General features: G+C 36.4%; 1 protein-coding gene across 2 annotated transcripts; it reads right to left on the bottom strand.

Moving 5' to 3' along the window:
* Positions 1-5823: 5823 nt before the first annotated feature.
* On the bottom strand, positions 5824-50122 carry LOC131060200 (methionine S-methyltransferase). Of its 2 annotated transcripts, none has more exons than XM_057993351.2 (12): positions 49632-50122; positions 43438-43634; positions 42915-43121; positions 42619-42714; positions 33404-33592; positions 32482-32670; positions 32147-32383; positions 8587-8721; positions 8172-8492; positions 7887-8066; positions 6836-7795; positions 5824-6683 (listed from the first exon to the last, which is right to left on the bottom strand). In XM_057993351.2, the coding sequence occupies exons 1-12, from the start codon at positions 49864-49866 to the stop codon at positions 6369-6371; spliced, it is 3261 nt and encodes a 1086-aa protein (XP_057849334.2). In that variant the 5' UTR covers positions 49867-50122; the 3' UTR covers positions 5824-6368. The 2 variants fall into 2 exon arrangements, with proteins under 2 accessions (XP_057849334.2, XP_057849332.2); XM_057993349.2 differs by having other exon boundaries at positions 49623-50121.
* Positions 50123-72089: the final 21967 nt, after the last annotated feature.

Genomic DNA, 72089 nt, shown 5'->3' on the forward strand with positions numbered 1-72089 from the left:
TGAAAAATATGGTTATGCAAGGCTCCTTTAAGGGACTCCAACCTTCTTCTGCTGACCTTATTTGCTCCCACCAACAGTTTGTGGATGATACTATTATCATGGGGGAATCTAGTATCTCTGAAGTTAAAATCCTGAAGAGTACTCTTTGTAAGTTTACCTCAGCTTCTGGTCAGCTTACCTCAGCTTCTGGTCAGCTTATTAATTGGGTCAAAAGCGAAGTTTTTTCATCAATACTCCTAAGAGAAGACAACAAAGAATCAGCAGAATCCTAGAATGTAGGATTGTTGATCTTCCTGTGACCTATCTTGGCCTCCCCATGGGCATTGCACCTCCTAATCCTTTTTGGAGCTCACTAGTGGATAAATTTCATAAAAAACTAGCTGGTTGGAAAGGAGCCTTTTTAAGTCAGGCTGGAAAGCTTCAACTTCTAAAAGCTTCTCTTCAAAGTATACCGATCTATGCCCTAAGCCTTTTCAGAATTCCAGTTAAGTATGCTGATGCAATTGAGAAAATTCAAAAAAAATTCCTATGGTCAGGGGTTAAGGACAAGAAAATAATGTCTCTGGTGGCCTGGGATCAGGTTTGCAGACCGAAAAGTAAAGAAGGTCTGGGCCTGAGAAGAATCTGAACCTTAAATGAAGCTCCCATGTCCAAACAGGTCTAGAGAATGTTTCATTCAGACACTGAATGGTGTAAAATCTGGCGAAGTAAGTACTCTTTTTTGTCCTCCTCTCTTTCTTCTTTTATCAATTCGAAAATTAGTATTAATGGGTCCCATATATGGAAACATGCCTCTAAGTGCAGAGAAAGCATTGCTAAAGGAGTAATTTGGAAAGTAGGAAATAGCAGGAAAGTTAAATTCTGGGAAGACCCATGGTTTTTTGATAAACCTTTGACTGAAATCCTTGAATGGGACCCTCATGCTCCCTCCTGTATTAGAATTTTCAGCCCTTTAGTTGTAGAGTATTGGTCTGGCAATAAATGGAAGAACATTGAAAGTATCCACCCTAGCCTCACTAAGCTCAAGATCCATCTGTCTTCGGTCTGGTTGAATAAAGAGGAAGACTCCCTTATTTGGAAACATGAACCCAAAGGTATTATAACTATTTCTTCAAAGTATGGTGTCCTTTCCTCCACCCCTCTTGTTAATCATTTTTGGTCTAAAGCCTAGATTAAGGGTCTGACCCCCAAAATCAACTTTTTCTATTGGACCATCCTTCAAAATAAGATCTTGACCCTAGACAACCTCAAGGGCAGAGGTTTTGCCTTCCCTAATAGATGTGCATTGTGTCTTCAGGAGGAAGAGTCAGTGGACCACCTGGCCATCCACTGTTCCTATTCTACCTCAGTCTGGGAAAGATTTCTTAAAATTTTTAGCATTAATTGGGTGTTTCCTAACACTATCAGTGAACTGTTCTCCTCTTGGAATTTTCATTGGACTAACTCCTTTTTGAGATCTTTGTGGAAGCTATCACTTCCTCACATCCTATGGGGATTATGGAAAGAAAGAAATAATCGTATCTTCAGGGACATATCCCTCAATCAGGATATTATGTTCCAAAAAATACAATGGGCGATTGAGGAGAATATTGGGATCATTGGGGGTCCCTGTTTCTCGACCAACCCCCTGGAATCCAACATTTTAAGCTCCTGAAATTTTAAGATTGCTGGTAGTTCTGACCCCAATCAAAATAAAAGGAAATTGGTAAGAAGAGGAAATATATGAAACTCCCATTGGATGATTCTAAGGAGAGCTTGGATGTTTCGGATTTTGAAATTGGTAAGAAGAGGAAATATATGAAAACAAGACCTTCTTCCTCAAAGGGTAAAAAACCTAAAGGCAGAATCCTCCAGATTAGCTCTTCCTCGAAGGAGGAGGTCTCTGAAGACTCAGAGAAGGAGAAACCTCAGGGTTCTCTGAAAAAGAAAACTAAAGTCCACACTCAGACTAGAAACAAGCATAAGAGGAAGGAGGAGAATGTGAAGGAGCTGGAGGCTTATAAGAAGGAAAGGACTTCAGAAGCTGAACAGAACCTGGAGCAGATGACCACTGGCGAGGCTCTTAGGGTTGAAGACACAACTACTGTTCGTGACACTCCAAAAAAGGAGCAGGATATCCTCGGTAAGATTGATCCTCCCCCTAACCCTCCTCCAAAGGGTATGCAACGTTTTATGGACACTATGGATTGGCTAATAACTGGTTACAAGAAAGTTGTGGATGACAACAAAAAGCTCAGCCACAGAATTCAGATTCTGGAAACTATCAACACTGGGGAGGGGAAGACTATGGCTGATTACATTGAGGACCTGAAAAATACCATTGCAAAAGCTGAAAAACATAAGAGACTCCTTCAACCCCAGACTTGAGAAAATAGAGAAAGACCTGCTGGAAAGGAAAACTCTTGTGGATGCTATGGATCAAACTATTTCGGGCACTGCCAGTAAAGTCAGCAAAATTGAGGATTGCGTCAAGAGTATTGCAGAACGGAGTTTAAGCATCCTGAAGATTTATGCTAGCAACACTAATACTCTCATCAGCAAATTGGACGAGGAGAAGGAGACCCTGGATATTGATCCTGACACTGAAGGCATAGGGGACGCTCAAGGACCCAGAACTAGAACCAGAGGCAAAAAGAAAGAAAAGAAACCTAACAAGGACCTAGATGATCTCAAAGTTGTTGGGGCCACCTATGACCAGTTGGTGAAAAAGGCGGAGGACCTTCTGAAGACTATAGCTGTGTAGTGTTTTCCTAGTTTCTTTGTTGTTTTTATCTTTTGTTGTCTTTTTGGTTTGCTGGCCTTATTGCCAGTCGTTTTGTAAGCGGTTTATATGCTCTGGACTTTTAGATGTCTTATCTTAATCTCCTATGTTAAAAGTTTCGAGTCCTGAAAACCTGTTTTTCTTAATTAATCAGAACAATTTGAGGTTAAGCTCATATCATTCCAATTGACCTTGCAAGGCACCCTTACAATCAACAAGAGGCTAGTGGTATGGACAAAACAAATTCCACCTAAATGCACTCAACAAATTCCTCCATTCAATCTAATCAACATAAAAGCAAATGAAAAGCAGAAACCATGAGACTTGTTGAAATAATACATTTCACCATGACTTCAATGAAAAGAGTATCTCATTTAAAAGTCTTTCACAACAATTCCTTCTTCTCCTAATCTATTCTAACTTCTACTAAACTATTCTTCTCTTATTCACTAATTCTCTTGCTACTAACTATTTTCTATTTTTCTATTAACCTTTACAAATGAAGAGCTTGAGCCTTTTATAATGCTCTCAATACAATTCAATGGCTCAGATCGATTTGAGATCAATGGCTGAGATTTTTTCAATGAAAACCCTAATTAGGGTTTGTTACAACAAACTCAACTCTAGCCAGTAAAATAATTACAACATTTGGACACATGTCACCTCTGAAATATTTGACCAATAGATAATAGGGGTAGGTGCCTCGGAGTTTGAGCCAACACAGACAAGTCAAGTTCATTGAATCTGGACATGCCGATGTGGAACTCCTTAATTTGGTGAGTGGTGACTGGGATGCCACCTCGACTTTGCACTTGTGGAATTGATTCGTCATCATGAAGGGATGTTGAGAAATATTCTTTGATACTCAATGTTACAAACTTACTCAATGCTTGGTGTGATGATGGGAAGCATCATTCATCCATCCTTGCTTTCTTATCTTGTCTTGAGATAATTGTGTGATATCTCTTTATACTTTAAGGTCTTAACCTTTTCATGTCATCTTGTTGCGATGAAAATACTTGAGATTCTTCCTTCCTTGATACCCTTGTGTTTGTTGATAAAGTTTTCTTCTTGAAGTTGCATGGTGGCAGAGTCTTGCAATCTTCCCTCTCTCATTTCTTCAAGGTGTCGCTTTGCAATTTGCATCCTCTTCCTTTCAGATTTGCAAAACAAAACAAGTATGGTGTCAAACACTCATGACATATAGCTTTTATACACCTTAATATAATTTTTTATTTTTCATGTGTTGCAGGTCTGAAGGGTGTATTTCGCTGCTAAGGGTGGGCAATGGAAGTTCTCTCAAACCTAGTCTAATTCTGCCTTTTATCACTTAAGGTTTGAATATTTTGTCATTCATGCAAGTGGAAGCATCAAATTAACTTAGAAGAGGGCTCTATAAGCAATTTCACTCCTAAAGTGGAGCACATGAAGTTCGCTCCAACTGATGGGCACATGAAGTTCGCTCCACAAGGTGAGCACATGAAGTTCGCTCCAAATGATGGGCACATGAAGTTCTCTCTCCAAGGTCAGCACATGAAGTAACCCTCTAACTTGCTTTTCATCATCTCAAATTCAAAATTGTTCTTTTCTAAGCATGTGAAAACGTCAAATCAGCTCAAGGGAATGGTCTATTTGCAATTTTGCATCTTATTTTGGGCAAATGAGACAAAATCGCTCCAAGACTTGTGCACATGAAGTTCGCTCCAGTTGCCTTGCTCATGAATTTCGCTCCTCAAGAGGAGCACTTGAAGTTTTTTGCCCTCAACCTTGAGCACTTGAAGTGACTTGATTGTAGAATGCACTCTCTTAACGTCATAGCATGCTCAACATGAGGTCTTAGGAGGAATTTTGCTCTGAGTCTTGAGCACATGAAGTTCGTTCCAAAGTGGATGCACATGAAGTGAAGTCCAAATCAGAGTGGATGCACATGAAGTTCAATCCAAATCAAAGTGGATGCACCTCAAGTGGATTTCGCTCCTCTTGAGGAGCGAAATTCATGAGCAAGGCAACTGGAGCGAACTTCAATGCACCTCAAAGTGAATTTCGCTCCTCAAGAGGAGCACTTGAAGTTTTTTGCCCTCAACCTTGAGCACTTGAAGTGACTTGAAAAAGCACTTTTGGGTTGAATCTTATTACTAAGTTTATGTCTCTATATACTATAAGATCTCAAAACTCTACTCGAATATGACTTCTCCTTCGACTTGAGGCAACAAGAGTGAAATTCACTCCAGGAGAGGGGCACTTGACGTATCCCTAACTAGTAATTTCTCATACTCTTTGGTTGAACTCGTGATAGGCTTTACTTCTCATGTGATCTAGACGTTACTGGAGGCTAACAAACTCACTCATTTCACACCTCACACAAGGCTATCTACTTGACTCCTGGCCTCTTAACCAACTATACCCCTCTAATGCAAGGGCTAATAGCTAAAGACTCTAACACTATCCTAGAAAGCAGAAAAGAGTGGGGGTCCCCATTTGTGATGGGGCGATGTGTGAATACCTCACAACACTACCCAACAACACTTTTACACTTGTTAAAATTCATGCATATAGAACGGAACACTTTGGATCACATGGATCAACAAAGCCAACAAATCCATCCCTTCCCCCCACGCATCCACCCTGCCCTCTTGATCAACATGTGAACACATGTATGCATCCTTTTAATGCATAACCATTTGCTTCACACTCCATGGTGAGCAACACCCATCAGTCATACATTTAGTGCCCTATGCCACTGATTTCTTACAATCTGAAGATCCACTGCCCCTTACTTACACTACCCAAATGATCATGCTTAAGTCTATCACCACATGCCTCTCGCCATCAAAAAAACATGTAGCGTAGGCAAAATATGTCATTTTCCAACTACAACGACCATTGTCCTGGTGATTCTGCCCCTTTGCTTCTACAATCAACATCACCTATTTGACAAACAAAAAAACACATTAACTATTAACTATAGCACAAATAAACATGATATGACTGACTTCTTGTGTGTCAAATTAAGACAAAAATATTCAGTAAAAAACATTTCCACAAAAGCTTTTAAACAAAACTTAAACTAATATTTTATGGCAGCTTTCATTAAAAGTAAAAAGAATATAATTTTTTTACATTATTATTTTGCAATGTGCCAATGACCAATCAAACATTCACAAATAATATCTCCAGGTGCATGGAACATGGTCTTGGAGGATGCTGTCCAATCCATCCATGGCCAATGCCATTTTCAAACCAATACCGTAATCCTTGTGTTTCTGACAATATATGGACACACAGAAAGAGGTCTTTCTAGCTTGCTTGAAAATTTTGAACACATTGATTTGAAGATACTAATCAAACATTGTAGTCACAATGCCACAAATTTTGCAACATGAATACATTGTTCATTTTCTTTACTGCTTTTCATAATCAAATTCATGAGATTTCCAAAAATCATGATGGTGATAATATTGTGCTTCTGGATTTCACTGTTTTTCATAACTTTCTGGAATCTGTCAACATTTCAATAGGTCAAAAAGTGACCTATGGTAAAGCTTGTTAAAAATTGGTCTTAAAAAGGAACATCTCAATCATAATTTTTTCACCCCAAGGTTTAAGACTACAGGCTATTCTCAAAAACATAATTTTTAAATGTCCCAAGAGATTGCAAAGCTTTCTGAAATCCTGCATCATCAAGGGCAAGTGCAAAACGGCAGTAGCCTGGTATGCCCGTCCACAAGCTACTATTAATGCATAGACCTGCTGTTCTCATCATAGCTTCCCTTATGTTGTCTCCATCAAGTTTGAGTTCATTAATGCCATTGTTAAGAGGCTGCTTCAAATGTATTGTTTTTCCTTCATATGCTATTGGCCGTGCCACCATTGAAACTCCTCCAGAACTATCAATTACCTCCCAACCACAGTGCAAAAGCATCTGATATATTGAGAAGCACGTATAACAAGTATGTCAATACATGGAAAATATAGCCTTAAAAAAAATCTTTACCAACATTGCAGAAATAAAAATAAATCTAAATTAAATTTTGCTTAGGAAAAAAGTAAAGAGACTAGTTTCACATAGCTTACCTTTTTCATTTGCTCAAATCGTTTTTTCAAAATCTGCTTTTGCTCACAAATAGCTTCCAGTAACACATTTGATTTTTGGCCACACATGGTTAAAAGCTTTTTAATAGTGTACTTGATAGTGCCATGTGGGCGGCTCAGGCAAGGAAAGTCTTTGAATGCTTCAATCAAAGGCATATGAGTCATAATGAGATAGCCAAATTCAAGACCACCAGTAAGCATTTCAAATGAAGAACCTCCAAGAAGAGAGAGTGAAAATGATGGATTTAATGATTTTAATAATACTGATTCCAAATTCCATATTCTTGAATCTGTGGTTTCAAATTCAAGACCAGAGAATGAAGTATCCAAAATAACTCGAGCACCATATTTCTCACAAGCCAAAAGAATGGAGCATATTTCTTCACTGGTGTAAATCAAGCCTGTTGGATTGATGGTAGGACCAGAAATATAAAGCCATGGTCTCTCTACAGATCCCAAAAATTGTTCCACTATCTTATCTGTAAGCTTGAAACTAGTCTCAATACTTGTTGGAATTCTTGCAATGCTTGCTTTCAGAAATTCAGCAGCGTAAACATAATTTCCATTGCACCCAGTAGGAAAGCATAATGTCCCACCTTCTTGCATACAGACCAGTACTAACTTGGTGAATAATGCCAAGGCACTATCACCAAGGAAAATTTCATTGCATTGATCTGCTGGAAATCCAAATTTGCCTTTAACAAAATCCTCAATACCTAGCCCAAGATCAGTCTCAGCATCTATGATGTTCTGTCTTGCAAAACTTTCAAACACTGCTTCTTTTACAGTGGAAGGAACTGTAAGCGAGCTTTGGTCTAAGTCCAAATGAATCACATCTACATCCCTCAGCTCTAGGTTTGAAAGTTCTGCTTTCTGAAGAGCCTTAACAGCTGAATCAGCTATGCCAATCATATTACCTGAATATTCCTCTGGATAGAACCTCTGGCCAAAAACAGAAAAGTCAGATACTACCAACCAAGCCTTAACCAATCAGAAAATGTAACCAGGGACTGAAAAGAAAATGGGTAAAAACCTTTGCAGTTTGATGACGATCTGGAAGCTGAAAATTCAGAAGCTCATGGAAAAGGCAGCCATAATAATACTGGCTAAATAGAGGTGTCCGACTCTGCAAAAGCTCCATGGTTTTTGCTAATGACGTATAAACTTCTTCACTTTCAGAAATAACAAAAGCCACCTCTAAATCTGTGTAAACCTACAAAGCACAACATATCCACTCCTTTAGTGATATAAATGGAAGGCATTACGCACATAGATCCTAAATAGAAAGCAACAAATCTTGTGATCATTTCAAATTAACCTGATTCTTGACAAGTCCACATAAAATTGATGCATGTGAAGGCAAAGCATTTGTCGCCAGATACTTTAGTATCCCGTTTGTACCAGGCAAACTAGATAATTCAAGATGGTCGGACATGTCCAGAAAAAGGCGAGAACCAATGAGTCGGGTAGCATCAAGAAGCTGCTCAAAAGCTGAGGAAGTTTTTGCCTCAAAATCAGCTATACCAGTTACTACAATCTGTGGCTTCAACTTCTTTATCAATTCAATCATCACATCAGATCGATGTGGTGCTTCAATTACTGTAACTGCCTCAGGACCGCATTTCTCATTTGTTCGTCTCTGAGATAGCATCAAACATAAAACTTCTTTAAATAGCTATTTTAAGGGTAACAACAAGGTAAAACATGCACAACCTTATAGTCTTACTCCTTACCTGAATCGACAAAGAAGTAAGCCATTGCTTGGGCAGGTTTCTTGTAAGATTTTGATCAACCAATGCAAGGCATGGTGAAAAGAGTCGTAAAGCATGCTCAATCGCAACAGACCTTGAAGGGAATATGACTATGTTCTTGGGGAAAAAAACAGGAGAAAAAAGTTAGTCTTGCAAAGCTTTATAAAACCACTGATAGTTTGCAATGATTTAAACACTCACTCATTGATGTCTTTATGACAAATTATCACTAAAAAAATTTCCCAAAAGACTATTTAAGAAAGCTACGATCCATTGAAATTTAACATGTTAACATTGAAATCTGAGCAGAGAGAGATTTTTCCAATCTTGTTCTGTGTGGCTGGGAAGGAATCAATACTCAAACCCACCCCAATAATGAAAATATGATTGTTTCTTCCAAAAAGCCCCAACCACTACAGAAAATAGTGGCATTTGTGTTATAATCAGTTAAGTAATTTCACTTCAATACAATATCCTTCTACTCCAATAATAGTTCCAAGATATTTTCCTCAAATACAGACTGCACAGCTGAACTTTTCAAACCATAATTGTAATTTACATTCAATCCCTACATATTTTTTCTTAACAACCGGACATTGGAAATACATTGTAGAATGTGTATGTTATCTCTAGAAATTATAGGGAAAAGAACAAGTAGGAATTCGGGAATTAAATTACATAATGAAAAATTTAGTACAAATTATTCCGCAACATAAGAGAACTGAAAAAAATTTATTCTCAGGTATTTTGTGATTGATATCAACTATCCCAAAAAACATTAAAGTTAGAGAAGCTCTGCTATTGTTTATTCCATGGCAAATCTAAGTTTTTAAAACCAGAAAGTTGAAGCTTCTCACAGCAGTTTCAGGGACAGGTTTCTAGTGAGAGGTGGTTTTCGTAGATGGGGAGGCAAAAGATCCCCAAAGAGCAGAATTTTTAAAGTGCAACTAAAGGAGGTAGTATGGATTCGGCACAAGATGGGACTAGGGAGCTTTAGGAACCGTAAGGAGACAAAAGGTCCCTCAAGTGCAAAATAATGAGGTCTACATGATTGGAAGCATTGGTGGACAGCCTGTGGTTCTAAAAATGGAAAAAAATGGGAGACATTAAAAATGGAAGGAGACATTCACAAAATCCTTTACAAAAGTATTGATTTGTAGATTTATGAGTGCACAGCTGTCCCTGGAGGATTTGTACGAGGCAAGCAAAAACCAGAATGTCTAGTGAGAGGATATTTTATAGTAGCATTTGCAAATGATTTAGATTGAAAGTTACCAAAGGATACACTTCTTTAGAAATGTGAATTTCTTTATGAAATTTTGGCAAGTGGGATTTATTTATACAGAAGAAATGTCATCAACAACAGCAGTATGGATATGAATGTATTGTATTCAGCATGATTTCATGATTCAAGTTGTCTACCTCAAAATCTACCATGGAAGGAGTTTCAAAACATGCAAGAATATATATAGAATTTGAATTGGATAAACCCCTTCAGAGAGCATAACAATAAAGGTGAGTTAGATGTCTATGCTGTTTACCTGCAGGGCATGTCATGCATATGGACATCTGGCAAGGGAATGTTCATTAGTTAAAAAGCAGATCCCATGTCAACCAGCAACCCTAGATAAAATAGATGGGAATTTCCAAATAACAAAATTAAAGGCACACACTCGCGATCCATAGTCTTATAACTTCAACTACTTGCTGGAAATCATAAAACATGAAAATGCTGGTCAACTTAAATCAGACTTCATGACAGTTAGAATGTAATTTGTGCTAAACGCAGTGTTCTTAACTATAAATAGAATAATTATTGTCTAAAAACCTGAAATAAACAGGACATGAAACATCAGGAATTGACAAACTACAGTTGAGAAAATAATTTTATCCTAGAAAGCTTAGTGTGGGGTAAAATGAGCTGCAAGTGGCAATAGCTCAATTTCCTCTCATTGCATTGCCCCAAAAAAGCTATAATGCGGGCTTGTTTCTACATTCATGAGGTTTTCCTGCAACTGGATTTTTTAAGGTTTATTTCTGAAGAGTTTGTGGGCATCCGGTTTTTTGGCATGAAGTTTTGTTACTTTCCACGGTTTTTTTTGGCGCTCTATTCTGTGTTGCAGCACGATTTTCGCATCTGCACATATAGCTATTTTCATGGGTTTTTTTTTTGGCGCAACAGGGGTTTTTGCGGGTCTGCATGGTAAAAACGCACAACTGGTATTTTTCTGAGTTTTCACAGCGATGGACTTGCGGCTTCAAATTCCCGCCTAAGTTTTTTTATGATTTTCTGTGAAAAATCTTCTAGTTTTCAGCGTTTATTTTCAGGGTCTTCTGAAAAAATTTCTGGGTCTTCCGGATTCACGCCTTGGGTTCCGTGCAATCTTTTTGCTGGTTACTTTTCTGTCATCTAGGGTTTGCAGGAAATTTTTCATTTATGGGTTTTTCAGCAAACCTCAAAATTCGTGCATTGGGATTCATGCCTCGAATTCTGCTCCAGGATTTCAAAAATTTTGGTGCTGGTTTCTATTCTGATTTTTAATCAGATTCTTTTGTCTCCTGCCTTCACTACCTTAGTTTCTGTGATGGCATCTTTGACCAACATCATGTTGAAACACAATCAGAAGTTCAACAACCTCAACTACAACACCTGGAAACAACACATGTTAATGATATTTGAATATCGTTGCCTTGATCAGATTGTTTTGGGCAAGGAATCTCATCCTAAAGCAGCAAGTGAAGATCAAGACAAACATGATGGGAAAAACCAAGAGGCTGTCATGCTTATCAAACTCTCAGTCACAGATGATCAACTCCCTTAGGTGCCTTCAGGTAAAACAGCTAAAGAGATTTGGGATCTCTTGAAGGATCTTCATGAAAGGTCCTACAAGAGCCAAACTTTCTTTCTGAAGAACATGTTGTTTTCTATCATGATGGATGAGAGGTCATCTATCCACGCACATCTTACAAAGATCAAGGACATTCGTGACCATTTGGAAGCCATAGGTCATACCATGGTGGAAGAGGATATGGTAGTGATCATGCTGAAAAGCCTTCCCAGATCCTACAAGCATTTCATTGATATGCTCAATATCTCATCTACTAGTGCTGATTTGAAGTTTCCTGATCTCTGCAACAAGCTTCTATAGCAAGATCGATGGAAGCAGCAGTTTGGAAGCAACGCTAGTTCGTCCACTGAACAGGCCTTCACAGCTGAAATTTTGAATAAGAACAAGGGTAAAGCTCAATCCTTCCAGCAGAAGGGACAAGGTCCACCTCAGCAATCTTCAAAGAAGAAAAGTGTACAATGTAACTATTGTCACCAGTTTGGCCATATGAAGAAAGATTGCAAGAAATTGTTGGCATCTGTGTAATCTAAGATGGGAAGGTCCCAGGAACAGGAGCAAGATCATGTTGCAGAGCATTCTGGAGAGGAGACAGCCTTCTATGCTTTGTGATAAGCACATTTCCTGTTTAGTAGGGTTTTCACGATTTTTACTTGAAAAATTGTCTAAGGGTTTTTACAAAAAAAAATTCTTCAAATTGTTCATAGGGTTTATAATTTTCCCTTAAAAATTATCATCTGTAATTTGGATTTATGATGGGTGTTCCTATCTTTGGGTTTTTACCGTTTTTTATAGAAAAACGATGATTTGTAAAAATCCGGTTTTCTAGGTTTTCACGATTTTTTCCTCAAAAATTGTTTGCTGGATTTTTCAATTTTTTCTTCAAAAATCATCTGTAATATGCAAAGTTCGTTTGCAAAGTTCTTAGGGTTTGACGGTTTTTTCCACAAAAATTGTGCTTTGTTGCAGTCAGTTTTGGGTCGCACTGCTAGAGCTAACATCTACAACCATGGTATCTTGCAGTCTGTTTTGGAGTTGCTGGAGCACACGGTGCTCAGTACTCTTCTGCAAAAGGGTTTGTCGATTTTTCCTCAACATCATGGTTTCAAGTTTCAGTAGTTCACGTGTGCCAAATCTCTAATTCATGTGTGAGGAATACATCAGCTTGGATGGCTTTTGGTACTCTTGATCATTTACATTTTGTAGATCCTGGGAGGGTCTCCGTAGCAACAAAGTGTTCTTTGCATTTGTGATCAAAACACATGTAGTGTCTTTTGTAGGGTATTGAGTACGATGACCATTAGGGAGGGTATTAAAATAATATTAATATCTATTCTATAATGGTCATATTCTATTCTTAGTGGTCATCTTAGTTGTCAACTTATTTAGCTATTTAGCTTTTTAGTCGACTTATTTAGTTTGTTTAGTTTTCAAGTGTAACAATTGCTTCTTTATTAAAGACGCATAGTTAGTGTTGGGTCTCAAATCAACAGATTGGATAGGTTCTAAGGAAATGTCAACTTCTATGATCAAACCCTCCAATTGACTTGGCCAACTTATAGAGTGAACCTATTTGGTTATTAACTCTCTCACTTCAGGCTCTGCAAGACCTAGGCGGGTATACCTATTCACTAGTGGCTTTTGATGACTAGTGCCTTTTATAGCAGATTGAGTATCTTGATCTACCTTCCTCCTATCTCAGAATGGCATAAGTTCCTAGGATAGAGCTATAGCAGATGAGTTGAAGATTGTTGTTGTGGAAGCTATTCGATTTATGTGTGTATACTATTGCTAATCTACTCTATATTTCCTACTCAGCTACTCCTATTGGTTTAAAGTAAAATGTGAACTTATATGATAATAAATTGTTTTTTATAGATGACTAGTGCCTTCTTTGTTGTTTGGGCTACAGAGTCTTTATATTTCTTGAGGACTTAATGTGTAAACTTATATGACAGTTTTTAACCCACCCCTTTTGGAAAGTTTGTTGGTTACTATTTCTTATGAGCTCCACTTTGATGTTTATATTGTAAATCGCTTGAGTGAATTTAACCCTAACTTTTAAGAGACCGTCCAAGGAAGAATTACAGGGAACAATTACAATTCACAAGTAAATCCTTTTGATCCAAATCTACAAGACGAAACACAAAACTTCACTGGAAGAACACAAATAACCTTATCTCCTTTAGATAATATCACAAGCAACTGCCTGCAGAAAATGCAGTAATCCACAGCACATACACAAAAGAGAACAACTGATTGTATTATATATTCGTCAAAATGGTACAATGGTGAGCCTAAGGCTATAATCTATTTTTCAATCCCCTTGAATATTACAAAAATTCCCTCATTTATATGAGAGTATACAATTTCACCAAAAGGTGTGACTGTTTAGTATGTAACTACTAACTAGTGCTTTTGTTAACAAACTGAAAGATAAGCAAATTTAACATCCCCACATGTTCTATGTATTTGTCATCTTTATACATTACAATATCATTGTTCATTCTCCTCATGTCGGTTTCTATCAGAAAATAATTAGAGAGAATGTGATTCACATAAGGTGATAAATCTTTGTCTCGATCCAATCCTGCCACTGCTCGATCCTTGTCATTAGCGAACTCTTGTTTCCACTGCTCCAGCGACACCAGTTCACCATCATTGTAAAAAGAGGGCACCCTAGGGGTATTCCCATTGTCCAATCTTTGAAGCTCTTTTCTTAATCGATTTGAAATTTGTGAGCTTCCTTTGTGAATTCGTCTGATTTCTACATCTGGTTCGTCCCCTGTGGATCCTTCAGTACCGTGTCCTTCGTTACCAATTTATCACTTATGGCGAATTGAGCAATTAGTAATGGCAGTTCAATAACGATCACTTAGATATACGTTTGAATTAAATGGTGATGTGACCTAGCCGAGATTTGATTCTGATCTTCGCGGCAATTAATAATCACTTCGATGAAAACATGTCTTTCGATCACTAGTTTTTCGATCCATCAATCCCTTTACTTCCATCGAAAACGCTCTTGCCTTAGATATCATGTCGATGGGGTATTTTCTCCTTTTATCGAAATACTGTATTCGATGAGAATGTCTACCTTTTCACGGATACATATCCTATGTCAATCGGGTTCCATGTCGAAGAAACTTCAGGCTTTGATAACTCCCTCTATCTTTCCATCGAAACACATTTTTTATCGATACCATTATACCCTTTCAATGAATGAGTATATCATTTCATCAAAGCCCTTCTTTCTTCAATGACCTGCTTTCATTAACATCTCTCGTCGATGAACTCATTAATAATTTCTTCGATAAAATTCCCATCAGTGAAACAACATGTATCGGTGACTTGTCTTTTGGTCTCCTCGAAACTCATATCCTATCAATGTTACTTCCTTTTGTTTGATCGACATTACTCTTTCGATAAGACTATTGTTATCGGTGAGTCTTCTATGTGTTAAGCCGATAGCATTATTTCCTCAAAAGCCTTTTCCCGTCGATGAGACCATTTCCGCTTTCTTTGATATTCTTTTGTCGCTGGAATCATTGCTTTCGGTGACTCCCTTTTTAAGTTCATCGATATTCCTTTTTCTTCGAGAGCCTGTTTATATCGATGAGACATTGCTAGGTCTCATTGATACCAATTGAATTTATCTTTCGATAGGATGCCATCACACTTGTTCAACAACTTATAAGGTACTTTACTTTGGTAAGAAAATGATGATTTTTTCTTCTAAAAATGGAGGATTTTATGATTTAATTTCACACATCAAGAAGTTTTATTTAATTTAGATTTGGTGCTCAACAGTGGCTCTGACTGGGGATGGGGGTATGCTACAGATACCTTCAAGGATCCAGACTCTCTGGTTTGTACAAGACAAAAATCAAAGGAAATGTGGTTTTTTACAATGGGAGTGAAACCTAAACTACTGTACATGGAAAAGTTGTTAAGAAAATAAGTTTTTCAAGAATTGTCCATGTACTGGCAATTCTTGAACTTCTCCTGTAGCACTTTGGAGAAAATAGGAATCTTCCCCTGCTTTATCCATAATCACATATGGTCCAAGCCATAAAGCCTCAAACTTGCCATGCTTGCCTTTGTCTTGACTCCTAGCGTTCCACATTAAAACCCAATCACCAACCTTAAATTTTCTATCTGTTGTTCTTTTGTCATACAACCTTTTCATCTGATTCTGAGTTTTGATGTTCTGCTCCTGAGCTTCTGCCTTGACTTCATCAAGCTCTACCAACTGCATCAGCCTTTCTTGCAAAGGATCATCAATATCTATCCCTTCTTGTGTCATGAATCTATGCACAGGTAGGAGATTATCCAAAGGGAGTCTGGCCCTTTTACCATAGGCCAACTCAAATGGAGACTTCCCTGTAGATTTTTTTATTGTTATTCTATCCGCCCATAACGCTAAATTCAACTTTGAGTCCTAGCACCTTTTGTTCTGTCCTAGCACCTTTTTGATGTATTTTAGGATGTTTTTGTTACTTGACTCAGCCTGCCCATTACCTTGAGGATGGTAAGGAGATGAATGAGATATTGTGATGCCATACTCTTCACAAAAGTTGTTGAATTCTTCAGACCTAAAGGCCATGCCATTATCAGAGATGATCCTTGCAGGAACATTGAATCTAGTGATGATATTCTCCATTATGAATTTTATCACTACTTTACTAGTGGCTTGTTTAGTAGGTATTGCCTCCACCCACTTGGTAAAGTAGTCTGTAGCAACCAAAATCCATCTGTGCCCTCCACTTGACTTTTCTGATATCTCTCCCATAAAGTCTATTCCCCAGTGCTGAAATGGTTCTTCAACTTGCATTGGTCTCAATGGGAGTAATCCTTGATACTTCATTTTGCCTAAAAATTTCTGACAAGCCTCACATTTTCTGACATAAGCATAGGAATCATTGAACACACATGGCCAAAAATATCCAGATCTTAATATCTTGTGTGCAGTAGTTTTGGCTGAGAAGTGACCACCACAAACCCCATCATGCATTTCTTGTAGGATTTTCTTTGCTAGGCGTTCATCTAGGCATAGTAACAATATCCCATCTCTGTTTTTCCAATACAAGTCTCCATTGATGATCACATACTTTGCAGACTTCAGTTTTAAAGTTCTCTTCTAATTGTCAGTCACATTATCTGGACATTTCATGTGCTTGAGATAATACATGATGTATGTATACCATGTTGTATTCTCAATACTGAAATTGGCTTCTTCCAATCCCACTCCATTTACCTGAAACTCTTCAACCTCTACTTCTGCCATGAGTTTAGCCAATCCCTGACCTTTGATGACTTGTGAGATCTTGAGCTCAATATTGAATTCTTGAATCTGATTGATCCATTTGCATCTTCTCCCTGTGACCTCAATTTGCCTAAATATATCCTTCACTGCTGCATTGGGAACATATGCTATAACTTCTGCACCTACCAAATATGGCTTGAATTGTTTCATTGCTTTTACTAGGGCATAAGCTTGTTTTTCATTCAGATCATATTTAATCTCAGATGAGTTCAACGACTTACTGATATATGCAATGGGCTGTTCACAACTGTCCTGGTTCTTTTGCAACAACACTGCTGCTATTGTATGACAAGAGGCAACTGAAAAAATCAAAAAAGGCTTATTAAAATCTGGAGATATCAATACCAGTGCTTCAGATATTGCTCTTTTTATGGCTACAAAGGCATCCAATGCTTCTGCATCCCAATCTATTTTCGCTCCCTTTTTTAACATCCTTACTATAGGTTTTATGATGTCTACAAAATTAAGGATAAACCTTCTGACAAAATTGATTTGTCCCAGAAATGATTGAATAGCTTTGACAGTCTTTGGGATAGGGATTTCATTTATTGCAGCTACTCTTTCAGGGTCAATCTTTACCCCTTCTTTGGATACTATATGTCCCAGGAGCTTTCCTTCTTCAACTCCGAAGTGACATTTCTTTGGATTTAGGGAAATTCCATATTCCAAAGCCTTCTTGAATACCTTTTCAAGGTGATCGCAGTGGTTTTCAGCCTTTTTTGAATAAGTTGTCAAGTCATCCTAATACACCACCATTATTACATCAATTAACTCTGCAAACGCCACATCCATTACTCTTTGGAATGTTGCCCCTGCATTTGTCAATTCAAACGGCATTCGAGCATATACATATGTGCCCCATGGTGTTGTGAAAGTTGTTTTATATTGTTCAGCTTCTTTAACCTTCACCTGATTATAACCCGAGAACCCATCCATCATGGATAATAGCTCGCATCCAGTTACTTTCTGCAACATGTTATCCATGTTAGGCAAAGGGTAATTATCCTTCAATGATGATATGTTCAAATTCCTGAAATCTACACATAGCCTTATGTCCCCATTTTTCTTTCTGACAGGTACCAAATTCGAAACCCAAGTAGAATACCTGCAGGGTTTAATTATCCCTGCATCTTTCATTTTTATTATTTCCTCTTTCATCTTAGGGAGTAAAGTCGGATTTATAGGCCTCTGCTTTTGTCTGAACGGCTTGGCATCGGGCTTAAGGGGTATTTCATGCTGAAATAGATCCTCCTTGTAGGCTTTGAGGTCATTATAAGACCATGCAAATACATGCTTATACTTTCTGAGTAACATCACCAATTGCTGCTTCATTTTAGGAGTCAATTTCTTACCAATAAAAACATGTCTTGGTGATTCTTCGCTTCCCAAATTAATTTGTTCAACATCAGTTTCCTTGACTGTGGTCCCTTTAATTTCGACTTTGTCTTGCATGTTGAAAGTTCTTTCTAGCGCAACTAGTCCTCTAGGTATTTTATTAGATTTTAGTTGTATGATTTCCTGTCCAAACAAAGTCTCTTTCCCATCTGTCATTTCTACAAAATCATTGAAATTGATAGCCTGTGCTTGGTAGTGATCCACACACTGTAAAAATTTCAATAAGTCAACATCATCATGAAAAACTTGCCAATTGTATAGGTTATCAGGGACAGAGGGCCTGACTTTTATTTCTAATTCTGACACTCCATTCAGTGTTATATCATTTCCTTTCAAGGCAACATTAGCCAAGAAGTCAGACATGATATTCTTTGATCTGTCAATCCAACTTATCTGGAAAGCATCAAACAATTCAATGGTGTCCCACACAACATCCCTATATTGTTTCAACCTGAGATGTTTAGAAGCATACTTTTGTTTGATCTAAGATATCACTAACTCTGAATCCCCAAAGACACTGAGCAATTTAATTCCATGCTTGGTAGCCACGTTAAGTCTAGTAAGTAGAGCTTCATATTCTGCAATATTATTTGTACATTCAAATATCAGCTTAAAAGAGTACTTGAATGTTTCTCCATCTGGTGAAATAAATATAATTCCAGCCCCACTTCCTTCCTTGCTGCATGATCCATCAAAATACATCCTCCATACTTGATCCTTATTTTCCTTGACCGAAGATTCAATTGGAGTCAAGCTCTCTGTTTTTGGTTTTGTCAACTCTACTTTAAAGTTATCTATATCTGACTGGATGAAACATACTGATTCAACAGGTTCTGTCTCCTCAATAATATACTCAGGAAGAGGTTCTCTCTCAATTCTCACTTCCTGTCCATTCACCGGTATAGTGGCGTATGATAAGTCTAGCTGAACATGGCCTCCTATCAGATTGGACCATTGTCTGGATAACAACATGCCATAATTAGGAGGAACATCAACCATGGTGATATCTGTGTTATAAGATGCTTCTGGACATGCTGCTAACTTGAATTCAACATCCTTCATGACACCAACCACTGGGACAAAACGGTTATCCGTAGTGTAACATTTACCAGAAGTTGTGTCCACTTCCATTCCAAGTTCCTTCATGACTCCCACAGGCATAACATTTATAGCAGCTCCTGAATCAATCATGCAATTTTTTATCATCTTGTTATTTATCATCAAGGTTAAATAGAATGGGTCTACTTGAGAAGGATTTTTTGTTATTATTGACCCTAAGTATATGGTTGGAACAGAGCTACTCTCAGCGTTACTATTTTGACCATTTCGTTTATTTTCTTTAGTTTTTTCCTCAGAAACACCATTGATCACCTTCAAAGTTTTCTCTCGGTACTCTGGAAACTTCATCATCTCAAGTAGTGGTACAGAGACCTTCATCTGTGTCAAGGTATTAGCAATATCAAATGATGTTGTGATAGGCAATGCTGGAGTGTTCATTGTCTCATCCTTTTCGTTTTTTTGTATTTTGGAAGTCTGCAACTCCTTTTCCTTAGTTATTTTTATATTTTGCTCCTGGGTCTTACTTGGCTTAGTTATTGGCTTAGATGTTCTATTACTCTCCTTTATGAACATGCCTGATGGTTTACCCTGTTCAGGATTTATGGTTCTGTTACTTAGCATGTAGGTCCTTTTGGCTTGTTCGACAGCAGCTGTGGTAATTCTCTCTCGTTCCTCTTTAGTAGGGATCCTCAACTTGACCTCATCTTCCCATCCGAGAATACTTGTTGCATACAACACTGTTGATTGATCTGCCTAGAGTTTACATCACTTTCTTCACCCCCCTCAGATGAATCATATTCTTCAAATGACAGTAAGTTTATTGTATGGTCATCTGCATACTCTTCACATTCTTCTTCTCTTCCCTACAACTTCATTGCCACTGCACATTGGTAAGGAGAATGAGGCATGTCACATGCTAAGCACCACATATCTTCATCAACTACCTGGTTCACCACTTTCCTCAAAGGGTCCGGTATTTGGTTACCTTCTTTCTGATTCTTGTCCACTGGTTTTCCATCTTTCCATGTGGTATTGTAAGGCATATCATGCAATCTGGGCCTATCATGGCGATAGAATTGTTGTTTCTCTGTTTTATTCACCTTGACAGACAAATCCTTAAGAACATTCAGCACCTTATCCAACTTGTCATCATCCTTTGCTTGTTTAGGAGCCTTTGGATTGAATAACCTTGCATCCTCCCTTCTCCCCATAGTTCCAGCTGCTTTTCTATTATTCTCTATAGTTATGGCAGCTTTCATAACTCCTTGAAGAGTTGTATGATTTTTTGTTCTGAGCTCATAGTTTGTTTTACTGTCAAAAGCATTCATGTAGTATAAGATGCTCACTTCAGGAACTGGTTTTATTCTATTAGGGATTTTGTTCATAACTCTGTTGAATCTTTTATTGAAATCTACCACTGCTTGATTAGGTTCCTTCTTGATGCTTATGATTTCGTGTAGCGCAAACTCAGGGCTATTGTGATCTCCATATTGTTCAAGAAAAAGTCTTTTAAACTCTGCAAGGCTACTTACTGGAAAAATCCGACAGTGCTCTAAACCAATCTCGTGCATCTTCTATCAATGACTGCATAAACAATTTCATTTTTAACATCCTCATATGGGAGACAGAAATCTTCCATGACTGTATCAAAGGCTTTGCAATGTGTTTCCCCTGAGATAGCATTACTCCCAGTGAATTTTGGTATTGCAGTTCTAATTTCATTCGGAAGGGGATGAGGATACACCATCATCCCTGAAAAATCAAACTGCCTGATGCGTTCTGTATTCATTAATCCATATCCACCTTGAAAGAAATTTCCATAGTTCGGTCTTATATTATTATTACTAGGGGGAAATTGGTTTTGTGGTTGGAAATGGTTTTGATATGCAAAGGCGTTGAAATGATTATGCTGATATTCAGGAGGTATATTGGTGTATGGAAAATTGTTGAAGTGATTGTGTTGGTGCTCAGGAGGCATATTGGTGTATGGAAGATTATTGCGCCTATGATCATATAAAGGGTTTTCAGATACCTTGTATGTATTGCTTTTTGCATTGACTTCATCTTTGTTGCTCCCCCCTTTGTTTGATCCTTGGGTTGCATGTTCACACCTCGCCCTGTATCTCTCCAAATCATGATCAATGTCATCTTCATTGATATTCATGCCCAATTTAGCACATAATTCTAGACACTCTTGTACCCGTCTAGTATCCTTCATTTCAATGGCTACTTCCATCATTTGTTTCATCAAGTCTGCCATACGGTCTGGTGCATCCATCTTGCTTGAGCCTGAGGAACTTGAAGTACCTGTCCTTGAATTCGGACAATGATTCTCAAAGCCAAGAGGGAATTTCCCTTTTCGTGCTCTATCCGCAGTTGCCAAGTCCTCATTTCTAGGGTATGTAGGAACTGTGCAGTTCTGTTTATCCAGAGCTGGATGTGAATGGTTTTCAGAATAGTACTGATTATACTTTCCATTCATGAAGTCATTCTTGGGTTCCATCGGATTATCTATTGATTCTTCTTTTGAATTCCTTTTATTTCTTTTCTGATTAAAGTTTAATTGTACTATTGGGTGGCCTTGCGTTATTGACCTTCTTCCGTACATAAAATTTCTTATTTCAAAGTCGCCACCTTTCTTCTTGAAAGGAAATTGTATTTTGTATATGAGTTCTTTCCCACAGCAGAGTCTTTCTTAAATGAATGTTCCCCAACAGAGTCGCCAATCTATTGGGTCTCAAATCAACAGATTGGATAGGTTCTAAGGAAATGCCAACTCCTATGATCAAACCCTCCAATTGACTTGGCCAACTTATAGAGTGAACCTATTTGGTTATTAACTCTCTCACTTCAGGCTCTGCAAGACCTAGGCGGGTATACCTATTCACTAGTGGTTTTTGATGACTAGTGCCTTTTATAGCAGATTGAGTATCTTGATCTAGCTTCCCCCTATCTCAGAATGGCATAAGTTCCTAAGATAGAGCTATAGCAGATGAGTTCAAGATTGTTGTTGTGGAAGCTATTCGATTTATGTGTGTATACTATTGCTAATCTACTCTATATTTCCTACTCAGCTACTCCTATTGGTTTAAAGTAAAATGTGAACTTATATGATGATAAAATGTTTTTTATAGATGACCAATGCCTTCTTTGTTGTTTGGGCTACAAAGTCTTTATATTTCTTTAGGACTTAATGTGTAGGAAGAATTACAGGGAACAATTACAATTCACAAGTAAATCCTTTTGATCCAAATCTACAAGATAAAACACAAAACTTCATTGGAAGAACACAAATAACCTTATCTCCTTTAGATAATATCACAAGCAACTGCCTGCAGAAAATGCAGTAATCCACAGCACATATGCAAAAGAGAACAACTGATTGTATTATATATTCGTCAAAATGGTACAATGGTGAGCCTGAGGCTATAATCTATTTTTCAATCCCCTTGAATATTACAAAATTTCCCTCATTTATATGAGTATACAATTTCACCAAAAGGTGTGACTGTTTAGTATGTAACTACTAACTAGTGCTTTTGTTAACAAACTGAAAGATAAGCAAATTTAACATCCCCACATGTTCTATGTATTTGTCATCTTTGTACATTACAATATCATTGTTCATTCTCCTCATGTCGGTTTCTATCAGGAAATAATTAGAGAGAATGTGATTCACATAAGGTGATAAATCTTTGTCTCGATCCAATCCTGCCACTACACGATCCTTGTCATTAGCGAACTCTTGTTTCCACTGCTCCAGCGACACCAGTTCACCATCATTGTAAAAAGAGGGCACCCTAGGGGTATTCCCATTGTCCAATCTTTGAAGCTCTTTTCTTAATCGATTTGAAATTTGTGAGCTTCCTTTGTGAATTCGTTCGATTTCTACTTCTAGTTCATCGCCTGTGGATCCTTCAGTACTGTGTCCTTTGTTACCAATTTATCACTTATGGCGAATTGAGCAATTAGTAATGGCAGTTCAACAACGGTCACTTAGATATACGTTTAAATTAAATGGTGATGTGACCTAGCCGAGATTTGATTTTGATCTTCGTGGCAATTAATAATCACTTCGATGAAAACATGTCTTTCGATCACTAGTTTTTCAGTCCATCGATCCCTTTACTTCCATCGAAAACGCTCTTGCCTTAGATATCATGTCGATGGGGTATTTTCTCCTTTTATCGAAATACTGTATTCAATGAGAATGTCTACCTTTTCACGGATACATATCCTATGTCAATCGGGTTCCATGTCGAAGAAACTTCAGGCTTTGATAACTCCCTCTATCTTTCCATCAAAACACATTTTTTATCGATACCATTATACCCTTTCGATGAATGAGTATATCGTTTCATCGAAGCCCTTCTTTCTTCGATGACCTGCTTTCATTAACATCTCTCGTCGATGAACTCATTAATAATTTCTTCGATAAAATTCCCATCGGTGAAACAACACGTATCGGTGACTTGTCTTTTGGTCTCCTCGAAACTCATATCCTATCGATATCCTTTATCGATGTAACTTCCTTCTGTTTGATCGACATTGCTCTTTCGATAAGACTGTTGTTATCGGCGAGTCTTCTATGTGTTAAGCCGATAGCATTATTTCCTCGAAAGCCTTTTCCCGTCGATGAGACCATTTCCGCTTTCTCCGTTATTCTTTTGTCGATGGAATCATTGCTTTCGGTGAGTCCCTTTTTAAGTTCATCGGTAATTCCTTTTTCTTCGACAGCCCTTTTATATCGATGAGACATCGCTGGGTCTCATCGATACCAATTGAATTTGAATCTTTCGATAGGATGCCATCACACTTGTTCGACAACTTATAAGGTACTTTACTTTGGTAGGAAAATGATGATTTTTTCTTCTAAAAATGGAGGATTTTATGATTTAATTTCACACATCAAGAAGTTTTATTTAATTTAGATTTGGTGCTCAACAGTTAGCTTTCTATTATTTAGCTTTTTAAGCTTTATTTAATATTTTAAGCATTTTAGTTTTCACTTAAACGACTAGTTCTTAATTTAGAACGTCGTCTTGTAAACTCAGTTGGGGTTATATTTGTCTTTTGCTTATATTTTGACATATATCCTTTAGTTAAAGTGCATTGTCGAACTCATAAATGTCTAAAGTATTGAAAGGGATAATTTTATTTTAATTTTTTATAAAAATCTAAAATTTACTCCTAAAGTGTAGTCTTTCAATTTTTTGAGCCCCTTTGAACTCTGCAATTGCAACTTGCTACAATTCCCTGAAATGTCGAGGATGTTTTGTTGCAATATAACCTCAAAACACAAAGTTGATACGTGTGCAATTAATGCCACCCATGTGGATAGGGTTAAAACCCCGAAGCGACTCATTTTTCACATCTTTTCACATTCTCTAATGCTCCAGCTCCAAACCATTTTAGGTTCCTATGTTGCTTCATCTCTCAATTTCTAGGCTATTTAAAGGCAATTTTCATCCATTTCCAGGTTTTCTTTGATTTTGCATTTTGGTCTTTTGTTGTTTTGAAGTTACAAAAAGTAGGGTCTTCATTTAACGGCTTTCAGCCATGGTTGTTATGACTGAAATTGTTATAAGTTTGAAATTTCCTGTTTTGAATCTTTGTTATTTGCTTTCAATGTTGACGTTAGTTTGGATTTCAGGATAAATTGTTCGGCATTGATTGTCAAACAATACTTGATTTTCCCAGAGCTTTCTGATTCCTCAAGACCATGCCTTAATAAAAATTGGCTCCAATATCTTAAGGCTACACTTTCGAGGATGCCCAAAAGACTATTTAAAAGTGATTCATTGAATAAGTAAATGATTGTATAACATTTAGGCACAAGACGTTGCTAGAGAGTTGCAGCCCTAGGTGTACCAGTTTATCTCTAAGGTATTGGCAAGGAAGGAATTTACTGATTGGGATATAGTGATTAGTGATGCCTTCAACAACCAATTATTCAATGTGGCAACAACCAAGAAATTTTATAAATCTTATATAGTATATACCCTTGCCAGAAGCCAACAGTTTTCAAGGCTACAAATGATAAGAGTTATGGGCCAAGGACAGCAAAAAAGTGTGCTAGTATCCACAATTAGAAATGAAGGCAGCTGCCCACAATTTTGTTAGAGTTAACAACGCTTTCATTTTCTATATAATCAAGTTGTTAGAGGATGATTTTGGTTAAAGTTTGTCAAAGGAAGCAAAGAATGAAATCAAGGAGATTTGGTAGCTAGTTCATTCAATTACCTAACTTCACATACACCAAAGTTGGAGGCTGTGATAAAGATCTATATATGCTACCTAAATATGTCAGTGATAAATTCATACTGCTTGAACTCTAGACAACTAGCAGAGATTCACAAATTGTATTCTGAAAAAAAGATTAAAGGAACTGACTTAAATTCCCTACTGTAATAAATAAATATTCTTGAAACTTTGAAAAGTAGAAATGGTTCGAATCAATTTTGAAATCTCAAGAGCCAAGACTATTGTTCAATCCAAAATCCACTATCGAAGGATTCAGGAATATCTATAAACACGAGAATATTTTTGGGCCAATTGTGATGATGATCGTGAGATCAGGGGAAGAGATTACACAAGGCTAAATTGCCTTTAGTTGAAAAGGTACGCAATTGCCTCGGTGCCTAATGTGATCGAGGAGGGTCAGAATGTTCTAGATCCAGCTTATGAGATACAACAAATTGCTTCCAAATCATTGTAATGGGTAGATTAGGGTCAAGAGGAAGTTAGAAGCTTGGAGTATAGAACCAAAGTACTCAAAAGAATGGAAAAATGGTTAAATGAAATGAAGGTAAAACATGGTTTTCCAACAAAGGAACTAAAGATTGTCTATATAGAAGATAATTTAGGAGTAGTTCCTTCTTCCTCAGTCTCCCCCTCACAAAACTCCTCCACTTCTTTTTCCACCAAGTAATTTACAAGAAATTAAGAAATTGGAAGTAATTAATAATTATCAATAAAGAGATAAAAGATATCAAAAATGATCTTCCTTAAGTCATGGAGCTTGCAAATGTAGATTTCCGAATTTCAATTAATGAGGGAATCTTAGATAGAAATGACGAACTTCAAAATAAAAAGTGTATAGGGACATAATTTCAGAGAGGATATTTTGAAAGGTTGCAAAAACAGGTTTTGGGCATTGTATAATGTTGTTTAGAATACATTACAGTTTTAAACAATATTTAATGATTTTGAAAATAACATTGGACATTAGGTGTACAATGAACAAAGTACTCCCAACTCAGTGCACGTTTTGAAGGCTCAGTTTCAAAGTAAGTTATAAACCGAATCACCCAATGAAGCCAATTTTGATTCTTCATCTATTACCAAGTTAATGAGAATGCGGATTGCTTGCAAGGAGTTTGAAAAGAAGACGTCACTGTACAAACAGGCATATTTTCCATTTTGAGAATTTCAAACAGGCCAACATCTATTTTGTGCATCAGATGGTCTAGACTCGTGTTGTAAAGGGATTAGTTGTTAGGTTTCAATTATATAAGAAAAGACAATCTCAGAGAAGGACAAACATTATGTTTTCTTTTTGTATATTATTGTAATATTTGAATGTGCAAGAATAGTCAAAAAGAATCTTCACTTTCCTTGTATTTGTCTAAAAGTGACTTTTGGAGGAAATGAGTTAGTGTTCCCTAGCCTCAAAAGGAGCCTACATAAACTTGTCAAAGGCTCATCGTAAAAGGTCCAATTCTAGTTGAATTTTTCCTCTTTTTGGGGGTTCTTTTGGTGGAAACCCATGGAATGAAATGAATACAAGATACAATTTTGCTTGCATTTTTATGGGTTTTCATGTTAAGTTTTGAATCCCAAGTTTATCTTCTCTGCATTTAATCCACTTGATGTTGATGGACTCATCGAATGTTTAAACCAATGATGCCTGACTGATTGTGATGAGGTAATCTTGTCTGGTCAAATGAACATCAATTCATGATTTGCAAGAATTCAACAGCAATCAAGCATAGCATCCTTTGGAGATTGCACCATCTAGTATTGAGATTGTGGATAAAGGATTCAACAAAGATTGGTTTCAAGTTGCATCTGTCCACCTAAAGAATGGTGTATACACATTAGAAAATGAATTTGGATTCACCTTTCTTTCTCTAACCTTTTCCTTTTTCTATTTTTTATATATCAGTGTTAGTTTATAGGGAAAAGTCCGTTTGATTTTTCACCCATATTGCCTAACAATTCATCCTTTGTCAAACACAAAGCGATGTACATTGAAGCACTTTGTATGATGGTTACAGGAACAAGAACATCTTATTATCTGTTCTTTGGATGAATGAAACTCAATGGTAACCATTGTAATCGAATTTGTTGATGGTTGATTATTTTGTTGCATTGAAAAATCCTGCTATTATTTGGCATTTGCCTTCAGGCACTCTGCTGCTATATTAATAGGTGGTTGTCTTATTTTGAAAAGTCAAGACTCGTTTGAAGTGGTGCCTTTTCTAAAAATAGGGGATGTTTTTATTTGGTGCTGGGTTGGTTGCTTTTGATTAGGAGCCTAGGTTTTTTTTAGTACTGGTCAGCATGTCTGTAAACCTCTTTTCCATGAATAATTGCTGTGATGGCTTTCTCTATGGACACATGCATGTCCCTCTCTCCCATCTACACCTCAATACAAACCCCCTTTTCTACTTTTTTTTAAATCAAAAATCTACTCCATGATGCACACAACTCCTGATGCCACACACACCAATACATGGCCACCATTTTTTTAATTTCAAACTACTTTTTCATCCCTTTAATTAAGTGCACACCCAGGCTTTACACACGTACCACTGTTAGACCACAACCAAAACCTGCTTTTATGCCCACTCACCCCAGGCCCTAGACAGGTTTTTTATGCCTCCATGCCTCATGAACTAAACACTACATTTATTGTTCTGCAAATTATACACGCAATCCGTGGGTGTACAATCATACAACAACACATTTTGGTTTTCAAAGCCTACTCTTCTAAGTTAGGGGCAGGAGATTTCCACCTGGTATGCACATTTTTGAACTCCCAATCATTTATGTCCTTTAAAGGCACATGACTATGTATTCAGGGTATGATTTTCACCTTAAAAATTTGGCTGTTCTGTCTCGGCAAGGCACACACCCTAGCATCACCATAAGTTTGCAAAACACGTTAAATTGTTTCTTCTTTCATTGACAGGTATGCCAATGTGAATCTTTGTTGACTATAAATTTTGAAAATGATATTTTCATTAAATAAGCATGTTCTCTATGTTTTGGCTTCAGTTTGATTTTAAAGATGCCTTTCAACACTTGTATTTTGAATTCAAATTTTCCTTCTTACAAATGTTGACTTCATCAAGCACTCTTTCATTTTAAATCCTATGGATGATTCCCCTGAAAGCAGATTTTTTGACATTGCTTTCCTCACAGCAGTGCATACTTGTTACACGCAAATCAGACACATGGAAAACTCAAACTCATCTTCCCATATCAAGAGTGTGCAAACTCCACTTAGCAGATTTCTCCATCGAGAACTTATTTCCTCCACCGCAATAAATGGCTTTAAAAGCTTCATTCCACAACCTATGCAATAATATGAAATTAGCATAAGAACAAAATAGGACAAATTTCTAGGGTTTTCCGTCTAATTTCCGGCCTTTGTTCGGGTGGAAATCGTGACCTCTGCAATATCACAACCTCTGTCAAACGTCACGATATCTTTTTCGCCCCGTGTTTTTTTGTCTTCTCTGCATTTCACAGCCTGTTTCATGGGTTTTCCGGTGGCAGTAGGAGCTTCTCCAACTGCGATTTTCTCCAATGGCAACATTTTGCAATTTTGTGGCTCTCGACAGTGGCGATTTTGTGGCGCAATTTTTTATATGATGTGGGTATTTTCGCAATTTATACAAACCTGACCCACATTGCGAATTTTTTCCCACTGATTCTCTGTGGGTTTTTCTGACAACAGCGGCACGATTTTCTCTATGTTTTTTTTCTACAATCAGCACAAACAATAGAAAATTCCAAAATCTTTTTGGGGTTTGTTCAAAAAATTTCTGGGACCTATCAACTTTTCTGGGTTTTTCAGCAGATTTTTGGGTTTCTAACAAATTTTTTGGGTCCTCCAAAATTCCTACATTGGGATTTGTGCCCGAAAGTTTTTGCTCTACCTCAAAATTAGTGCAAGCTTTCTACCTCAGTTTCATTCATTACACGCCACGTTTACGTGATTTCACGCATTGACAATCTCCTGCCTCGATATTCGTGTTGTCATTCAATCAACTAGCTTTGACCTCAGTTTTTGTGATCAATTGGTTCTTGGAAAGGCCACCCGTCCTTCTACAGCCAGTCCTGATCAAACCAAGTTTGATGATCAAAATTATGAAGCTGTCATGCTCATCAAGCTCTCAATGACCAAGGATCAGCTTCCTCAGATACCTACCGGCAAAACAGCTACCGAGATATGGGAGCATCTCAAGACGCTGCATGAGACGTTTGATAAGAGCAAAGCCTTCTTTTTGAAAAATATGCTCTTCTCTATAGTCGAGGATGAGCGAAAATCCCTTCAAGAGCATCTAAATCGGATCAAAGACATCTGTGATCAATAAGAAGCCATCAGTCGGAATATGGAGGAGGACATGGTAGTTATCAGATTGAAGAGTTTGTCAAGAAGTCCTATGAGCATTTTGTCAAAACCCTCAACATCACCTCAACTAGTGTTGATCTTAAGTTCGCTGATCTTTGCACCAAACTTCTGCAACAGGACCGGTGGAAGCAGCAGTACCAGCTCATCCTCTACAGAATAGGCTTTTGCAGCCAAATCCTTTCATAAGGATAAAGGCAAAATTTCAATCTTCTCAGCAGAAACCCTCTGCTCCGTCATCAGAAGGCTTGAAGAAGAAAAGTGTTCAGTGCAATTACTACGATAAGTATGCTCATTTGAAACTTGTGTTGTAAACGCTGGGCTGCCCAGTCCAAGCAAAGTGGTTCACAGCCTAAAGCTAATGTAGTGGAGCACACTAAGCAGAACGAGTCTGCCTTTTATGCCTTCATGGCTAAAAGACCTACAAACCATGTGAAGTCTTCTTCTTGGTCTATAGATTCAGGTGCCTCACGCCACTTCACTCATCGTCAGGATTGGTACACTGTTGTCGACAAGGGCAATGTGCAAATTCAGTCTGGTGGGAGGAAATTGGCTTTCCTCAACATGTACTATGTTCCAGGAATGGAACTCAACCTTGTCTCTGTCAGTCAAATTCTAAGACATTCTCCTCGTCTCAATGTGTCCTTCAGTTCGCATCAGTGCAGTATCATTGATTGGGAGACTCAGTCTACAGTTGTCGTCGATCTTGAGGATCATGGTCTATTCAGACTAGTTGACTCTGGTGATTCTCAGGAGCTTGCCATGGCAGCCAAGCACTCCTCTGTTAGTACACTCTAGCATCAGCGTTATGGGCACTTAAATGTGCACTATCTTTCTTAGCTTGTTCAGGAAGATCTTGTCATCGGACTGCCAGAAATTCAGACCCAGAAACTCGGAGTTTGATGGTTATTGACGTGTACAAAGCTTAACTTGTGGCCAATAGTTATGCTCTAGTTTAGACATGGACATCAAAGAAGTTGTGAATCACATCAAATGGATGTTAAAGTCCCTTTCTCAATAACATTCCTGATGAAGAGGTCTACAAGCACCTTCTGGATCTGTTCAAGTTGGTCAAAAGTGTAATTTGTAGGCTCAAGAAGCCGTATATGACTTAAAGCAAGTTCCAAGTGCTTGATAATCTTGCACTAATGAGAATTTACCTTCCATAAAAAGACTAGCTGTGAATCCAATCCTATTTTCTAGATAAGAAATGAGAAAAGTATATAAGTATCCCATTTTCTGTATCATCAGTTTTGGAATCCTCTTCACTTGATAACTCAAACTTCATGGCTACAAAAACTCAGATTAGATGGGCAACATTGACAACAACACCTACACTTGAGTATGCATTCATTTTTTTTTTGATGTAATTTCTTGGTGCAGTAAGAAATAAGAAATTGGATTTTTGTGATCAACCAAAACGGAATCCAGAATAAGACCAAAGTTACATCTACAGATTAGACACTTTATTCTAGAAGGCTTCTTAGTAATTTTGGACTTTTGTATAATGATGCTGCAACATTTTTTTGAAATAATCACAAAACAATTGACAATTTGAAGAAACCTTAGCATGGAGCTGCCTAAGCATTTTGAGAGTCAATGCAAAGCAAAGCAATTAGTGTATATTTCAACTTCGGATCAAACAGTTGACATTCTAACTAAAGCTGATCTGTGGAGAAAATTGAGAAGTTCAGAAAAATGCATGTGAAAGATAGTGTATTAACATCATACAGGATGTTACAAATAATGTTTAATCTCGAACTTTTTTATATCCTGAGTTGAAGATTGGTATTAGTTTTTGAATGTGCGTAATGAGGGCTGTCAATAAGAACTATTTTTCATTCTTTTAGTGACTCCTCCCACAAGAATTAACTTAATTTTGTATTATTTTCTTCTCTTTTTAACAACTAGCTTGTAAGGGGATATTCCATGACATATATTCTCCTCACATATTCAGGCAGATAGGTATTTGGATTCTTTTATTTTTAAATATTTTTCATTCTCATTTTGGTAAAACAGTAAATGATACCTATATTCACATTCATGCAAAAAAGACTTTTGGTGTGGTAAATTTTCTTTAGTGAAATAAATCCTCTTTGTTTGCATGTATTGAAAACTTAAAACAATGAAGACTCCAATGCATACTACAATCATAATAGAACAGTCACGAATTCCATATTTTCTACAAGCCTAACAATAAAACATATAACTTAATAGGTTAACTGGAAATATAAAACAAAAAATATGTACAAAGGGAGAGAAGAAATAACTCACATCAGGAGTTAAAGGAATATGATGATAGATACGCATGAAATGCACAATTAGATTACGAAATCTCGTACTGCCTGCTGGTGGTTCATAAGGAAAGAATGAATGCTCTTCCAAGACTTTTGCAAGATAACCTAAAAATGGAATCTTCTCATCTGCTACCAAATCATCTTTGAATGATAAATCCAAAGCACTGCTAGCTTCATGGAAACCTTTTTTTAAAAAGTTGAAAATCGTTTTGACCTATCATTTGCAATTATAGACAGTCAAAATCGGGAGAAAAATCACCATACAAAACAACTCCTTTTTTCACAGGATATTAAATAATAACTTTGGCATACATGATTTGGCTGGCGTAGCTCACAACTGTAGACTGATAAAGCATGTGAAATTGGCCCTCCAGATTTTGCATAAGCCCAAGCTGTCCGAGCACAGATAGGCTCATCACTTACAAGGCCCATGAAGAACTCAAATCGATGACGACTACCTTTTTCAATTTCAACAAGAGCAGAAATGTCTGTATCAGCAGCCTGACAAAAACACAAATTGCAGCTAATTAGCTCAAAAATGACAATGAAGATATACTCAGTTTCCAATTGAACAGCAATTTTAAGAAAATTTCAGTTCATAAGATTCAACAAGAGAAAAGCACATCACAGCAAAGAATCTTTACAAGAAACTACTAATAGAAAATATTTTTACAGATCATCCATGCCAGACAATTTTTTTGCTTGTGGAGATTCTTTACCCTTAATATATAGGCACTTAATAATTGATTTCCTATTAATATTGTGCCGTTTCCAGAGGATTCTCAATATGATTTTCACCCCTATCTCCGTCTTCCAAGTCATGAACCCATTAGACAAATTCCTTGTACCATGCATAGATTGTTCCACCTTGTACATTTTTTAGTTAACTTGTATATGTTCATTAATCTTTTTTTAATCCTTTATTACAAAGACTTGCATTCTATATGGAATAGCCTGAACTAATTGGTAAAACTTCTAATCGTTTCTTGTTCCTTAAGACTGGTAAATAACTTTATAAGCAATTAACCATGTGTTTCTTTGTTATGATTAAAATTTTAAAATATATAAATGAATAATCCAAATATAACTACAATCTACTAAACATGGTATTGACTACATATAAATTTATGAGAAAAAAGGACAAAAAAAAGTAAATCAGTAACAAAGACATAAAAGAATTTCAAGATGCATAATGCATTATGCTTAAAGGCAACAAGATTGTCATGTACTCAACCTGAGTAACTTTGGTTTGCCAGAGCTTTGAAATACGAAACCCCCTTCTTTCAAACAAACGTTCACAAACAGCTTGCCCTGGACGACCTCCAATGTTAAATATCATTCTACCCATTGGCCTTATAGATGTTATTCCTTCCTCAGCAGCCCTCGCAATGAGACCAAGGCCAAATTGATCTTCAACAAAACCCTGAAAGACATAGTAAAAAATTATTCTTAGTCGAGCATAGAAGCCAAAATGATTTCTATCATCAAGAGAATTGCACAGCCACAAAAACAAAAGTGCAGCTTCAGTGTAGACAAATAATTATTTACAATCAGAAAAAATGCATAAAATATGCCAATAACCACATCACCAATTCTTGAAACAAGTGCATTGTATATTACAAAATGAGTTTATAAATTTTTTGCTAAATAGTCAAGATCTTTGACCCTTCAAATAGAAAATGAGCATTTGTAAAGTCTATTCATGGATAACCATGCTTCAAATATGATAACATAGTTTTATCACAAAAAAAGGAAGCTAATAAAGAAAGGATCAATAACTAATCTAAAAGTTGTTAGACTAGGTTCATGCAAAAAATTGGTTTGATATTGATGATCGTTGAAATGAACTCTAGATTACAGGGAATATAGTTTCCTGGGCAACCTTGATTGATTGCATCATGTATATCATCTAGGTGGTTGTGGTGGATTAATTGGTGGGTGAGTGTTTGAGCTCCATGCATGTCTTTCTTTTTTGCAGATAAAAAATTACACTAGTCAATAACCAAAAAACTGTTAGGGTTGACTTCATGTTTTTTCAGATATACACAAAATTCACATGCAAGTTATTGTATCAGCCACCTGATATAAGTATTGTATTCACTGGAGAAGCACAAACATCCTGCGTAGTTGTTAGAAAATAATCAGACATCATTAGATATATCAGTCTCCAATCACTTTTCCAGATCATTCCCATACTCATTTTGCTAAGGAGTACTTGCTGAGTTTGGATTTCAGCTTTCTGCCTATTAAAGCAATCACAAAATTGGTGGTGGGATAATAGAATGGTGACCTCTTAAAGCATTGTGGAGGAGAGTTTACAATACTTTCCCAAAGCCATGTGTGGTTAGAGTGAATTCATCTTCTAGGCACCCTGCTGGAACTAGTTACATGACTTGGTTATGTTGATGACCTTAGTTCTACTATGCATTGATAGGGCCATACATAGTGATTCTGGGTAACGTGTGGCTAGTACTTTCATGTTTATGTTCCTTCTGGGTACCACTGCCTTCATTGTTATATGATGTGTGGAAGCTAGTGGAAGCAAGTGCTTTCATTGTCATGTGACTTGTGGTATGCGAGTTGCTTCTGTTGCCACATGCCTTGGTGGGTCAAGGCTACTACCATGCAAGTTGTCATGCCCCCTCAGGATTACACTCTTCACTGACATGACCCCGGCCATCACATAGTGATTCTAGGTAACGTGTGGCTAGTACTTTCATGTTTATGTTCCTTCTGGGTACCACTGCCTTCATTGTTATATGATGTGTGGAAGCTAGTGGAAGCAAGTGCTTTCATTGTCATGTGACTTGTGGTATGCAAGTTGCTTCTGTTGCCACATGCCTTGGTGGGTCAAGGCTACTACCATGCAAGTTGTCATGCCCCCTTTAATGTACCTATTTTCTTTTATATGTTTTCCATTTTTTATTTTGTTCTATAACAAAAGATTTATATGCTAAGAAACAATTATGTTCGGAATGTTACTAAAGCACATTAATCTCATCCATCTTTTCATGGCTGCAGTGGATCCCATCTGTCACAAAAATCCCTTAAGAATTTCAGTGAGTAATAGCTCAAGTTTTAGTGATGAAGAAAACCTCATTAGTTAATAAAGCTCAGATGACTCAAAAATACATGGAAGAAACAAACACAAAACCACAAAGAAACAAAAACATTGTAATCTATGATTGCACCCACTATTACACGGGCAGCACAATCAACCATTGATATTTAACTTGTTAAAACACACAAGAACAGATAATCATTACACTTCTTCAAACCACGTGCCTAACTAAGCCACAATCAATAAGCAGGTTTAAGATTAAGAGACAGACCTATAAAACAAGCTTCCAAGCATGTATAGAATGTTGAAACTTTTGTAGACTCATCTTTGTAGGGAAAAGGGTACTTTAAAAGAAAGTTATTGAAGGTTAAGATCATTAATTTAGTTTATGATTAGCAACTAGCTTTCAAAGCTCACAGAATCAAGCTAGAGTATCCAATTACCTCTATAAACCCTCAAAACAAATTATCAACAAAAACAAGGTACCAACAGAGACAAGATGCAAGATACACCCATCCTTGCCTAAGTGTGTTATCGAATTAAATTTTCAAGAACATATATGTAGATTCCAAATGGAGTCTACAAGAAAAGGTGCCCTTGTTTGGCACCAATGGTACTCCTGAACCACTCAAAAACTCAATCGGTGCTAGGAAATCAGCTAACCACTACCTCATAGTAACTAGTAATTAGCAATCAGGATTATGGGATACAAATATAAAATAATCTCAGGAATAAGAATCATGTTAAAGACCCTTAAAAATTCTACAATGCAAGAAAGGACTTTAGAAGACTATTTTCCAGGCCCCCTCAATAATAACTCAAAGAGATCAAAAGTCTAAAAGTCTCCCCCAAACAGATACTACCTGATCGCCCTAAAATAAACCTTCTCTAACCGCACTAAGTCCAAAAGAAAGGAAAATATATAGGCAACTTTGTGATCAATAATGATTGTCCCATAATTATTTGGATGAAATACTATCTAATTTGTAGATGGGTTAAATCATATATTGACACCAAGAGGAAGAGAAACTTGGCAAAGAGCATTATTTAACATATATGAGAGGGAAAAGACTAATTATCGCATGCCATATTTGCAAAATCTTCCTTGAAGTATTTCATAGTCAATTGCTTTGCTGGTGCCTTGTTTCCAAATAACTCTCATGATGTCTCCTATCTAAAATGAATAACAAGATAATAAGGAAAGGAGAAATGTGTAGCAAGCTATCCTAGATGACTGGAAGATGACAAAGGGTATTGGCATACGAGACCTGTCTATGGAGGTTGATGTCTAAAGAGTAGTTTTTTGGAAGAAGGGTATGCCAAAAGACCATGAGATGCATGTCAACCTTTTGCACTTAATATGGAGAGTGATTGGATGTACTTCTTCCCTCTCTTCCCTTTGATGATGATTTAAAGCTATTACATATTCTAGCTATATGACTCTTTCATGCCATGAATATAGTAGAATGAATAGATTTTAGGTTTCAATTTATCATCCATATAATATTATGTCTTGTTGGAGGCAATACCCTAAATGATGGTAGTATCGAATATTTCACAACACTTGGATTTTGATAAAAATCTCTATTTTATTCACGCTGAGAGTGAATAATTTTTAATTTGTAGTAACCTTTAAAATAAATGTAATAATTTTCCTCTCCTACAAATGAGGAGTAAGGCAAGTAAATTAAAATGAGGCCTGCAAATTCAATCAAGAGTCTCATGCAATTCCCCGAGTCGAGGTAGATCATAAAAGCGATGATAAGTACCACCCTTAATATATGAAACAATGAGCAAGTGCAGTAATGGTAGATAGCACACTCTTAAAATCTCATCCATTGCATCTCTTGTAAATTAAATGGCTTTGCCTTGACCTTCCTTTAGGGTGAACTAAAAATATGAGGATCCTACTCATTTTGAGGGGGAAATCTATGAAGAAGACTAGCCACATTCTTGGTATTTCTTTGCAAATTTTGGTCCTAGTTCTCTTCTTGTTTCTCAATGAATCTTGCAAGCATCTAATGTAGGTGTTGGAATCCCCACACTGCCTTCTCATTCCTAGTTGCAAGAGGCTCCTTACCTATGGGTTGCATGTTTTGATATTCTTTTCAAAGAAACTTGATCTCTATTCTAGCATGCTGCCTCCTTTACTTTTTATGCATCTCTCTAAATCTTTACCTCCTAATGCCTTTTCACTATGAATGTTAGTGTAGGCTAGCATTAGAATAGATTGCAAACGAGCCAACCTTCTCTAGAAGTCACTTGAGTGGTTTAGTTGGCCTAAGCTTCCCATTTTTGTAGCCCATATTATTTTTGGACCTCAGCAATTTCAAGCACACTTGGTTGGATTTCAATCTTGAAGCTCTCATAAATTCATTTGTAGAAATTTGTTTTTTAATGGAACCCTTGAAAACAATTCTTCATTTTTAGGATATTGGGTGGAAATCTTGAAAAATGCTTTCTAAAGCAAAGGATTCCTGTGTTTTGCTTTGTGGTTCTTAGTGAAGAAATCACAACTATCTGCTCTTTGGAGCACCCTTATTCACCTAGTGACTCCATGCTACTAAAAAAGGAAAATTGAAGGAAAGGACCTTGCCTTTACTTTCAAAGTTTTATGCAAGTCTACATACTATAGCAATGATTAGTTTTCATCTGGATGTCCCTTTTTGTTGTATCCACATATAATAGCCTCATACACAATATCAATGCCCTCATGTTTGACAAATGGAGCATTAGGTTGTATCTTGTCCTCAAGCATTTTGTTGGTTGTGTTACAAATGATGCTCTAAGATAGAATGCACTTAAAAAAATGAAGGGGCTATGACTGCAAAAAAGTAATGAACGAGCAATGCCTTGGATGAGATGACAAGACAAGAAGCATACTTGATGCTAGCAACAATAACAATACAAAGAGGAAATGGAGCAATGGTGACCATCTGCCCTAAATTTAAAGCAAGTAAACCAGTTTGTGTCTGGTGCTTACTTATACAGCGAATTTCCCTAGAGTGTGTCCATCTACTTCTAATCTTGGATCACTCTAAGATACCGATGGAGTGTACATGTTTCCAACACCATGGGATTTCATGGCTTGCAATGTAGTCTCTATTGTTCTATAGTTAAGAAATATAGCTATAGATATTGCTTGACCTCTACTAGAGGACAAAATATAAGACCCCTTAGTTTGAACTCTTTTCATGCTTTTGCAAAAGCCTTTTATGAAGGATTAACAAAAGTGGATAAAATCTTTAGAGTGGATCCCCATTGCAAGAGGTAAATGAAAAGGAAGAAACACACCCTTAGTCATATGAGAGAAAATCTACAATTCTTGTACAAAAACATGTATTGAAATTTATGAAATACTTGTTGGACACTCTCAACCTTGGTATGTCAACACTTTTTGAAGAGCCTATTGTTGAGGTGGATGCAAAGGAATTATGCTCTATTGTAGAAGAGGAAGTTGCAACTTCTTATAGATAAGCAAGATATTTTTGTTGTTAATTGTATGCCTCCTCTTGAGTAGTTCTTTGTAATGTCCCCTTCTCAATGATGAGAAGTTCAGTTGGCCATTAGCCTATTATGAAGACCCGTAGGCTAACTGGAAGCAGAAATTAGGGTTTCCAACTTTGGTGGAGGTTTGCAGGAGTTGTTTTGATGATTGACGAGTTGGAATTCTATAGTTTAGATTGTGGATTCCTTCTGGGTTCTCCAAGAGCTTCGTAGGGTGTGATATGCATTCAGTTCACAGAAGTTTCATGAACTTATTACTTTTAGTAAGTTGGAGGCAGCTGTCAAGATTTCAAGGTTTTTTGGGTTTTCCAGAGTTCACTCACGGGGTTCGAAGAGCAATCTTTTTGGTGATGTTTTCAGGACTTACTATTTTTAGTAAGTACTATATTTGGCAGTACCATTTTTAGCAGTTTAGTGCAGAGCCCCAGTTCAGTTTAGTTTTAGTGATTTCTAGCACTTCACTCTCTGACTCAATTTGGCAATAATCAGTATTTGAGGAGAAGGTATTTTTAATGTATTAATACCTTAGGCATAAGATTTTAATATTTGATTATTTTTGGACAACTTAGGAAAGGAGAAAATAATAATTTTATCCTAAGTCTACTTGGGCGAATTATTTCACCCTCTTGTTGGACACCAAAGTACAAATGCATTATTATTATACACCTTAAGTTATCTCCAAAAGTTCGACTTAAGGAGGGGGTCATGTTTGGACGCCATAAGCGAAGGGAAAAATATGAAATGCAACGCCAAGTCTAGAAGGAATGAAATGAAAGTGAAATGAGGGGAATTTGGACGCCATTTGGATTTGAATTTGAGCCTTCAAAATCTATAAATAAGAGTGTTGGGCTTCTCAATAGACACCTATGCAAAAATATAATGAAGTGCTGCCAAAATTTCGAATGAAGCTTCGGGGAATGCTTACCTCCTAGCCATAGATTGATTTCTTGCTTGCGACAAAACAACTAGTCGAGCCAACGTCTTCTCTTCATTCAGAGGAGAGGATTGAAGATAATGTCGCAGATTTATGTATTGTTTTCTGATCTTTGGAAGTCTTTTAGAGTGTCCAGGTTGCTGTTCATGTGGTGTGCTGAAGAAGGATTATGTTCGTAAGTCTCAATGTGTTATTCTTCTCATTCTGGGTAATTCCTCTATCTCTCTATTTGGTTTAGGCGAAACATTTTGTGAGTTTATAGAGCTTAATTTGGTGTCTTGGATTTTATTTTTGCAAATCACCCCCTTAGCTGACCGTACCATGTGGCTGAGTGCTTTGGGATGTGTGCTTTATGTATTTGGGTCGATTTGCAGTGATTTGTTGTTCTAGGCTTGATCGCCTACCTCCTAGGAGTCGTATGCTTTCAGTCTCATGTCATTTGGTTAAGATTTGAGGGAGTTGTGAGTGTTTTAGTGGGATTTGGTGTTGCTGGTCTGTATGTTTTCAGCATGCTGGAAGTTTATCAGATTTCAAGTTTTCTAAGTTTGGAGTGATTTTCTTGTGTGGAGAATCCCTTTTACCATGTGGAGCAGATTGAGTAATATGTGCAATTGTGTTCAATGATTTACCTTTGTTGCAGACATGATAGTATTGTAATGCTGAATAGTAGTACTATCAGCAAGTTATATTTGGAATTGCTCTTCATTTCCCACTGAACAAGTGGAAGAGACTGGCTTGCCGCCTATATCTTATTTTGTATTACTGTCCTCTCGCTGCTTAAGTGGTAGAGTTGATTGTTAATTTCATTCCCAATCCTCCCGCTGGATAAGCAGTTGAGTGATTGTTATTTCAGTTTCTTGGCTTGTCCTTGGCTGGTTTACCAGGTGATTTCTTCAGTATCTCTGTCACCCGCTGTATAAGCGGAAGGGGTTGACTTGCCACCCAAGCATTGTAATATTTCCAGTTATTTGAAGCTAATGATCCCCTCAACACCGTATGCTCTCACCTTCCCATATTGGGCACTTGGTGATCAGAAAGTGGAAAGGTTACAAGTTCAGCATTATTGTATTTTCGATTTCCTAACCTTAACGGGTTCTTGTTGTGTTGTAATGGAAATTATTCAAAAAAAATTGTGGGGAGATCACATTCTTGCAGCCTAAAATTTTGAGGATGTATCCAAGGACGTTATTGCTAAAGCAAGAAAGAGTGCATAACCCCTATAGAATCATGTTTAAAGCAAAAGGTATCCGCCTTGCCTTCTAGTGATAATGGACCAAGTCTCATTTGCAATTCTCACTTGGGAGATTTCCGATAGTTTTGGGGGCCTATGTTAACTTCAAGGCAAATCTAGATGGTTCCTTGTTATTTTTATGTGAATTAAAACTAATGGAAGGCACAATTCAAGATCCACTACAATTTGTTGATCTTGTGGATGTTGAACCACTCATGGTTGGCAATGCTCAATGCACAAGATTTCATTTGTTTATGCAATAGCTTAAATTTGAGCACTTTAAATAGGCAAAAGCATGGAACAACAAAAAGAGTTGAGTTAAATTCTAGGGGGATGCATTCCCCCAAAAAAATATGATTCTAGAAATGTAGATGTTACTATGATGGCAAGATGCCAAGGAACAACCCGTCTCCCTTATATAGGGGGCATTTCAAGGGCATCCTTCTCATCTAGCAACATACTATTAAATGTATTTAGTTTTATAAATTTTGTCAATTTCTTTAAATTTTTGCATATAATATGTGTATATGTATAGATAATTATATTTTTATAAATGTGTGTATGGACAAACCATGAACCCAAAGGACAAAAAAAAAATTGCCTGAACCCACGAACCGGGTTCGTGTCCCCAAACCCGAACCAATAACTTAGGTTTTTTGTAATGTCCCCACTTTGAAATAGGATTTAATAATATAAAATAAACATAAAATTAAAATACAAAAAAAAAACCAACATTTAAATAAAAAAATAAAATATAACTAAATTTTAATTAAGTTAATGAATGGTCAAAAGACATGTAATGAAAAGTTGTGACTCCCTCAATCAACAGATATAAAAGGGAGAAGAGAACCCCATTTGAGAGGGGGGAATAATTGGGAATCAGAGGTGCAGACCTAATTTAAATAAAAGTACAGATCTGATTGTGAAAGGTGAGATTGTTATTATTATTTTTCCGAAAAGTCATTGATGCAGATTAAGGGAGGGCAGCGACCCACCAATAGACGTGGCTGGAAGGGCACAACTCTCCATCCACGATGGATGGGATAAATACCCAGCAATCATGGGAAAAAGGGGGGGTAAGAAAGTAACACGGGAAGCCTACATTCTGTCACCAATACGATCAGCCAGAGATTCAAACTGTAAGAACTCTGTAAGTTATATATGTCAGTATATTATAGATGCATTAAGGTATTATAAGAGCCATTTAGGAAGAGGGACATTACATTTTTTCATAAAGTGATGAGATGACGTTGGTGGGCTATTTCACTGCAAACTTTGTGTTGGTGGAAAAATGAACAAGATTTTAAGTAGAGTAGCACAAAAGTGCTGAGCTGGTTAAGCTGAAAAAACAGGTGGCTTCCTCCAGGCTATTATTGCTGATCAGGATTAAAAGATTGAAGTGTTGGAAAGAAGAAAAAAATATTACAAGTGATTGTACTCAGATGATACTATTGGGATGTCAGACAGCAAGAATGATTAGCAAATAACTACACAAATTAGAAAAATTTATCGTAAAAGCTAAGTCCAGCATTTTAATTTCTTTTTATGAAAGAATTACATCCAATTAAAATGTGATAAGAACAAAGTTTATCTACAGTCCATCGTTCCTCCAAATTTTATATTCCTCACGTCACCAAAACAAGAGACGTCACTAAGAAACTCAATCCCATGAACCACGAAGAGAAAACATGAAATAATAAAGTCATCTATCTTTACCTGGAGTGCACAGTAATTGCTAAGTGAATACAAAAACTCCTCACTAGCATTTTCTGTGATTAGCTTTGACATGGCTTCAGGATTCGGATTGAGTATCTGCATGACATTGAATTGAATCAAAATATTAAAATCAAGTGGAGCTGTAGAACCATCACGAAATACTATTTTAATCATTTCAACAGCTCTAGAAACTACGATGATCCAAACTCTAGTAAAAATAGAAACTCAAGGTTGCACCTTTAAAATTAGCTAAAACATTCAAAGACAAAAAATATTGTAGAACTTTAACCGGATACCTGTGGAATGCAAGCCACAATACGATCCACCATGATATTGTGTTCTCTACAGTAAGATAGGAGATCTGACTCATGGAATTCTACTCTTTCAAGCAGAGTCTTCCCCTCATCATCATAAATTGGGAATCCATTCTCATCTAAGGAATTCAGATACAAGTTTATCCGGGCAACTTTGACAGCTCTGGGATTTATATCAAGACCATAAACCTGTAAAAGGATCAAATGAATCACTCATACATTTTTTAGGCATGAAAAAAATGTGCGTTTGTCTGTGTGTACATTATAATACACACAATGTGCATACATCTACTATTTTTTTGTAACACAATCATCTGCAATTTGGGAAAAACCCTGATGTTAGAGTTTAGTTGCAGCCTAAGTAATAAGACATGAGAAACATTTAACATAGAATCCTTGGGAAAGCTTGGCAATTAACATTAGGTTTGTACAATTTTAGTAAAGGTAAATCTCCAATGCTGTAACAATCAAATTGGCAGAAAATGAGTACTTAATAGAAGCTTGCCTTCTGAGGAGACCACTTTTCAGCTAATGCAATGGATATCCATCCATTCCCACACCCAAGCTCAGTTACTGTTCTGTCCTTAAACATAGAATCAGGGTACCTGTTGATTCCTTCAAAAAATGTAAAGGACCAATCCTCTGGAATAAAAATACTTGGAAGTTCCATCATTGTCAACTTCTTCCTATTTTGCTGAAAACCTGAATAACAAACAAATTCATGTCAATAAAGAAAAGTAAAAGATTTGATATTTTTTAAAAAGCAGCCAGATGCCCACAACAGAGAATAAATGAGCGAACTGGACTAGATGGTTCTTGTTGATGAATAGTGGCCTAAGGCAAAGCTATGATCAATTAACTTAAAATGATTTGAACTAGGAAAAAGCAAGCTAGTTTGAAACTACATATTTGATTAAGTTTATTAAAATAATTTAACTCCAACATTAGGGGTCAAGATTATCAGAAATTGCAATTAAGGTCATAGTAATGTCAAGTGACCAGCATTTGACTAATTAGGGCCACCATTAGAGTTGAAGTAAAGAAGAGCTATGTCTAGCTTATAAGAATTCACAAGATCAACTGCCAAACATAATGAATGTCTTAATGTATGAGGACTCCTAAGCAATAAAAATTGTCTTATAATTTCTTTTTATCCATGTGTATTTTCTCACATTTTCCAATGATGATATCCAGGCACCGCATGATCTTAAAGTACCCAAACTCCACTAGAGTTTGAGTAAATAAGGCAAAGACAAGGGCAAGCAAGTCATGCTAAAAAAATTAGGGTAAAATTAGGACCAAATATTGCAAAGCCAAAAAATTAGGGTAAAATATTGTATACAAGAAGTCATGCTAAAAATGGCACACAAAAGGAGAGTGAAATTGGCAAGCATATTAATCAAAAGCCCCTATGAAGGATTAAAACTGGTGATCATAAACTTTATTATCAAAGGAAAGTGCTCATAAAACAGAAATACCAATAATCAACAGCAATTCTGGAGAATAAAAGTAATTTGGAGAAATGTATTATATTGATCCTCACACCACATTTTGTGTAACTTTTATTTATAGTTACAGGCAAAGCTAGGGAAGGTCAATTCTGACAGACGTACAACTTCAATGGATCCTAATATGTTGTAAATCAATCCACACTCCTTTAGTAACTTAATGTGTGATGACAAACCTTACAAAACTGAGACCAGCATTTTCAAAGCCCTTAAATGCACATTGAAATACTAGAACTGTTTATAGATTCCTCACAGATTATAGATAGAATTCTTCAAAACACCATACAACAGAGAAACGGGACAGACCCCCGTCAAACTAGGAGATATATAATGTAAATATGAAGATGTTTCCTGTCTGTTCTGTAACATTGTGACCTCCAGAGAATTGTAGAAGTTTGAGTACTATTGGACAGTCAGACAAAACATATAGTAGGAATGAGCCTTTGAGGTATTTACCTTCTAAAATTTGTTTTATTCTGTAGATAAAAAAATCAAAATAACACAAAAAAAATTGATGGACAATTTCCGTATCTAGAAACAATAACATCAATTATGTTTAATGTAGAGAAAATTTTAGGAGGACATTAGTAAAAGTGACCAATATGTCCATGGGATTGAGATAAAGCAGATAAAGCACTGAGTTCTCATTGTGGAGACCCAAGTTCAAATCCCTGAAGTGACATCTAAGGTGGAATTCTAAGTGATGACTCTGGGTCTTCCAATGATTAGCCTCTAGGCGATTTCTAAGTTATTGCTCTTAAAAAGCTAAGTATTGTATTGCTAATAAGGGGCTGAGTATTAGTATCAGATGGCTCAGACACTTGTTTGAGCTATATTTTGGATTATCAGAACATGTTATAGCAAAAAAAATGACAAACAGAATGACAAATCAGCTGAGCAAAAAACTAAAGATGATAGAGCTTTATCCTTATTGAATTTGGACGGTCAGATACCAAAATCCACCATCCAAATCTGACAGTCTAGTAAAAAAATGATAGGTATAATTAAAATTTTTGGGTGGCAAAGCCCAAAATTCAAATACTTTGATGAAATAACAGTGGTCTATTATTGTTAATGAATGATCAATGAAATAAAGCATGAAAGATCATGTAAACGATTTGAGATCATTATCGCGGAAGTATTCATAAATTGGGACTGACACAAAAGGTTAAGCTAAAATTATGTAGAAAATAAATAATGTATAATTCACATCAAGTCAGATATCCTCAAATACTTAAGATACTCATTGCAATGTTTGTAGCAGAAGAAAGAAGGTTGAGTAACAATAAAGACAAAACAGAAGAACATAGCTTTTTCTCAGTAAGAATAGACATGAAATATAAACAATAAAGGAAAGCCTTGCATGATTAACAAAAAAAAGTGGATCACTATAGTCGGATTGCCTAGAATCACAGGGTTTGTAACTATAATTTTCATTAAGAAAAATAGAGGAGATGGTCAATGAGAAAATATTGCCACTCATGATGTTCCTGAAGATAAAGAAGATCTATCAATGTCTCCCTATCCTGGTTAGCTGTTCAAAAGGTATTCACTTGGACAATTGCCTCCACATGATAGGAACTTCAGATGCGGCTACTCACAATGGGCAGCTGTCTATCAACCTGAAGAACCAATGTTTGGCTTGAAATCTATTGGGAGAGATGATATATAGTTGATTACTGATGCATTAAAAATTTGAAATTGAATAAACGAGAGGTACGTGATGGATTTCCTAGAGAACTGGTGAGAATTACAACAGATTCCCTATATGTTTCAGTGGGCAAAGGCCTACTAGTAAGCAGTCTTTATTAACATTGAAATATGTTTCTTCTTTGCAAATTGTCACAGTATTTGAATTTCACATTAAGAGTGGGGATGAATCTGAAAATTGATGTCTTCAATTTTAAAGCAAGTGTTGAATTATTAAAAACTCCAATATCAGGAGTCATGCTCATTAGAAATTATTATGTAAATGGTCAGACCCATGTTGACTGGCCATCATTACAGTAATCTGCTCACCATGCAAAATTCTTTAGACCAACTACAGGACATATTTTTCTAAATGTTTCACCTCAATGCATCACTGACACTTTGTTTAATAAAAAGCTGTCTTTTTGTTTGAACTTTCTTTTATACCTGTGAGCATTCTTTTGAGCTTTAAACAATCCCCACATGAATAACAGAAAATCAACAGTCTAAATATCCGCAGAAAAGATTTCAAGGACTTTATATAAGCCTAAATCTTGTGAACGATGATCAAGAAACTAATTACAACAACCATATGAAGCCTGCCAAAATAGTAGCTGGAATCCATCACAAACATCTAGGCTTAAAAGTGGATCCATCACAAGATCCAATAACCAAAATGTATTTGGGCGATAGATCACAGCACAAAAGAACTACTCTAGCATCATTGAGACAAATCATGTTGAGAAAAATAAATAAAAAATCACAAACTATCCAATTCAATTTATTTCTTAAATTCATGAAGTCATGATTTCTAGTTGTTAGGGAAGCTAAAGGAGGCCTTGAAATTCATGTCCCAATAATGCAATAACAGAATATTACAATATAGAAATGTGCATTGTAACATTTTATACTATTGTATTCAATCACAACTAAAAGAAAGACATGATTCTAGAGATACTTTCACATGCATATCTCCATATAAAATAGCTATAAAGTTATAAACAGTTGAAAGCGTATCATATAATCAACCAACTATAAACAAACCCTGACTTGACTCTAGTTGATTAAGTATCATTTAGCCAACATCACTACAATGTAACAAAGATGAAACAAATTTTTGAGCCAATTTCCTTAGAGAAAACACAAATTGTTCCCATAATGTAATGTAAAACAAGCTTTTATTTCAAACCAAAAACAAAAACCATACAAAGAATCGTCATGCACCAAAAAATGTCGAGTTGACAAAGCCTTCTAAATGATTACATTCTCAGGTTAATCTTGTTTAAGAATAAATATTTCCCTTAGTGAACATGGAAAAGACCCTTTAAATGATTATGTCATCCAGGTAACCTCGTTCAAGCATAAAGGTATCCCTTCATGGACACTATAGGATCACAGAATCCTAGAAGGAAAAGAATTTGATTTCAGAATAAACAGTGGGACTCAAAAGTACATCTATTTCCAATAGAACAGTCTTTAGTAAGAATACAATCATAGAAGCTTTAAAAGACTAAAGCTAAAACACCAAACAAGGAAACCACAACAAGAGGAAAAGATCCCAAGGACTATCAAGTTCATGAATGGAATCGTATAATGTAATTTTATGTACCAAAACAATGAAGCTGAGTTAATTCTTCTTTAATTACACATCTTGAGATGTCTTACCCTAAAGGGAATGTTGGAGTTCATACTATCAAATTCTCAATGAGAAAAACGAATCGCAATGTGTTAATAAATATAAATTATTAAAAAGGACAAAATTGAATAATATTAAAGAACCTGAAGCCAATGTGTGACAAGAACCAGAACCAAGATCCTATAATCATGGTGCAGCCAATAATTCTAAGGTCTACGATGGCCACAGCTAGGAAAAAAAAATCATCAATTTGTAAAGGGTGTGAATGTACACTCGGGCATATGTTGACATATTGGAAAGGTAACTATGGTGCTAAAAAAGAGAACTTGAAAAAGTCATAAAGTAAATATCCTTAATTGCAGATACTTTTGTGTAATACCCATTATAAAGGAATATGATAAAGTGGCAAAGGTAGTGATGTAAGCAAGTTACATGTGAACTGGTACTGAGATAATTTTGTCTAAATTTGGAGATCCACTTGTGTGCTCGTGTATTACATTAAAATGTTAGGAGTACTCTAAGCACTTTGCATGTCTTCCTCTTATAATTTAGTGGGTTTACTGTTTTTGATCTTGCGTTTGCTATTGTTGCTTTGTCATATGTGTTGATAATGGAGACAGATAGTCGTGGTGTGCTAAATGTTTAATTTCGCTCATCTTGTCTTTGATTTCTTCTTTTGGAAAGAATCATCCTCTTTTGAGGCAAACCCTCTCCTTAAACCTTGACTTTTTTATTCTCGTTATGCAAAACTTTGTAAAAAATTATAATGATAGTTCTGCAACTGCAAGGTCCTTTACTTCCAAGAAAACAACATAATAAGTTCAGTCTAATGGCTTAGACTGTGACATGACATGCCAACCCACTAGCATTAATTTATTACCACGAAAGTAGAAAGATAAACAATACAGAGATCGCAGTGTCACAGATGATGCTATCAGTTTCATAACTGGACTTTTCATAAACTTTATATTATTTTAACTATAGGAAATTGTGGCCCTTGGCATTGAGTGGCTGTCTGTACATGAAACAACTCAAAAAATAGTCCACTGAATAAAGAAACTAGAAATCAGAGTTTATATTCAATTTTTTATCTACTCGTTATTCCCTCCATTAAAGCATTGACATTTACTAAAGGATTTTCTACTCCTCCTTAGTGATCAACGTGAAACATGTATATCTAGGTTTATAATAATGAATGTTAACATGTATATCTAGATTTATAATAATGAATGTTAGATACGTAAAGTTGACATAATTGCACCGATCAAAACAAAAGTTGACATAATTGCAAGTTAAATCACGAATCTTGACAGTAGTGACAGTTGTCTCAAAGGATTAGGGCTTTTATTAATTTTATTATTACTTAAATGCGATACACAATAGAAGAACTGGAAATAGAAAACATGGAAAATGGCAAGCTGCAATCTAGGAGACGACGCCAAGAGCTACTATCGGAAGGCACAAAGTGATCCAAAAAAATCATATGTGATTCGTGTTGATTTCCCCGCATGATAGGGAAAATTTTGAATACTAATTTTTTCACGGCAAATTCCCGGATTTTCGTTTGTGCGGAAACAAATGTATCTTATTATTTTGTAACATAGACATTTGGGGATGTTTTGAGCAATGTTGAAATGAGAATTTATGTCAGGGGTCGTCCGCTTCATGTTTACAGATCAGATCAGATCGAATCAATAACTATTGAAAGACATGGGCAACACGCCCGTCATACAACAACATTAGACAGAGCAGAGGTCAAATCTAATCTAATCCATCCATGTTTGACTTTGCAAACTATGATTGAAAAGTATGGTTACGTAGAAGTGAATGGAAACGAAAAAGGAAGGGAGAAGTGACCTTCGTAACTGGAGAGGGACAAATCATGAATGTTGAAATGGAAAATGGAGAGGCGATTGTGGGAGTCGGTAGCAGCAATGTGCCTTTGAACCGAGGCGAGGAACACCCGCGCTTCTTTCCGACTTTCCACATTGTCGAGCCTCTCCAGAATGCCTTTTATGGCATTGTAAGCACCATCTCCAGAACGCCTGCACTCTGCCAAGAAGGCTTCCACTTCACTCTCCCCGGTTCCTTTCAATTCCATTCTTCCCTTCCCTTCGTTTCCTGCCCACTCCCCTCGCTTCTTAATTCAGTTACAGAGGCGGTTTCCTGTGCAATCTCATCAATCACAACGTGCATAAATTAGATGGTAAAGAACAAGGGAGCAGATCCAAATTATTGTAGATCGTCCTTTAAAGCTGCCATTCCCTAAAATATTGTGAGTGCGTCCCCATTCACAACTGCTTTGGGTGGTCCCGTCCACAACTGAACCGCCTCATCTGGCAGACGTGATCAAAAACTCGGCACATTGAGACCCTCCAATTTCATTCCCGCCACTCATTCCCAATGCCTTCTAACCACGTGTCTATCTCGGAACGAATAGAATAAAATATTTTTAATATTCACGAGGTCAAACATAATTATTTATAATTATAAGATAGAATGTTGGAAAATTTTATTATATTTTTAAATGAAAAATGGTTATATGGAAGAAGAAAATAATTTTATTTTTTTCTGAAGTATTAATTTAAACTTTCAAAGTGGTTTGTACAAATATTTTGATAATGTTATTAAAAATTTAAAAGGACAAATATTATGACTTATATAGTGGTGTAAGAATAATTGACTTTTTCTTTAAAGATTATGAGAGAGATTTGACTTTTGGTAAATTTTTTGTGAATCAACCAATTTTGTCAATAGATGAGAGGCCACATGACTACTACAATTTTTGGTAAACTTTTTGTGAACCAATCAATTTGCCACTAACCAAAATTAATCTACTCAATCTAATGGGTATATTAGAGAAAATATAGTTTTAGAAATCCCTAAGGTTTAATCCCAAGTGTTGTCGTGTCAATCTCAAGAAACAAGGATTTGATTTGACATGCAAGAATTATGTGACATGTGGGAATACTTTGACAAACAAGAACTTGAAAAGTTGTTTGCTCTAACTTCTTGATGTTTGAGTTTGTTTGGTGTATACAGACATCATTTAGGAGTTTGTTGAGTTGATTGGTAAATGGATTTTTCTAAGCCAAAACATCTTTGGCAATTCAAATTAATAGCAATGAAAATTTTGAACTACATATAACAAGATACATGCTTATGTATTTATTTTATTCCTTTAAAAAATAAACTATACTCTAATCATTTTCCTTGATGTCTAGATAAAATAAGTGCACGTTTAATGTCTTCAAATACCATGACATAGCAACATGTTGAACAAAATATGTATTAAACCAACTCACAACATCTAATAGAAGGGGATGGAGAACTTGTAATCTAAGAATTTGGATTTCAAGTTCATTCTCATGGCTCACACAATTGAACTAGGTCAATACCAAGCTACTCATAAATGAACCTTGGGTTAAAATGGCAATTTCAAGATAGGGAATAAACATATGAAAGTGAGTGTGATTGAGGGTGTAATCATGATGAGTAAATTCTTAATGTATATGAATAGGTGTAGGAAATGATAAATAAAAGTGGATAGGGATTGAGCCATGAGTTGCACAAAGAATAAGAGTGTTTATGTCATTTGTTCATATGTTATTGCATCTAAGACATTCTACATGTAGAAAACTAAATTGTAAATGGCATAGGTGTGAAAATATCACCATTGCACTTTTGTAATGGTGAAATTTGCATATCTATGCTAATTCCCATTTAGTTTTAAGCCCAACTTGATGAGAATGTTTGAATGTGACAATATATCAATAAGTGGCATGCTCTTACATTGTAATTGGCTCATGGATCCATCCATCATCCCTCTTTCACCCTACTTGCACTAATTCTCATATATTCACTCCCTACCTCAAAATAAATGGTTAATCCTTAAACATCATTACAATGATGATGTGGTATTGACCGAGGTCAATCTCAAGGGATATAAAAATGACCCCCAAAATTTAAGACATTAAATTTAAAATTATTTTATATGTTCTTTTAGTAGTCATTATGAGCCAACATAACACGCATGTCATGAAATATGTTATTATGACATGTTATTCAATGAAATGCATTACATATTTAAATACATAATGGGAATTTATGGGTGGAATTGATAAGGAAATATCATTAAATCACACTTCAATTATAAAGGATTTATCAAGTAAGCAAATTTGCATTATCATCATATAGGTCATCGACATGCTTTGTGTATTAACGTGTCTCTAAAATTTCTCATTACCACTAATTTGGTTCACCAAGATTTTTCACCCAAGAGAACCCATTCATCCTTCAAGTCGGTAAGCTCATCAATAATGCCTCAAGACATCATCTTAACTTCTCAAATATCTAGTAGGTAGTGTAATAAAATAACTTCCATAATAGAAAAATGCAACAATAAATACTTGAAAATTTAATATCAATACTCATACATACTTGATTCAATAACAAGTTGCTTTAAGTGGTCAAACATCCAAAATTCAACAAGAAATTGATTTTAAAATAGGAAGATTAAATACTATTCACTACCTCTTGCATGTACTATGCATATACATTGGATGTCACCAAGTTGACCAAACTACCTATATACAACTATACATGATTGTATAATTGAATTAAGGTTTATGCTAACCAAAAGTTAGCAACACACATCCCAATGCAATAAATATTATAAGGGCATAACATGCCCCATCTTCAAAGAAGTGGTGTCCTCAGTATGGATCAATTGTGGATTATTTTCCACAAAATCTTCATTTTCCCATATAACATCTTCGATTGGGGAATTATTCTACTTGATCAAATACACTATGGTTCCTCTTGTTTGCAACATCTTAGTGTGTTCTTAAGGATTTTCTTAAGCTCCTAAATCATTTTTCCCCTTCTCATTGATTTCTTGCAACTTGGTCTAGGCTAATCATCAAGATCAAACAAAACATATGTATCTCATAAATCAACATGGATGTAAACCTCTCTAACCAAGGAAGATCAAACTCAAATCCATTTGAAAATCATGAATTCAGCCCAATAACATCTCCTAAAACTCCTCATCAATGGATGGCATTATAAATGAACTCATATGCATGAGGAGATAAACCTGTGAAACTGTAATGACCAGAAAAAGGGAAAGCATGAGAAGGATCATATGAGCAATCACTAACTCTAGATCAATCACAAAATCCCAATCGTAAGCACAATGAAGGAAGCATTCCAAATTCAACAATTAAACATCAAATTGAACATATAAAACAATGCAAACCAAAGGTTGAACTTGATGCAAGTGCCTCCATTATTCTTCTACTTCTTGTTACTTGTGTGGAATGGCTCTCTAAATTGTAGCACAGTACCCAAAATATGATAGCACAAGAAATAAAATATTGTGGTTAATGATAATTGAGAATGAGGTTAGATTTATAGAATTGAAGGTTTCAAATCAATGATCAAGATTGAGAATTGAATAAAAATATCAATAGCGGAGGATCATTGAGACAAGTTAGCTGGGGGGTGATTAGTCAATGTGACTAGAGTTGATTAGCAAGTAAACTAATTTGACTAACTTAGCTAGTGGATAGATGAGTTAGTTAGAAAAAAGTGATTTCAAAAAAGGTGGACTGATTGACTAGTTAGAAAAGGTGATTGATGAGTGACTAGTGGAACCGAGAGTCAATGAAAATTAGCCATTTTCGACATGTGTTGTAGGAGAATAAATTAAATTTTCATGTCATTTAATTTGGAGGGAATTTGATTTTTGAAAATGAAATTTGACATGTGAGATAAATTAAACAAATTAAGAAATTTATTTAATTGAGAGGACATAATTAGTTAATTAAATAATTTGAGATAACTATTTAATTATGGGAAGATAATAGAAATCAATTTAATTAAACAATAAAGATCATTCAATTAAGGTGTATATGAAGTGAGATTAATTAAATAAATAAATTATTTAATTAATATTAGAGAAAAAAATAGATAATTAAATAATTAATTATTTAATCATGAAGTTGGAGGGAAATTTTAATTTTGAATTTAAAGTGGAGTAAAGTTAAATTAGAGGAACAAAGTTAAATTAATTGCATAAATTAAATTATTTAATTAACAAGGAGGAATAATTAGTAAAAATAACATTCACATGCACGGGACAATTTTAGGTGTCTACATTTTGCCCCTCTTTGAGACAATGCGATTTTGAGCATTGTTTCAAAGAAAATTTTGATAAAAATTTTCCCTAGTATGCCCTAGTGGCGATAGGGTAATGTGATGCCCCCTGGAGAAAGTGGGCGAGGAATCATGAATTGAATGTCGATTTGTTGACAATTTGATTAGGATTCCAAACATGTATTCTGATTAGAAAACGAGATCCATAGGGTCAATTTACAAGGCTTGGAAGTCAAAAGGGACGGTGACCAATGCACTAGGCATCCCTAATTAGGATAAATTTGGTCTATAAATAGCAAATTAGGGTTTCATTTAGTTCATTTGTGCATTGCAACCTTGGAGGATTTGGAGAGAGTAGAGATCCCTTGAGTGATCATTGTGAAGCTATGACAAGAATTGGGCAAGAGTTACATCGCGTGGAGCGGGTATGGACCTTCGATAGGGAAATTGGCATAGGCAACGAAGTAAGTAATCAAACCTTGTTATTTTGTCGTATTTATTGTATTTTGAAAATTAGGTCATAGGAACTATCAATTTAAAGTGTCGTGCATATGCATGTGCGCATCACACAGACGCCAATTGTGTATCGCAATCGCTAGTGAAATATCACATTTGATATTTATATCGCTTTTGTATTGTATGTTTTGCATGTGTGAAATATTTACACATTCGCTTGTCAAGCCACATATGATCTTGTTGTTTCACATTTGTCATAATTGTTATGCGTGTGACAATTGTGTTATACATTTTATGTAAGTGTTGCACATTGAATTTTAACTATACCACATTTGCTTGGTGTATATCGCATTTGCATTTTTAGGGTTTAAATGATAGCACAACATTGAAATTGGTCAATAAATGACCAATTAGGTCCTCTAGTAGGCATAACCTAACATAATGTTTATTTTGGACTCGGATGATCTCTCATGTCTTAGGCACCCACAAGAGTAGGCCTAAGTGCCTATCTGTACGACACCAACTAGATAATGTTGAGAGATAGTATCTACATGTGCTTGGTCTCTATCATGTTTTCTTTATGCCCAAAAGTAGGATGAGTCGAGGACTGATTATTACACTTGTTGAGTGATGACATTCAAAGATGAGCTCATTTCATTTACCTATTGGGAAGGCTTTTGTAATGCTTGAGGATGTTTGGCGCATTTCGTTGATCCTAATTCATGAGGAGAGGGTGACTTATGAGAATCACCCAGTCATTCCAGCCCTTTGCAAATTATTTGAGTGTGGGGCAATTGACTTGGGGATTCATTATTATTATGAGATCTTGTGGGGTACTTTGATGGATATGCATGATAGACACCTTGTTGTTCTTTGTGGTTTTGTTACTAGCACACTAGTTCTTGATTGATGAAGACAGGTTTCTTTTGGGATGGGGGTGGGTGTTGGAGACTATGATTTTTGATAATCAGGTATATGATTAGGGGTCGTGTGTACTGACTATGCTATTTTATAATGGTGTACATGGGACCTTAGTCTATCAGTTGTGGTATCACTTTATTACAGGTCTAGCCTTGAGAGTGCATCACAGTGTGTTGGCCTATAGTTGACAGACATCTCGAGGTAGGTCTACCATATGTGTACATGTATTTTGAGGTTGTGACGAAATGACGAGTAGGACACACACTCTACTAGCATCATGCACTTGGCACACTACATCACTTTTTCTAGAAATCTTATAGGGATTGCCTAGCATGGGATGATGATGCACAAAATCTTTTGTATTATCATCAATAGCGATATTTGATAGGGTGGACAATTTAGAGCCAACAAATTATTGATATTCAGTTGTTCGGTCAGATTCTCAGATAGTTTGGTTAGAAGTAGGATGTTCCTAAAGTGACTACCTATTTTGATCGGACTACACAGGAGGTTAGTGAGTGGGGGTTGTGCATTAGCCTACAAACCGCATATGTCAAGTTCGGTGGAGTTGGTTTTCAAATATTGTTGATCTGGCACTACAACTCAGTATGACACATGTTGGGCAACTCACAGGCCTACTCCACTTATAGATCTAATCGTTCAAATACCTATTGTGATGGGGAGGCAATAGAGGTAGGTGTGGGGTCAAGGCCAAGAAGAGGAAAGGGTGGTAATATAGGGGGAGGGAGAGCTAGAGGCAAAGCTCGAGGTCAAAGAAATGGTGTTGGGGGAGATGGAGGTGGAGGTGGAGGTGATGGAGATGGAGATGGAGATGGAGATGGAGATAGATGAGATGGAGGTGGAGGAGGTGGGGGTGGTGATATAAATGGAGGAGATGGAGGTGCCCCCATTATAGGTGTCATTCCGTAAGCCACTAATGTACTGACAGTCGATGTGGAGGATTTAGAGGAGGAGGGGTTTGAGGATGAGAGATCTAATGATAGCTCTTATGATTCCATTTCAGAGGGTTCTTACTCAAGTGACTCCATCTCTGATGGAGATAATCAAGATGAGGATGATGCCTCGATGCAAGATATAGTGGTAGGAGAGGATGTGGGGGAGATTCCTAATCCATAGGTTTTGAGGGCCCATGTTTGGACTCAAAGGGGACTTATTGTTGAGCTATAGGGATAGGTGGCCACCTTAGATGCGAGGAGAGTAGCTGGTAGGGCTACATGGATAAAGGAGTAGAGGGCATGGATAGTAGAAAGTGATGCACTTGTTGTTGAGAAGGATAAGTACAAAGTCGAGAGGGACAACCTTAGAGTTGAGAGGGATGTTGACATTGCTAGGCCCCAGAGGATTGATGCAGATTACTATAGGTTTATTTCTTCTATAGAGGATGCTAGTTCTTGCAACCTAATTAATTGGGTATTTGAGGTCGGGTGGGAGGCTAGGCACTAGAGGATTATTTACAAGGTTGTAGTGCGTAGATCAAAGAAAACTAAGCTACAAAGCTAGTCAATCACAGTCTAGAGATACTACTAGTTGTGGGGGTGTTATGGGTCCTCCACCAAGATCACCTAGACCACCATCTTCAAGACAAGGAGTGAGTATCTCTACTGGTGAGGACACTAGGCCCACATATTTAGAGGGTCAAGGGAGCATTGGTTGACACTTGTATCGTGGACATTTATGTATTATGATTGAGACTATGGGCTTCCTTTTGATAGACATTCTTATATTGTACTCTGACATATTTTTTAGATATATATGTGATATGCATTTTTGGTGACGATTCTATCATGTGTTCTATTTTCTATATGCATGTGTACCTTCTATTTGATGTTTTGTGATATGATGGATGTATTAAGATGTTCATGTGATGATTTCTAATATATTTATGATGAATTCTTATGATGGATGCATGTTCTACGATGTATGCACATGATGATCATGATTCTATATGAGATGCACATGTGATGAGTATGATTTTAAAATGATTATATGGGTACCCAATGATATGTATGTTTTTGAACTGATGATGTTGAGTGCTTACTTTAATGAAACCCCATGCATATATGTTTTAACATGTTTCTTTGTATATTTATGGATGTTTTGTATGCTAAAATTCATCATTAATTCAACTAGAAATCAAAGGGAAATCACGAATCCCTATCTAATCAAAGAATTCTAAACAAAACCAATGAAATGATACAATCAAACAATAGGAATGCAAAATATCCAATAAAATCTCCCTATTCCATGACTGCATGTAGCTTACATTGTTCTTCTCTTCTTTGTGGTATGATGACTCTCAGATATCGCATTGGCAACCTGCAAATGACACAAAGATTCAAAGTTTGTGATTGTTGAAAATGGAGATTGAATGCTCAATTTATAGATTATTGGAGAGGATTGAATGAGAGGCAGAAGAAATTGATCAAGAGGTGGAACTCAGGTGAGCTCACATGCTGATTGATACTTGAACTACTGATTTGGAGGTGGAACATAATAGATTGAATAGATAAATGAGTTAACTAATTGAGAAAAAAAGTTGATTGAAAGATGAAAAAGAATGATTGGAGAGAATTAAAGAAACTGAGTTAGTTAACTGATTGAAAGTTGATTGGAAAAAAGCAAAGTGGGAGATAGAAATAGGAATTGAAAAGATAATTGACTTAATTAATTAATTCAATTAATTAATTTAGCATGTGCTTGCACTTTGACTTTGATTTTCAATTTAATCTTTGCATAAGAATTAATTCAAATATTCAATTTATTTTAAATTCAATTTTGTTATTTGAATATATTTAGAACTTGACTGAGATTTTCAATTTGATTTTTGAAATCATGCACATGTATTTGAAATTAGATGAATTTGAATTTGAAGAATTAATGAAATTAAATGAAATTAAAATTTGGGGATTTGGAATTAGAATTTAGAATTTGAAGAATAAATTAGTTAATTAAATAATTTAAAGAAATTATTTAATTATTTTGAAATTTAATTTAATTAAATAATAAAGATCATTTACATTAAAGGATTAAAACCACAATTAATTAAATAATAAATATTTAATTAATATTTAGAAAAGGGTCAATGATTAATTGATTAGAAATAAAAATTGAGAATGAATTTATTTAAATAATAAAGATTATTTAAATTGAATGATTAGTAACCACAATTAATTAAATAATAAATACTTAATTAACATTAGAAAATGGTTTAAATGATTAAACGATGATAGAATTGAAAATAGAATAATTAGTAAGATGACAAAGAAATACGAAATTAGAAGAATAAGATTAATTAAATTAATTAAAGAATTAAAGAATTAAAGAATTATTTAATCAATTTAGACAAATAATTAGTACATGATCAATGAGACATTTTTAGGTGTCTACATTTGCCCCTCTTTGAGACAATGTCAGAATGATGTTGTTTCAAAGAAAACAAAAAAAAATTGCCCCAGTATGCCTATGTGACGCTTAGGGTGTAAATATGCCCCCTCGAAAAAGGTGGTCGAAAAATTTGGTAATTGAGACCATATTTTCGAGATCGTTGTAGTGAGAAATCATGTGAAGTTTCATGCGATTTTGAGATCATTGTAGTGAGAAATCATGTGAAGTTTCATGCGATTTCGAGATCGTTTGACTAGCCTACAAGTTCTTTGAAGTTCACGGGGTCCACGGTTGTCGAAGTGAGAAAATCCCTAATTTTGAGCTATAAATAGTGATTTTGCCCTTTCATTTGCTCATTTGCATTGTGTTGAGTTCTTGGAAATCATTGTGAGACTTTTGCTTCTCTGCAAGTATTTGATCATCATGGTTGGCTTCAGGGCACGACTGCACCTATCAGAACGAGTATGTTCATATCAGAGACCTCTTGGGATTGGCAATATGGTATGTATCCAAACTTTTGTTATGTTTTTTGCTTGTTTTTGTCAATGTTTCCAATTTGTCCAGAGCCCTATTATTTTAGTCATTACGCATGCATCTGTCATGTTTTACGCATTCGCATTAACCATACCACAAAGGCTTTAACTGTACTACATTTGCATGTGTCACGCAATAGTGTTTAGTGTTATGCATGCATCTGTCTGTTTACGCATCAGCTTATATCTTCACGCATTAGTGCTAAATGTCACGCATCAACTTGAAATGTATCGCAAAAGTGTTTAATGCTACGCATAAGCATTAAGTATTATGCATGCATTGTAAAATGGTGTTTTATGTCATGCATTTGATAATTTTTTATCACATCATCTGATATTTGACATTTTCAATATGCTTAATGTGCAGGAAAATATTGGAGTACTATACTACCGACAAAGTAGACCCAATGGTCTTGATCTTTGAGACCAGTTACTTGATGAGGAGATTGCTCATATCTGACATCTGGGATTGTATCATGTTTTACATTTGCTAGAGATTACGGCCAACGAGGCCTTGATCACTGCGTTAGTGGAGCGGTGGCATTTTGAGACATGTACCTTCCATCTTCCTACTAGTGAGGCGTCCATTACATTAGAGGATGTGTGGCGTATATTGCATATTCCTATCCATGGTGCGAGAGTTGTATATGATCACGATGATGGTGTCGCCAGACTGTGTGCCCTTTTTGAGTGTGAGCTATAGGACTTGTAGATCAGTGGTCATTATAATATCCCATGGGTGTGATTGGATTATGATGATCTTACTATAGTATTGTGCAAGATGGTAGGAGGTTTTCTTATTCCTGACATACGAGATCATGGCTTTCCAGTTGGATGGGGCAGAGTGCTCCATGAGATGATTGTTCATCGGCAAGTGTATGCTTGGGGTCCTTGTCTCTTAGCCATGGTTTATTATCATATGCACAATATTGTTTACTTTGGATACCGATTTGTCAGCTGTGGGGTGACATTGCTCCAGACCTGGGCTTGGGAGCACATTTCTATCTCGAGGCCAGTTATTCATGTTGACTTACAGCCTGAGGAGCCATATGCATACAAATATACACCTGGGATCAGACATAGGGATTCGGGTAACACATTGTACTGGTGACACCAACTTGATATCTTGCAGCATTTCATTTGGAGACCTTATTTGGATTGACCCAGTTGGGAAGATGATGCTCAACACTTGTCATTCTGCAGACAACAGAGATATCTTATTGGGAGAACTGTGGAGATGCTGAGTATTATTGAGATGTACCTTCCTAGACGAGTACTCGGATAGTTTGGGGAGATACAGGTGACACTTGTTGTTACAACTTACTTTGCTCGTGTTTCTCGTGAGGTTTTCGATTGGGGTGCGTGTATACAACCACATGTGGCTACTGTCGAGTTTGATGCTCTTCAGGCATTTCAATGGGGTTGGAGTGTAGGTTCGACAAATCTAGGGACAACACCTCAGTATGATGCATGATGGGCCAGACATAGACCTATTCCATTGACTGATCTGACTGTTTCGATCACAGCTCAACAGATACGCCATCCGAGACAGTGGCTGAGGAATGATATGGGGGAGAGGAGGGGAGATGACAGAGGGGAGGAAGGCGGAGGAGGAGATGAGGGGGGAGATGAGGGGAGAGGAGGGGATGAGGGAGGAGAGGATGAGGTAGACATTGGTGGAGACACCGAGTCGATGAGCGCTAGAGATGACGATGATTCCTTAGAGTCATTGAGCAACGAGGATGGGGATGATGATGATATGCCAGAGTGGATGCACCTACAACAGAGGGGGGTGGAGAGGGAGGACAGAGTGGAGGAGGAGATGATGATGATGATCCACATATTCTTAGAGTGCGGATTCATAGTCTAGAGGACGAGGTTGCCAGACTTAGGTAACGACAGGGTGATGAGCGAGATTTATTCCACTGAGATTATGGTGCACTGGAGAGTGAGAGGGACCAAATTGCAGGTGAGAGGGATCGCCTCTAGAGGGAGAGAGATGACACAATCAGGCAGATGCAGATGGTACAGGCCGCTTATGACCAGTAGTTTGTTCTAGGTACCGATGCACGCGGGCATTCAAACAGACTGTACTACGTTGCGCAGGAGGCCTTTTATTATAGACAGCTCTATCATGGTGTTGTACCTGAGGGACAGAGAGCTCTGAGCTTTAGTGAGGTTAGAGGTCATTCTGGTTCTAGTAGGACTTCTACGCATAGGACCAGCAATGGTGGTGTTATGGGTCCACCTCGACATCTTAGGGTAGGATCTAGCAGACAGGATCCACTTGGAGATAGGGGCAGCGTGGGTTGATATCCCGAGATCATGTTATCTGATCCTTTGGGCTTGTTTTATGATTATTGTATCCTGACACATTACCATTTTTGAGTTATATTTATGATATGCAGTTTTTTGATGGCGATCTATTATGCTTTATGTTCCATGTATGATGTATGATTCTATGCGTTATGTGATGCATGTCTATATGATTTATGAATGATTTCTATATGATTTGTAATATAATGATTAATTTAATGCAATCTTATATGATACTCATGCAATTATACTATGAATGCAAGTTAAAAATATGAGTGCAATTTTTTTTTTGTATAATGATGTCAAAATATTGTTTTATCCCTTGTAACTCAGATGTACCTTGAAGAAATATTAGTAAGATTTAAGAAAAAAGAGTTTGATGAAAGAATAATGTTAGATGACATTTTAATGATTTAGTAAGAGATGATGAAAAAAGAATCAACAAACTATCAATAAGCAAATTAGATGAAAATGAGAATGATCGATTCACGAACTTGTGTCATTATTTATTGCACAATATATATTCATCATTGAGCCTTATTATGGAACAATGGAGCTTAGCACATCATGGTATAAGGAACCAAGATGTAAAGATATCTCATTGAAGAAACAAACAAGTAGAAAACAAGGAGTGAAACCCTCCATTCTGGGAAATACACTAGGGGTCGAGGTATGTGTGGCATTCACAAGTTGAATGCTCCTATCACAGACACCCACTAGAGCAATTTCCCTAGAACTTCATTGGTTCACACCACAAACAACAAACAAAGAAAAAGACAATGCCCACCATGGCTCCTCTAGTCACTTGTGGACATCCTTGAGTAGCATAGGAACATAATCTATCGCCAAATGATAAAAGATAAAGACTGACCCGGACAAATTTGAGCGGCTATACTGATCGTGTGCCTTCATTCTCTGTTGCTTGATGTGATGGTTGATAATGTTTGATCTCATAAAGTTGCGGACCCCGTTTAAGACTGACCTGTTTGATTTTGAGTGTATCCTCTTCCGTTTAAGACAAGATAATGATCACTTGATATGGATATGATACGATTGATAAGCCAATTTGATCAGTTGATTGCAGATGTTTGACTGGATAGTCATATCCTTTGTTAACTTCATGCGAAGCATTTGCTGGATATCTGCTAGGATGTTTGATTCTTGCGAGACATTTTATTGCAAGTTTTTTTAATTGATTGTTGATTTTTTAGTCTTTTCCAAGAGCTTTTTCGATGTTTTTGGATTATGTAGATTGATATTTGAATGTTTTTGGATGATTTTTTTAGGACTTTTTTCTAAATGTTTTTGGTATTTTTCTTTTTCAATGTTTTTTTTGAATTTTTTCAGGACTTTATTTGATTTTTTTGGATTTTTCAGGACTTTATTTGATTTTTAGGATTTTTTTAGGACTTTATATGATTTTTAATATTTTTTCAGGACTTTATATGATTTTTAGGATTTTTTCAAGACTTTATATGATTTTAAATATTTTTTCAGCTATGCCCCCAGTGTGCAGACCTATATGACATGATGATCTGCAAAATGCATGTGGAGACAATGAATTTTTGACATGACCTATGTTTTGATTAAGTAAAAACAGGTTTTTGAAAGGAACCCGAACCTTTTACAAAGCAGGAGAGCCAAAGAACTAGAAAAAGCCGTGCCTGGTCACTTCAAAAACAAAAATTGATCCCACCCAAACAAAAAGAGATCTCAACACACATAACATAAAGAACCAGAAAAAGACAGCGAGAGGAAAGCAAAAAGACAGCACAAAGACAGAGACCGAGATCGAGACAACTAGATATTTTTCATGATTTCTTCAACATGGACCACCATCTGCTTCATGTTGTTTGCAGAGGTCTTTAAATCATCCACCTCTCGACCTTTGATGTCACCCTTATTCCTGGTATTGGCTCTGGTCCTCTTCTCGTGACCTTTTTTGTCCAGCTGATCCTTGTCGCTATCTTTCTCTTTGATGTTGTCAAATCTGTTAATCAAAATGTTCATGTTATCCACTGAGGCTTTGAGAATCTGGAAGTTATGTTCAGCTATCTTCTTTACAGTGAGTTCCATCCTGTCAACTCTGCTACCCAGATTGGTCATAGCAGTTTCCATCCCTTTCACCTCCTTATTTTCTGTTATCTCCTTAACCTTATTTTCAGTTGCAATAATTTTACTCACCATACTTTCAATGGCTTCAACATTATTAATTGCCACCACCAACTCTTTAACATTTTCAGTCAGGGGTTTGTCTCCAATCGTGGCTCTTTTGACAACATTAATATCTTTCTTCAGGTTGCCGATATCTTTCACCATTGTGTTGACGGTATCACAGAAACCCTTAATACTTTCATTTTCTCCAACACAATCCCTAGATTTACCCCTTTTGTCCTATTGATCCTCTTTCTGCAGTCCTTGAGTGTTCAAATCCTCATTGTTGCCCACAACCGGATTCTCATCCCCCTTCTTATCCTGACATGACCTATGTTAATACAATATGCATAATGAAGATGCATTTCCTATTCGAACAAGGATGATTGTGTTTGTTTAGCATTTTATAATACACCAATTGAATTGGAGATACAAAACATTTAATAGATAAGCAGTCAATCGATCCTTAAGGTCCCTTGGAACATCCAAATTAACACACTTAGTGACTAGGATTTACAAATGGAGACGCGGAAAGCTTCCCCATTGGTTCTTGAAACTTTGTTCTTTTTTTCCCACATGTGTGCAAATGAGTTAATTCTCGCTCTTGTGCTCACTAAAGATCCTTAGCATCCTATATGACTAGCTGCATGGATTATTCTAACTTCAAAAGCATCTTGAATAGAGACTCGCTGCTGGCAAGCTTTTAGAGCTCTGACGAGGTTACAGACTGTAATTTCTCAAATATTGCTCCATTGCCAGCAGGCGTTCATAGCCTTGATGGAGTTACTCACATGTTCCCATAGTCAAGATTTTTATCACACTTGTATGCGTGATATTTCAATTATATATCATTGCTCTTTTGTCTTGAAATGAATATTTGGCATAGCATTTCTTCTTTTATATTTTCTTGCCTTGACTTGTAAGTAATGAAACCTACTTAGGTGTGACAATTACAGCAGTGCTGAAGTAGAATTTTAGATTTTTCACTAGTCATATGATCAACTAGGTGTCTCAAATGAATTACAGATTTTGTCAATGTGTTTGATATATAGCAATTGATAGATTTTGGGTTAACAAGTCTCAAATAGTGAAATCACTAAGTCCCAACCATAAGTAAGGTGTTGTCACAGGGTAATGTTGAAAATGCATGACCTTAGGACCTCAAAGCCTTCATGTCTGAATATCTAAGAAAGGAGATGACCCTTATTTTTCTTGAATGAAAATATATGATAAACTTGGACAGTTGCCTTGTTTCATTGAAGTTGCTAAATGCTAATGCAAAAAATTATATGCCATGTAATTTGTGAATATGATGTGCTTGAAAAAGAAACTATATGTGATGCAGTGTTTTGAATAAAATGATATGCAATGCGGAAAGTAAAATCTAAACTAACACAACCCTTAGATATAGTATCGTTTAAGGTGCATGTTGTTCATAGGGTCAGGGAGTGGATCGCCCTCCATGGTAGCCAAATTGTATGCTCCATTTCCTATAACCCTTGTTATGATAAAAGGACCTAGCCAGTTAGGTTCAAACTTCCCTGGCTTTTCACGTTCTGCTAGGTTCCTTTGGTTTTCCTTGAGAACTAGATCTCCCACTTCAAAATTCCTTGAGCGTACTCATTTATTGTAACTCCTTCTCAGTCTGTTCTGGTACCCTTGCAAATGATTAAAAGCAGTTTGTCTCTTTTCATTGAGCATTTTGAGCTCTTGTAATCTTGCAACATGATAGTCTTCCTCTGATATGATATGTTTTAAGGAGACTCTTAAAGATGGTAATTCTATTTCAATATGAATTATTGCTTCTGTACCATAGACCAATGAATACGGTGTTGCTCTTGTAGGTGTGTGTACCCCTGTTCTATAAGCCCAAAGAGATAGATTTAACTAGAGATGCCAGTCCCATCCTGCATAATGACAACTTTCTTTAGGATCTTTAATATTGTCTTGTTTGTTGCCTTTGCTTGTCCATTGCTTTGCGAATAATATGGTGTTGCAAATCTCTATTGTATTTAAAATCGTTCACACAATTCTCTCATTTTTTGATTCTTGAATGGGTGTCCATTATCGGTTACTATGCAAATTGGAATCCCATATCAACAAATAATGTAATTAAGTATGAATTTCGCTATTTGCTTACCAGTGGTGTATGTAAGAGGGATTGCCTCTACCCATTTAATAAAATAATTAGTAGTCGTTAAGATGAATTTGTGTTTGTTGGAAGAAGTAGGATTAACTTTACCAACTAGATCCAACCCCCATTGTGAAAATGGCGAGGGTGATGTAATAGGTTGTAGATCTTGTGCTGGCGCATGAATGAGGTCTCCATGCATTTGATATTGTCTACACTTTGTACATATTTATTGGCACCCTTTTCCATAGTTGGCCAATAGTATCATGTTCTTAATAATTTATTTGATAGTGGCGGGCCACATTGATGCGCCCCACAAATTCCCTCATGTACCCCTTTTAGGGCAAGTTGTGCTTATACTTCATCAAGACATTAGAAAAGGTTTCCGTAAAGACCCTTTATATACAATATGTCAACTATAATAGTGTGTCTGGATGCTTGATGAATGAGAGTTTTCTTTTGATTTCTAGACAAATTTGGAGACATATATTGAGTATGTAGGTATGCGTATATCTCATTATACCATGGGGATTCAGGACCCACAATTACACATACATATTCTGATGAGGGAATCTCATATGTCGGTACCATCAATTGTTCTACAATAAACTATAACTAAGTTTTATTATTAGACATGTTTAGTAGAGATCCTACTATAGCCATGGCATCGGTTGCCTTGTTCTGTACCCTTGGAATCAGTTCAAAAGTGATGTTACTGAAGTGTTCTTTGCAATATTCTACCATTTGTTCATAAGGCATCAATTTATCATCTTTTGTGTTATAGTCATCATTGACTTGATTTACAATCAGTTGCGAGTCACCGTAGACTTGTAATTCTTTTATCCTCCACTATACAGTGGTACGAAGTCCTATGATGAGAGCTTCATATTCAACTATATTGTTTGAACATGGAAAGTTGATTCTAAATGACTTAGGGATAGAATCACCTTGAGGGATGATGAAAAGAATCCTGGCTTCGACGCCATGATTTGTATAGGATCCATCAAATTATAATTTCCACATGGTAGATGTTGTCAATGTGAACACATATTCATCAGGAAAGTCTATTAGTAGTAGGTGACTGTCTTGTAAGGGAGCCTCTGCTAACTGATCTTCTATAACCTGCCCTTTGATTTCCTTTCTGTCCACATATTCTATATCAAATTCACTTAAAATCATGACCCACTTAGCCAATCTCCCAGTTAATGTTGCTCTGCTTAACAAATATTTGAGTGGATCAAAGCGTGTTATGAGTCGAACCTTGTGACTCAACATATAATGTCTAAGTTTCTGGGATGCGAAGATCACCGGTAGACATGCTCATTCTATAGGCATGTAATTAATCTCATATCCAATTAGGGTTCTACTTATATAGTAGATTGCTCTTTCCTTTCCTTGATTATTGTGTTGTGCCAATAGGGCTCCCAAAGATGAGTTTGTTGCTAATATATATAGTAAAAGGGGCTTTCCTTTAGTAGGTGGAACTAATACTAGAGTATGTAGAAGATAATATTTTAAAGCTTGAAAAGGTTCTTGGCATTGTTCTATCCATTTAAAGGTGACTCACTTTCTGAGTTAATACTGAAATGGATGACATTTATCTGCTAGCTATGCTATAAACCTTCTTATAGATTGTAATCTCCCTTGTAACCCTCTTAACTGCTTGAGTGTTGATGGAGGTTGCATATCCATGATTGCTTTGACCTTTGCTAGATCTACCTCAATTCCTTTGTTAGAAACAACAAAGCCTAAAATTTTGCCTGTTGTTACACCAAATACACACTTTTTTAGGTTTAATATGACATTGTATTGCTCTAATTGATCAAATATCTTTGCTAGGACTTCTAGGTGACCTTCTCCTATCTGTGATTTAGATAATAGATCATCCATGTATTCTTCCATGATATTGTGGATCATATCATGAAATAATGTTGTCATTTCCCTTTGATATGTGGCCCTTGCATTCTTAAGACCAAATGGCATGACGTCCCAGCGGTAAGTTCCCCATGGACAAGTAAATATCATCTTGTGTTGATCTTCTGGTGCTATCCTGAGAAACTGTCCATCAATGAAAGCATTTCATTCCTAGTAGTTAAGTCAACTACCATGTCTATATTAGGTAATGGGAAATCATCCTTAGGACATGCTTTGTTTAGATCTCGGAAGTCTGTGCAGATTCTTATGCCCCCAATGGGCTTAGTCATAGGTACCAGATTGGATATCCACTCTGCATAGTCAATAGGTCTTATGAAGCCTACATCCGGAAGCTTTTGGAGTTCTATTTTGACCAATAATGCAATCTAGGGATGCATTTTTCTTATCTTTTGTTTGTACAGTTTGATTCCTGGTAATAATGGTAAATGATACAATACCAATTTTGGATCTAGGCTTGGCATATCTGCATAGGACCAAGCAAAATTGATCGGACATTGTTTGAAGAACTATATGAACTTGTCCTTTTCTTCTTGGGTTAATGACTTTGCTAAGTGGATATTATGCACAACTTCTCCTTCTGCAATATTGACTTCTTCGGTCTCTTCCATAAGTAATGTTGAACTCTCTTGTTCAATAGGGAGATTGTCTAACTTTCTCTGGCCATTGCAATCACTTTCATCTGTATCTTTTGTTACAACGACACTTGCCTTTCCAAAGTATGTTGTTCTATCTAAGTCTATAGCAAATCCTGCCTTATGATCACCCTGAGGAAACCCTTCTCTAACACCAAGGGATTCTACAATAGCTTCATAATTTCCAAACCAATCTAGAGTTGGTTTTCCTTCTCGCCCTCAATCAATCAAATGTGAGTGTATAAGGGGTAAGTCATTGCTTCCTTCTATTGTAAAAAATATTGACAGCATGCATACCTAGTTATTTAGGTGACTTGTGCAATTTTCATCATCGATGGGCGATTGATGGTCCTCTGTCATATCTATTTCTCGTGGGATGACATCATGATCATTTAGGAATTCATAGTCATGAGAATATGTCACACTTTCTATGTACGTTTCACTTTCAGAGGCTGTATCACTTATCTCCTCTTATTCTTGTAACTGAGTTTGTTGTAGATTTGTGGACCTCCTTTGTGTGGTGGATACCCTTCTTAAGCCTAGTATAAGTCATTGTAGTCTTTATTCATCCGACTCATTGGGTGGAGCTTGAGTTGTTTCCCTTGGAAAAAGTATTGATAGCAACCAAGGGTTAGGCTCATTTGTTGGTGTTAAGCCTATGTCTGTTACCATATTTGCTTGCATGGATGTTTCAGATACTATATTGTTGGGTGACTCTGTGCTAGGTTCTTGTAGAAGTTCTCATATCTTCACCATCTGATTCCATACTAGGAGATGTTGGTGCTTTCTTTCTTCTCTGAGATGAAAAGGGAAATACTCGTGTTGATAATTGACTTTGAGGTATGCACTCTGAAGGTAGCCTTGGTTTGTTTAGTATATCTAGTGTACATTGTCTTGCTTCTGTTATATTTGGTACATGTTTATATCCTAACCCTTGATTCTTTGGGTTTTCATTCGGTAAAACAGGTTCAAATCTTCCTTGCTTTGGTAGTCCCAAGCCTGTGGTACCATCATACCCATGTTTTGGTAGCATCTTAAAACCATTGCCATACTGTTCTAAAGGTAGCCTGGGTATTCTCATGTCATCTTCTTCTTTGTATATCTAGTGATTGACACCTTCATTCAAATATTATTCTTGTAAGTCTCCCCACTTAATGAAAGAGCATGAACCTGAGTATTTTACTATTTATTTTCCTTTTTCTTGTTTCATTACTATGTTCTGAGGCTTCCCAAAAGATCTAGGAGAAAGAGATAACTGTTTGCCATTCGAGGTACTTGAAATGGAGTATTCCCCACAACCATAATCCTTAATCTACAAAGAAGATGTTGTAGGTGTATTCTTCTATATTTTTGCAATCGTTAATGACTCCATTTGTGTAGTGAGGGTTGTTGCTTGATTAATAGGTACCTAGTTATCTACACTTGCCTTTAAGTGATTACAGTGTTGGAAAGTATTTGGATCACCCTTTATGGTGATTTCAATGTCATTGTATATAAATTTAACACATTGGTGGAATGTTGAAGGTACGACCTGCATGGCATGAATCCATGGGTGACCCAACAACATGTTATATCCTAGTTCTCTATCCAACACTTGGAAAGTAACCTCTGTTGTGATAGGTCCTATTTGCACTGGTAGTGTATCTACACCTTTTGAAGGGTGCTCTTCATCTTCATATGCTTTGATCTTTATTCTCTTTTAAGGGTCAATGTGAAGCTCAAAGTAGCCCAATGCCTTGACCAACTTTAGTGTACAGATGTTAAGACCAGCTACTCCATCTACAAGTACTCTTCTGACCCTTTTCTTATGTATGTAAGCTTCTAGATGTAGTGGGTCATTATGGAGAAGTCTATCACTGGGAACATCTTGTTCTATGAAAGCAATACAGGTACCATTAACTAAATTCCCCACCATGGATTGGAAAGCATTTTCATCTATATCTCTGTCAACTTCTGAATCTTGAAGTGCCTTATCTAGGATAGCTTTGTGATTTGGTGATATACGTAATAGTTCAAAGAGTGATATCTGGGCTGGGGTTTTCTGAAGTTGTTCAATCACATTATAGGTCCCTACTGCTAGTGGTGGGTTGGATGGTACTCCTTGTAAAGTTACTTTTTATCTGCGAGTAACTACTGCACAATCTCCGTCTCTTGGATTTATTGTGATTATAGCCATTGTATTATCCCTTGTGAGGTACATATCTGCAACATATGTTGTGTCATCAAGGTTTATTTCATATCCCATCCTATAGTCATTATGTGCAAGTTTGATATCCATGATTTGTGCTATAACTTCATCTTCAAACCATCCTGAATAAAATGGTTCTTCCTGTCCCCAATCCATAAGACATAGATTCTTGTCTTCATCATATTTGGGTGCTTCTGACATCATGCAAAATCGGTTATCATAGTTATTAACCTCTTGACGTTTCTCATCATCATCAAGTTCTTCTTGGGAATCAACTTTATTGCATCTCTTGATCTAATAGCATGAATAGTATAGTCATATGAGACTTTTGTGTAGTTAGTTGTGTTGTCTCAAGTTCTCGATGTGGATGCCTTCCCTTTATCATGTCTGACAAATGGATCCTTAAAGATGGTGTGATTCATGTTTGTTGAAGTTTTGTTGGTATCAATTATGATGTCACCTTGATCTATCATGTCCTGAATTAAGTTTTTCAATTTATAGCAACTTGTAGTTTTGTGACCTTTTGTACGATGATAGTCACAAAAAACATTATCATTCCACCAAGTAGGTTTGAAGGGACCTGGTTCATATACTCTAACTTCTGGCAAAGTGATTATATTTATATGTATTAACTTCTTTAACGTTGATTCAATAGGTTCCCCTAGAGGTGTGTAGTTCCTTTTTGGAGAATTTACCCTTGGACATTTTGTGTTTGTAGTTTGTGCAGTGTTGTCATTTGTCGATACTGTGTTATTATCTGTATGTGGACTAAATGATGGACTTGGGCCTTGTAGAGACAAAATTAGTTGAGTTTTGTTTACTGTACGGATGTCTACAACACCATCATTGGTCACATTTTTTTTTCTTGACCAAAGCTTGGATTTATCATTATTGTTGTTATTCCCATATTTTATGAGACCTCAATGTTCTACTAGTCCTTTCTCGCACTTTAAGGATTTTTCAGTGATTTGTTTAAATATGGTCAAACATTGCATTTGTATCAGGTACTTAATTTTAGGAATTAAGTTTTCTGTAAACATGTCAACTTGCTCAGTTTTGGGAATAATAGTCTTGCACCTTCTGTAGAGAGCTCTCCATCTTTGTATGAAAGACACAAATGTTTCATTCTCATATTGTTTGGCGGCACATAGGTCCATCAATGTAATCGGGGTTTCAATGTTATGCGAGAATTTAGCAATGAAATGTTCAGCTAATTCACCCCATGATGTGATCGTCGATGGGAGATGTGAAAACCACTCCAAAGACGAACCTCCGAGACTTTTTGGAAACAATCTCATTAGATAAGTGTCTTCAGTTGCAAACTCTATACATGCAGTGAAAAATTCTCTGATGTGATCTCTAGGATCACCTTTCCCTCGGTATCTGTCAAATTTCGATGTTTCAAAATATGGTGGGAAAGGCGACATGTATAATGTGTGATCAAAAGGATAAGGACGTAAGTCCTGCATTGTATAGCTCTTTTTATCGTTACCA

Source organism: Cryptomeria japonica, chromosome 3, assembly GCF_030272615.1.
Source record: "Cryptomeria japonica chromosome 3, Sugi_1.0, whole genome shotgun sequence".
Lineage (NCBI taxonomy): Eukaryota > Viridiplantae > Streptophyta > Pinopsida > Cupressales > Cupressaceae > Cryptomeria > Cryptomeria japonica.

What these genes read in the sequence shown, in the direction of transcription:
- LOC131060200 (XM_057993349.2), bottom strand. Translation starts at nt 49,866, where the DNA reads ATGGAATTGAAAGGAACCGGGGAGAGTGAAGTGGAAGCCTTCTTGGCA. An exon ending in ATATTCCTTTAACTCCTGAT is followed by an intron (nt 8,722 to 32,146) that starts GTGAGTTATTTC and finishes TTTTTCCCCAAG; the next exon opens with AACATAGTCATATTCCCTTC. An exon ending in GATTTGAGCAAATGAAAAAG is followed by an intron (nt 6,684 to 6,835) that starts GTAAGCTATGTG and finishes TCAATATATCAG; the next exon opens with ATGCTTTTGCACTGTGGTTG.